General features: G+C 39.9%; 1 protein-coding gene across 1 annotated transcript; it reads left to right on the forward strand.

Moving 5' to 3' along the window:
• The first annotated feature begins 4,651 nt into the window (after positions 1-4,651).
• Positions 4,652-40,141, forward strand: arl13b (ADP-ribosylation factor-like 13b). Its single transcript, XM_063052520.1, has 10 exons — positions 4,652-4,710; positions 8,224-8,294; positions 15,191-15,440; positions 21,380-21,485; positions 28,386-28,588; positions 30,570-30,675; positions 31,373-31,586; positions 31,737-31,844; positions 32,855-32,950; positions 40,071-40,141. The coding sequence occupies exons 1-10, from the start codon at positions 4,652-4,654 to the stop codon at positions 40,139-40,141; spliced, it is 1,284 nt and encodes a 427-aa protein (XP_062908590.1).
• Positions 40,142-72,089: the final 31,948 nt, after the last annotated feature.

Raw genomic sequence — 72,089 nt, forward strand, 5'->3', positions numbered from 1 at the left:
GACTATTATTTAAATGGGGAAAGATTCAAAGTTCTGAGATGCAACGGGACTTGGGAGTCCTCGTGCAGGATTCCCTTAAGGTTAACCTCCAGGTTGAGTCGGTAGTGAAGAAGGCGAATGCAATGTTGGCATTCATTTCTAGAGGAATAGAGTATAGGAGCAGGGATGTGATGTTGAGGCTCTATAAGGTGCTGGTGAGACCTCACTTGGAGTACTGTGGGCAGTTTTGGTCTCCTTATTTAAGAAAGGATGGGCTGACGTTGGAGAGGGTACAGAGAAGATTCACTAGAATGATTCCGGGAATGAGAGGGTTAACATATGAGGAACATTTGTCCGCTCTTGGACTGTATTCCTTGGAGTTTAGAAGAATGAGGGGAGACCTCATAGAAACATTTTGAATGTTAAAAGGCATGGACAGAGTGGTTGTGGCAAAGTTGTTTCCCATGATGGGGGAGTCTAGTACGAGAGGGCATGACTTCAGGATTGGAGGGTGCCCTTTCAGAACAGAAATGTGAAAAAATTTTTTTAGTCAGAGGGTGGTGAATCTATGGAATTTGTTGCCACAGGCAGCAGTGGAGGCCAAGTCATTGGGTGTATTTAAGGCAGAGATTGATAGGTATCTGAGTAGCCAGGGCATCAAAGGTTATGGTGAGAAGGCGGGGCAGTGGGACTAAATAGGATAAAATGGATCAGCTCATGATAAAATGGCGGAGCAGAATCGGTGGGCCGAATGGCCTACTTCTGCTCCTTTGTCTTATGGTCTAAGATTGAAAAAATTTTGGTGACAAAAAAAAACCCTACTAAGCAAGAAAAAGTGAGGGGGAAAAGCCCCATTAGGTGTTCAGCACCGGAGCCATGCGTCATACAAAAAGCTTCTAAAGCGCTCTTCCATTACTAAATGGACATTGAACCCTTAAACACTACCTCACAACTTCTTTATTTCTATTTTTGCATTGCTTATTTAATTTAACTATTTAATATCTATTTATTATAATTAATATTTTTTCTATTGTTAGGTATTGCATTGTTTTGCTGCCCAAAGACACCAAATTTCATGACATATGCCAGTGATATTAAACCTGACTCTGATTCAGATTCACTAATAAACTACTCGCTACTTAGTCAAAGAACAAAGAAACTCTAGAATTATACTTTGTATAGCCAATAGAGGCATACCAAACTGTTATGTATATAAAGGCCACAAAGTGCAAATAGCTAACTTATTTTTAAACTGCAAAAAAAAATGACAATTAAAATTAAATGGTCAGATCCAATAATCCCCCCCCCCCGACATTTATAATCATTACATTTGAAAATTCAGTGGAAGAAAAACCTTGTGGTATTTACATTATGTATAAGTAATCAAAGCTACTTGGATTATGAAGTATCAAAAGTATATATATTCTTCAAAGTATTCATAATATTATGTCATGGTTTGGTAGATCAGTAGGAGTTTGAACTATTCTGGTGATGATTGCCTTTAAGTGAATTAAAAAAATGTAAATTGTGATAAAGCAGATTGGTCTGAATGATATGACTCAGCTTCTGACTTATAATGAGTCCAATCAAAGAAATCCCATCCATCAGATTGATGTATTTTTAGCTGTTTCTTTACGAATATGATCAGCCAAATTAGTTATGTCTTTCATGTCTTCAGGCTTGTCAGGTATGTAAGTACAACATTCCATACCTATAACTGTACATGATCCCACCCTCTTAGCTGCTAAGAGAAGATCTAATGACAGATCATTCTACTTTTACCTTTGGCCTTCTCTACCAAGTGGCAATTGACAGAACTTGATAAGGACCTTTCCATCCAGCTCCCAATGGTTCCATTTCAGTTTGTTAAATCATGAACCATTGTGAAGAATCAGGGTGAATTATCCTCCTGAAGATTGTGTTGTATCCTCCCAAGTGGTAGAAACCTGTTGAGAAGCAGACTGTAAAGCCCGAGTTAACTTCAAACAGCAGCTACCTGAGGTGTCTGCCATAATGTGTATATCAGCCTCTCTGAGATTGAAGGCTCCCAGCAGTTATATAAGAGGTCCTGTTGCCACCTCAAATGACTTAGTTTAGTTTTCTTGTTTGGGATTGCTCTGATACTGCACAAGACCATAGGAAGAACCATAGGCCATGGCACACCTTCCTCATGATACTTGGTCATTGCTTGACGGTTCCATTCATTTGTTTGACTTGTCCTAATGACTCTGGGTGATGTGGACAATGAAAAGACCATTCAATTTTCATCAGTCAATTCGTGGTACGTGGATTATCAAAGTATGTGTACAACATACAACACTGAGATTTGTCTTTCCACAGTCCGCCACGATCAAAATCACACAAAGTAACAATTTTTAAAAAGTAACCCAGACATCCCTCCCTGCAAAAACTCATTTCAGGGAGGGAGCACCATGAATTTGCGGGAGACTTCCGGGAGAGGTGGGATGTCTGCAATAGAATAGCTCCTTAGCAGCTGGCCAGCTAGTTTAAATAGCGTTAGCTATGCTAATGAACGAATGACACCTGTTAAACTCACCTCAGCATGTCTTTTACAGTCTTAACCCACCATGGGCAATAGAAAAGTCATTGTTGCAAACAGTGCAGCGAGCAGCACTGTCATTACTTTGACCCCTATTAGGCAGGGGTACACTTTAGTGTAGTCTGGGGTGACGTATCTTTTCTATTTTCTTTGGAACACTCTGCCATGGCGTGCTCTCGCTTGCGCTCTCTCTCCCTCTCTCTTGTGGTCGCTCGTGTGCTCTCAAGCGCTCTGGCTTGCTTATGCTCTCGCTCGCGCACTCTCGCTTGCTTTCTCTCGCTCTCTCCATTCATCCTACCATTCTCCATCGAGAACCACTTTTCCTGGTTAGAGCATTGAGCTTGCATCTTGAATATCTTGTTAGTTCATTTGTTATACTGAGTTCCACTGTTTCCATAATTCCAGTTGTGGGTTCTTGATACTTTTGTCTCTTTTACACCTTCCCGTGCTGCCTTTTTTTGTAATATCATCCATAAATGCATTTCCATGGTTTTCAATTGTTGTCATTTTAGAGTGGCTTTTACATTTTAATACACCAACTTCTGACGGCAATTGTATCGCATCCATAAGTTCTTGTACTAGTTGGCTATTCTTGATTGGGATTTCTACAGCTGTAAGAAATTCTTTGTCTCCATAAGTTTCCAAAATCATGAACAACTTCAAAAGCATATGGAAAATCAGTGGGCGACTTCCTGCTGGACCCCTCGTACCCCATCCATTATTTATTTATTTACATACACACATTCTTTTTCTCTCTCTCCTTTTTCTCCCTCTGTCCCTCTCACTATGCCCCTTGCCCATCCTCTGGGCTTCCCCCCTTCCCCTTTCTTTCTCCCTAAGCCTCCTGTCCCATGATCCTCTCATATCCCTTTTGCCAATCAACTGTCCAGCTTTTGGCTCCATCCCTCCCCCTCATGTCTTCTCCTATGATTTCAGATCTCCCCCTCCCACTTTCAAATCTCTTACTAGCTCTTCTTTCAGTTAGTCCTGACGAAGGGTCTCGGTCCGAAATGTCGACTGTACCTCTTCCTAGAGAAGTTCCCAGGACCCAGGTTATTGAGAGACGCAAGAGGTAAGATTTCTGGGGCCTTGACTGGTATCTTCCTGTCCTCTCTAGCCAGTATGGAAGTTATAGATCTGGGTTGTAGTTCCACTTCAATGGTAGGAATGTTACACAGGTTGATAGGGTGAGTTCAGGAGTTGGGAAGTTGTGTTGAATCTTTATATAGACCACATCTAGAGTATTGCATTCAGTTCCAGTTGCCCCTTTATAGGAATGATGTTGGGGCTTTGGAGAGGGTACAGATGAGCTTTAGCAGGATACTGCTTGAATTGGATTACATTGCTATGGGAGATGTTGGACAAAATTGCGATGTTTTCTCTGGAATGGTGGAGGCTGAGGAGAGATCTTATAGAGGTTTATAAGATTATGAGAGGCGTAACTATGAGCGGCCAGTGTATTGTTCACAGGGTTGAAATGTCTCATACTAGAGGGCATGTATTTAATGTGAGAAGGGGTAAGTTCAGAGGAGATACGCGGGGCTAGTGCTTTTACACAGAGACTGGAGGGTGCTTGGAGTGCACTGCTTGGGGTGATAGTGGAGCCAAGTACAATCATGGCATCCAAGAGGCTCCTATATAGTTGAATGAATGTGCAGGAAGTGGAAAAATATGGCATTGTGTAACTTGGATAATTAATATGGAGATTTACCAGTAAATTAATTAAAAAATCATTCTTACTGGAAATCTGAAACAAAAACATAAATGCTGAGTATGTTCATTAGGTCAGGCAGTGACAGTGTTTTGTTTCTCTTTCCACTGATGCAACCTGATTTGCTGAGAATGCATACAGGTGTATTTTGCATTTGCCAACCTGGGTTGAAAGGGCTTGGTCATTAATGCCCAAGCTAAAATTTAATTTACATTTTCTTCATACTTTAAACTTTAGTCATTTTTTTTTGCATGAAGTAGCATAGAGTTTGTTATTTCTAATTTTGAAAGTGCTTTCTTGTAAATGAGTTGATGTAAGCTCTCTTTATTCTGTTGCAGATACTGATTTCTAGTTGGTTTATCTGCAGCTGAAGTCTGATCCTCCAGTATTTCAGAGAAGAAATGTTTAGTTTCCTAGCTAATTGTTGCTGCTGGCTGAAATGTTGGAGAGAACCTGTCAGGTATGATTTTAAATTTGCTTTGACTGAACTTCTTGTCAACAACGCTACATGATTGATCTGTGTACAATTGGATTGGAAAAGCAACTTCTGAATGACAAGCTTCATTCTAATAAAGTCAAGGATATTTCCAAAATAAACTCCCCTCAAAAATGCAGTTTTTTTCAACAAGTTGCACAGCAATAATTCCTATCTGTATGTCAGACAGCAACATAAATTATACTATCAAAGGAAGGGAATTCACCATTTCTAACATTAAATATTTACCTAATATTCTAGTTGTGCTTCAGTGTCTTTAGCGCTCTCAGTTATTTGTTATCAATATAAGTTTGCTTGTGATTAATCTATTAATGTTGCTTAGATGTCTATGTGGTTAAAAACAAGTGGGTATGAATGGGGAAAGGTAATTGTTCACCTCAAAATTAATATTAGCGTTAGGCACATAAGATTCAAAAAGAGGGTACCATGAATGCTGACAATAGAATCATTTGTTTTCAATCATCATTTTCGTTTAACACTTAAATTATTTTTTATGCATGGAAGAACTGGGTTATGGGCACAGTGAGTAAATTTTTCTGTGGATTGAATGCTACAATTTGTTTCTCTTTCTTATCTCCAGCGAAATTGGACATTCTCCCACATCTGTACTAACCTGGTGCAGAGGCAAGTCTTCAACTGTCTTGGTTCACCTTATCCTAATACTTTAGTATTTCAATCCCCCATCAAAAGGGTGTTAAGTCTCCACATTTTCTCTTTTAGCTCCTCCCACTTTCTCCAAACTCGGGCTGTAGCCCTCAGGGCCGTATTTAGTGGGTCCGGGGCCCCTGGGCTGGAGGCCCTGATGGGCCCCTGCCGACACCGTAAAATGCTACTGTACCAAGCAAAAAAAAGGCAAGAACAAGAGCAAAGGTCGTACTGGTCTAAATATCAAAGCTGATCCTGCATTTCTAAATTTCTGTATGTGCACCTTCAAAAACGGGTCAAACTCACTTATTACCTCTGGAATGCCCATGTAGTTGCCGTTACAGGCCTGCCAAATATGTCACTGGAACCTTTGATAGCCAGTCCCCTCTCGATCGAAAAGTTCACAACCAACACCTCTCTCCTCAATACGTAGGTCCAGTAGACACACTCTGACTCGAACTGTTTTTGCAGTTCTGTATCTATTCTTCCGCCGTCAGACGCTAGTGTAACATAGGTCAGTATTGTTTTCCTGGGTGTTCGCTATTTTCATGCTCTCCTATGCGCTCAGCGGCATGTTTCCAGTCGCTAAAGCCAGTTTCGAAGATGGGCTGACAGTTACCATCACTGAAGATGCAGCATGCAAAACAAAACACACAGCCAGTGGAAGGGGAATATAAGAGCCATTGCCTTGATATGTACTCACCATTTACGAGCTTCTGAAAGTGAAATTTGGAGAAAAAACCTCTCTGCTGTTTGTCTACTCGTTCCGAAGCTTTGATATCCACATCGTTATTCTGGCAGGACTCTGGGCCTTTCTTAGCCCAGTACACTCGGACTGGATCATCTAACGTTTCCTCTCCCCAGCAGGCAGGATCAGTGCTGTAAGGATCCTCAGTAGCGGTAACGTTAACATTAATGGTTAATGTTAATTAAAGGTTAATGACTTGGTTGTTCGGAGGCCTCTGTGGTCTGGAATTCCAAAGTCATGCTCTCTGCCTCTTCAACGTTAGCTGCTGACTGTGGCAAGGACGGTGGTCCTGTGCTAACGCTGGTGCTAACGCTAGCTGTTGAACAAGTCTCCATTTGTCCACCGGTCTCAGACTGTGACAAGAGCGATGGTACTGCTGTATAATCGAGAACAGGTTAAAAAAATTCAGTCAATTTCAGTGTCTTTTTTAATGCTTCTTTGTCACAGTCCTCTTTTTCTTGTTTCTTTTTTCTTTTCTGTGCTCCACTCTCGTATTTTTTTTTTGTTCGCCATGATGATAGCTACCTATTTTGGGTCCCTCTGCAGCTCTGGCCCCTGGGCTGCAGCCCAGCCTAGCCCTGCCTAAAGTCCGGCCCTGGTAGCCATGGGCACCCACATGGGCCCCAGCTATGCCTGCCTTTTCATTGGCTATGTCCATTTTCCAACCCTTCCCTGGTAATGTTCCCAAATGCTTTCTGCTCTACATTGATGACTGCATTGGTGCTGCTTCATGCACCCATGCTGAGCTCATCAATTTCATCAACTTTGCCTCCAGCTTCCACCCTGCCATTAAATTCACTTGGTCCAGCTTCTTGATTCATCCCTCCTCCTCCACCCACCTGGCTTCACCTGTCACCTTCTTCCTTCCTCTCCCTCCGCCATCTTATTCTAGCATTTTCCCACTTCCTTTCCAGTCCTGATGAAGGGTCTCAACCCAAAACATTGACTATTGATTCACTTCTACAGATGCTGCTTGACCTGCTGAATTCCTCCAGCATTTTTTATGTGTTACTTTAGTGCTGATTCGATCTCATTCAGTGAACTGCTGACACTCTGCCTCTGGTATGTCCAAACAACCTTTGACAGAAGATAAGACTTCATCAGTTTTGTCTCGTCGAAGTCTGTAAGAGTTTTTATGCTTGTTTGGTCATCAAAGGTATTTAAAAATAATTAATCATTTTAATGATTTAAAGAAATTAATTAAAAAATACATTTTATTTGCAGAATAGGAATCTCCATTCAGATTCATGGGTGTTTCTATCTTATAACAGGTTGAGTAAATTTCACCCACTGTAATGCTGGGAGAAATTTGCCTGCAACTCTAATTTATTTATAGTTAAAAAAGAGCTATTCAGCTTAATTTCTTTTTGTTGGCTCCCTTGTAATTCAAAATCTGTCAACGCTTGATATATCTACAGTTTACCAGTTGTATAAATAATATCCGGCCTCCTACATGGTAGTTACCTTTGTGGTAAAGATAGTTCTATAAATGAAAATCATTTATAACTAAGCAGGCTACTTTCTGATAACCTTGTTTCAAAGGGAAATTTTCCATGTTAGATATAAATCAACTGGGTGAGCCACTGGAAATTGGCTTCTGCAGATTAATCTGTCGGTGCCGTTTACCTTTTGACTTTTTGTGGATGGCGGTTCACTGAAGTTCATTTCACTTGTTCAACATCTGCCTTGTGTTAGGACTTCCACAATACTGGTACATTATCATGACAGGAAAACGGAGTCACTGTTTGAATACTCTATTAGTAATACTTGAATGGAGTATTCACTAAGTTTTCTGCTTGTGTGAAGTAATATCAATGTTGGAATTTGTTACTTAGCAATACTTGTGCAGCTCTGTTTTTGTTGAATATTGCAGAGACAGAGTTTAATTGCATCTTGGAAGCACTAACTCATGAATCCCTCTTGGGGTGAAAAGTAATTTAAAATAGAAACATGCACTAGCACATACACACATGATATTACAGTATAAGAAATGAAACATAGGAGAACTGAATCTGACATCAGTATAGATGATAAGCCAATGATCAAGTATTGTTCAAAAGTAATGCAGCACATTTATTCTACAGGAAGGTTACTCTACTAATGGTGGGATTGGATAATGCTGGAAAAACTGCAACTATAAAAGGGATTCAAGGAGGTAAGCAATCTCTGGAAAGACATTACGTTTTTACTCTAATTCTCTTCCAGTTGTAGGATTCAAAACACCAAGTTTAACTCAATTTTATCTAATAGGTTCAAAGGTCAAGTTTGATATCAGAGAAATGTATACAATATACATCCTGAAATGCTTTTTCTTTGCAAAACATCCACGAAAACAGAGAAGTGCCCCAAAGAATGAACGACAGTTAAGTGTGAGAACCCCAAAGTCCACCCCCGAGCTCCCCCGCATGTAAGTGGCAGTGAGCAACGATCCCCCCTCCCCCAAACAGCAAAAATAAATTTGCATCGGTACAATCACCGAACCCAAGCGTGTGCTAAGCAATAGCAAAGACACAGACCAAAGTTACCCCAAAAGCTTCGCATTTCATCCGAATTCGACAACCCACAGGTTCTCTCTCTCCCTGGCAAGGGAGAGGGAGGTGTCCCCCATTTTCACGGCAAGCGGGAGACATAACAACAACCCGCTGGCTTACGATCTTAAAAATCCATTTCGTCGCTTTTTTCGAGCTTTGTGTCCAAAGATGGCAAAGACCTTGGGTCTTCGGGCCCACGGTGAAAGATTTTCTGGCCTCCCCGACGACACACGAGTCTTCGGCTGTGACACTGACCCTCGATCCACCCGTCTCCAGAGCCCCAAGATCTTAGGCTTTCGAACACAATTCAGATTCTCAGGCCAAACTCTTGGCATGTCGAATAGTGGCCAGTCATGGAACCCCGAGAACAGGTTCCATTCCCGCAAAGAACCGAAGCCTGTGTGTAACTGCAGGTCAGGTTCTTCAAAAGAACTCTGAAAGAAAAATAAAGATATTAAAGGTAGAAAAGTAGAAATAGAGCTGTTTCCAAAGATGCAAGCAAAGGAGTCGCCATTAAGCGCCATCATTCCTCCTAAACTCCACCCCAATTCCTCTTGCTATACTCTGAACTTAGTTTAATCACTTGATTATTTAACTATGTTGTAGTTACAACTGGAAAGCTGGAAGGAAAAAGAAGCAGAGGCAAACAGAGAATGAAAATGATAGATGGAATAATATCGTGGTTAGAAACAGGGGAGGCAACAACTACAATTCGGAGGGTTAGGGACCGTGATGGATGGAGAGACATGATCGCCCATGTCAAACGGCAAGGCACCTGAATTATTGTAGAAGCATTAGTTTCAGCTAAGGATGCTTTCTACTTGCATAGAAGAAAGCATGTCTGATAAATCTAATAGATTATGGGAAATCATCATCAAGATTATTATTCAGTGACCCTATGTATCATAGACTTTTAATTTGGTGGCCAATACGTTATAATGGAATCTTGCAGTCTGACTTTTTTTTTTGAATGTAGCTACTGCCATAGAATTGTATCTTTTAATGTACATTGAAAATAATCAAGAGTATTGAAGAGGGAACTATGAAAATAAAATTTGTACAGTCATTGTGAAATTTTATTTCACGATTATTCTCGAGAGCAAGTTATGGATTGATGCCAAAAAGCCTGTAAATGCGCTGTCTCCTGAGCCTATTTCAAAGTTATTTGGATTCAGCAGTATGTCTGAAATGAATATAAATGCCATAATTTCCTATACTTCAAAGTGGTCCTTAAATTAAATATCAAATGCTTATATAATATGAGTTATTATATGCAAGTTAACCTTTAGGGAATCTTTCACAAGGATTTCCAAGTCCCTCTGCACTTCATTCATTCTACATTATATTCCATCTGCCACTTCTTTGCCCAATCCCCCAATACAAGTCCTTTTGCAAACACTCTGCTTCCTCAACATTACCTGCCTTTCCACCTATCTTTGTATCATCTGCAAACTTAGCCACAAAGCCATCAATTCCTTCGTCCAGGTTATTGACATACAATGTGAAAAGAAGAGGTCCCAGCACTGACCCCTGCGGCACATCACTCGTCACTGGCAGCCAACCAGAAAAGGCCCCCTTTATTCCCACTCCGCCTTTTGCCTGTCAGTCAATCTTCTATCTATTTTCTGTAATACCTTGGGTTCTTGCTTTGTCAAACAACCTCATGTGACACCTTGTCAAAGGCCTTTTAAAAATCAAACTACACAACATCCATCTATTCACCTTTGTCTATCCTGCTTGTTATTTCCTCAAAGAATTCCAACAGCTTTGTCAGGCAAGATTTCCCCTTTAGAAAATCATACTGACTTTGGCCTGTTTTATCATCTGCCTCCAAGTACCATGAAATCTCATCTTAATAAACTCCAGCATCTTTCCAACCACTGAAGGCAGTCTATATGACTTACAATTTCCTTTCTTCTACCTCCCTCCCTTCTTGAAGAGTGGAATGACATATGCAATTTTCCAGTCTTTAGGAACCCGCACAATGTCATTTTGCAATTGTGATCACTATTGATTTTTCTAACATGACAATACACAGGGCATTAAGTCTTTTCTGATTTTGTAGGGTAGAGTTTTTAAATTAGCTGCATGTTTTGATGGTTGGGGTTTAGTTAAATATACACCACAGATTATCTGCCATCGTGTTTGCAGTGTTAATTGGCAGTTTGCACTTTTTAGGGCTAGAGTTATCAGATGACCTATTCCTTCCTTTAGATAAGTGTTCACGTTTTAAAGTGGAAATTCAGATATTGTACATATATATCATATAATCATATTTGTCACAAATCTCCACATAATATTTATCGGAGGTATACACTTATAGAAAGAAGAGGAAAGAAAGAACAATCGAAAGAAGAAAACTATGTACAGAGTAGGGAGTGATTTTTTTACAACATATTCATTGATTGTGAGAATAAAATCAGGCCTATGAGGTGTTATGTAGTTAAACCATTTTTTCCGGTATGAATAAAATTGTTCCAACTTATAATTAACAGATGTTGTTATCTTCTCCATTTTGTAAATGTCCATTGCAATTTCCATCCATACATTTAAAATTGGGCTCTCTTGAGATAACCATTTCCTGGTAAGGGTCTTTTTACCAGCCACCAGCAGTACATTCATTAAATAGTTATATTTATCTCTTTTCAACCATTCTTGAGGTATATACCCAAAATATATGGTCTTACTCTGTAAGTGTATTTATCTGTTAGTATATCATAGAAATTTGCAGAATATAACTTAATCGATCCGAACAAATAAGAACCAAGAGAAGTGAATAATGTAACAAAAGGTAATGAAAGTGTGGTTCCAAGGCTGGGGTCTCTAGATGACCCTGGGTTGGGCTAGAAGAAAAGTCTAGCCGTGGGGGATAGCTCCTCCTACCTGTGGGTTGAGGGCCCTGTTGCAGTACCTATAAAAGTAAGTAAAAAAAAAACTGTCCATTACACAGAAATGATTTCCCTGTGTATTCCTCCCATGTATATATTCTCATTTAGATGGGGTAAAAGGAATGAATAAATGAAATTTTTTAAAAATTGAGTAATATAAAATCCACATTATAACATGTATTTCTCGAGACAGGTATATCACCGTCTATTTTTGCTTCCGTTTAGTTTATCAGCACTTTTAAAGTTAGCCAAACCTTATGGCTCTTCTGGAGGAGGTGAGGGCTGCCCTCAGAACTGACCGTCCCTTCCTAAAATCCTCCTCGCGTCCTGCTCCCGTCCCCTGCTTTCTAGGTTCTCTTACTATTTCCCAAGCAGCTCGGGACAACTGCTCAGCCAGAGTTTCTCTTGGTTTGACCATGCTAATGGGCAGTCCTCTGTTGTTCATGTCTGTAGTCGCCTCCTCCACCTTCTGGTCCAGATGCACCCCTTCTTGGTAAAATACCCTCAGTTTAGCAGGGTACCGGATTTGGAATTTAATCTTTTCTTGCTTTAATATCCGTTTCGCTTTGGAATATTCCTTCCGTTTCTGTAGGATTGCTGGGGGATAATCATGATCGAAGTATATTAACTTCCCGTTCCAAAGCACCTTCTTCTTACCCCAGGCCCTTCGTAGGATCTCTGCCTTGCTCTTGAATCGAAGGAATTTAAGTACTATGGAGTGCGGTTTACCTTCTCTGTCTCCGGGAGGCCACTGGACAAGCGAATGATGCGCCCTTTCAATTTCAGTCTCTATAGTCTGAGAAATTTCCAGTGCTTCCTGCAGCAGCTTGTCTACAAAGTCCGTCATCGACAATCCCTCTGCTCCTTCGGGAACATTATAAATCCTGATACTTTTCTGTCGCGATCTTCCCTCCTGGTCAAGCAATTTACTTTCCTGTTGATTTAATATTTTTATCATCTTAATTAGTATCTGTTCCACGTTTTGCACGAGATCTTCCATCTTCTCAATTCGAGTCTCTGCCACCGCTATTTTCTGATTGACGTTGGCGAGCTCTGACTTTATATCATTGAGTTGCTGCTTTATATCTTTTTGGACTTCCCTTATCTCTTCCAGAATCTTTATCGTATTTGCCGCTTCGCCCGCACGAAGCCCAGCGTCAGCTTCGCCGCCACACGCACGTGTAGGAGAGCCGCGCGTTGTACCTCTCTCTTGCATAGGCTCCGCAGTGGTGCTTTTTTTCATCTCGATTCTTTCTCCCCATTCTTGCCCCCCTTATCAATTCTGATATTTTCAAAAGATCTTATACTTGATAGATTAACTGGGCAAAATATGCGTTTTTCCGGAGGAGCTGTTGATTTAAGCTGCCTTTCTGAACGATGACGTCACCGGAACCTATTGTGGTGTTTCTAAGTCCTGTAGCTTTTTCTTGCTGGCTCTTGGAGAACATGATGTAAGGGTATATTTTAAAATCTAGTAATCATGTTTTCCTTATTTTCTGCTTAACATAGTATAACGGACAATAAACTGCAGTTCTTCTACACTGGGAAGACTAAATTCAGATTGGATTATGAGACACATCTTTTTGGTCTGAGTTAGACTCTGAACCTGTCCTGTCAATTTTCTATTTCATGACGTTCGCCTTTGGCTTCCTGTACTACTGTAATGTTGTTCGTCCATCATTGACGTCGATGAGGACCTCGACACCATTATGATGGTGTCGAGACTAGCGCGTGATTTGGATTTAAGTGAGGGAGAGTTGCGCAGCGTCAGCCTCACTCTATCTTCCCAATTCCCATCTGGATCCAGTGGCAAGACAGAGTCTAGACGGCTGGAGATGGGACTAGGCACAGTGGATGACCAGGATGTCTTCTGTGTCTTGTCCTGCTCTACACGTTCCACGACGCTTGCAGAGACCGCCTTCTTGACCGTTGGACCTTCCATTGGTCTCGTCCGCTCAATCCGCCGGAGTCTGTCTTCACATGCTGGGATAGACAACTCCCTATCCAGGTAAACCAGGTGAGGGTAGCCGACGGGTCTCAAAACCCTCTCAAACCCTCAAACTACTGTAATATTATGTCCAGCAGTTTGCATCTTTTTGTATAATGTCTTAAATATACCATAAAGATATCGGGGTGTTTATCAAAAGAAACAGAAAATTGACAATGAGCCACAGGTGAATTAGAGCAGATGACCCTACACTTGGTCAGATGGAGATTTTAAACAGCCTACCAAATATGGGAAGAGCTACAGAAGTATTGTGATAAAACAGTTCTCTAACAGAAAAGTTAGATGAACAGAGGAGATTTGGTGCCTGTACAACTGGTCCAGGTATGAGGTTGGATCTCCCTGGGCGCGGAGCCGATTTGAAGAGCTCGAGAGTGGCTTCAGGCTGGATGGCGAAATATGGGCCCAGATTGAGTCGCTAGATGGTGTGGTCTAGGCCTGGAGCCTTTCACTGCCACTGTGTCCTAGTGTGAGGTACAATTTGCTGTTTAGACAATTTAAACGCTGGCCCAGATCGGAGGCGAGAGTGGATTCTTGCTTGTTCTCTGTGATGGTCATTCCTTTCACCTGGGTTCCAGAGCCTTTCACTATTCAGTCAATTGGTCAATTTAAACACCAGCCCAAATGGACTGGAAAGATAGGGTGTTGGCATCTGGGGTGATGGCCAATTTTGCTCACTGTCTGTGATGGTCACTCCTCTCCATAGCATTGAGGCTATGAAGACTGCCCTGGCTGCTGTGCTCTGTGCCTGCTAATATGTTTAACTGCTCAGCAAAGCTTTGGGTTGACTCCGGGTTACTCCATGGTTCAGATCTGAGGACTCAGTTTTGGTTTGGAATATTGTTGTTTGCTTCAATTGTTTGCATGATTTGTGTGTGTTTTTTTTCTTTCTCTTGCGCTTTGGGTGTTGGTCTTTTTACTTTTCTTCTTTAACTGAGTTCTTTCGGCTTTCTTGCTTTGTGGCTGCCTGTGAGCAAGCAAATCTCAGGATTGTATAATTTATACATTCTTTGATAATAAATGTATTTGAACTGGATATAAAGAGGAGATTCTAGAGCTTTAGCAGTTGAAGGTATAGCTGCCATTGGTGAAGTGGAATGAAGTTTCTTGTGTGAGAAGCCATATATAGACATACTGAGGGAGAATGCTGAAGAAGTTACTGAAAAGAAGATGGATGCAATTATAGAAAGATTTGAAATGGTGATGAGGGTTTAAAAATGTATCTGTTGCTTAGGAATGGTATAGATCAGAGAATGCTGAGTGAATGGATTTGCTTTTGAGTTAAGATGTCCTCAGGTTATCTAATATACATAGAGAGATGCAGCCCTCCAAGTCCATGCCAACCATCAGCCACCCATTTCCAGGAGTCGTACATTAACCCAATTTTTAAAAAATTCTTCCTACATTCTCATCAACGTCTACCTCTGTACCCCAGCCGATCCAGATTCCACCATCTACACATTTGGGGCAGTTTATGGTGCCAATTAATTTACCAACCCACGTGTCTTTGAGATGCTGTTCCCCACAGATGCTTCCTCTGCTTAAACATTTAAATGCTTTCTTGTTTTTTTATTTCATATTTCTGACACCTGTAGTTCTTAATGTTTGTTTTGTTTTTTTTTTACAGAACCTCCATATTTTACAGATCCAACAGTGGGGTTTTCAAGAGTTGATATAAAACAGGGGAAATTCGAAGTCACCATTTATGACTTAGGTGGAGGGGGAAATATCAGATCTATCTGGAAGAACTATTATGCTGAATCCTTTGGCGTTATTTTCGTCGTGGACTCCAGTGATGTTATTCGAATGGAAGAGGTTAAAAAAGCTGTGACCGATGTCATAAGGCATCCTGGGATTTCTGGAAAACCTGTGCTTGTGTAAGTGTCTCATCTGAATATAAAACAAAGCCTATCTCTTTGCAATGTTTACTTCCTCCAATTCCTGGAAAAGTAATAACACACAGTGCAGTATTATGTCTGATAGCAAGAAGCTGAATCTCTAGTAGCTAAACCTCTGGGCTCCTCTGCTTCTCCGGACTCAATTGTAAAATTTCCTGTTTTGCTGTAGGGCACAGAATGGAAATACTTGATCTTGGGCCATTATGATCAAGGCATTGGATTTATCATGTCAGCTTAACAAATTCAAACAAAGGAGAAAAGCAAACATTTCAATTATTATGTTGACAGCTGAGTTTTACAATGTAATATTTCATATTAACTGTCAATGGGTGGTCATGTATCGTTTTGTTTTCGGATATAATGCTGTGTCATATGACTGTGGCCTTGAGTGTGGCCTCATCGCCATAGTAGAGGATTGATGTATCAGAATGGGAAGTGGAATTAAAATGGGTGGCCACTGGGAGATCCTGCTTCTTCTGGTGGACTGAGCATAGGTGCTCAGTGAAGCGGTCTCCCAATCTACGTTGGGGTTTCACCGATTATATATGCAGCCACACCAGGAGCACTGGGCACAGTATATGACCCCAAAAGACTCACAGGTGAAGTGTCGCCTCACCTGGAAGGACTGTTTGGTGCCCTAAATGGTAGTGATCCTTTGGTGTAGGGGCAGGTGTAGCACTTATACCCCTTGCATGATCAGGTTGGAGGAATCAGTGGAGATATTCGCTGATTTTCCTTACAGGCTTCGATCAAAGTTTTCTGTTCTGCCTGTTGCACAGAGGTACCAGGAACCATGCTTCCCGATGCCAGCATTCCAGTTTCAGAAATAACAAGGCAGGGTGACACAACCGTGGTTAACAAGGGAAGTCAAAGCCAACGTAAAAGCAAAAGAGATGGCATATAATAGAGCAAAAAATAGTGGGAAGATAGTGGATTGGGAAGCTTTTGAAAATCTGCAGAAGGCAACTAAAAATGCCATAAGGAGCAAAAAGATGAAATATGAAGGTACACTATATCCAATAATGTCAAAGAGGATGCCAAATGTTTTAACGTTGGTAAAAGAGGTGAGAGTAGATACTAGACTGCTGGAAAAAGATGCTGGAGATGTAATAAGTACTTTGCATCAGTGTTCACTGTGAGAAGACACTAGCAGTATGCCAGAAGTTTGAGAATGTCAGGGCAAAAGTGAATATGGTTGCTATTACTAGGAAGAAGGGGCTTGGGAAGCTGAAAGGTCGAAAGGTAGTTGAGTCACTTGGACCAGATGGACTACACCCGAGGGTTCTGAAAAATTTAGTTGAAGAGATTGTGGAGGCATTATTAATGATATTTCAAAAATCACTATATTCTGACATTGTTCTGGAGGACTGGAAAATTGCAAATGTCACCCCACTCTTCCAAGAAATGAGGGAGGCAGAAGAAAGGGAATTATAGGCCAGTTAGCCTGACGTCAGTGGTTGGGAGATGTTGGAGTTGATTGTTAAAGATGCTGTTTCGGGGTACATGGAGGCACACACTTACTCATCGGTATACAGAATCAGATGATTGGAGTAACAATCAACAGCACACTGTCAGTCTCCATGTTCTGAGTTGAGACTGCCATCACGTGTTTCTTGTTGACATACAGGGTAAATGTTTACCTGTATCAGGGATACAATGCAGATGCAGAACAGAATGTCACCTTTAAAGTTTGAAACACTGAGTTGCTCTTAACTAAGAGTCTGAGGACTTGCTGTCCTTCAGCAGACCGGAGTAGTTGAGCAATTGTTGATGGATCTGCCACTGACTTGTCAATGTATTGATTTACATTGGTTTCCTCTTCAGTCCTACGTGTCTTCCCTCCTTTGGTCTTCATTGGAGCAAGCTGTGACATAGCTGTCAATGTTATTGTCCCATCACTGTCATTCTCCGTTGAGTCGGTCAGGGCTGCTATAGCGTTTTTGTCACGTCCATCCTGTAATTCCTCAGAGTTCAGGTGGTGTCACTGTCTCTGGAGTCTGTCCGATATTAGGTGAGATTCTCAAGAGTTTGGATGGTGGTGCTGTATGGGGAGACTCAATTGTTCAATGTGAGTTTTCATTCCTTGGACGGAGCTTCAGAAGTAGGTGTTTCCTCGGGCGGAGCACTAGCAGTAGCATCACTGGCAGGACCACCCACTTGAAGTCGTGGCTGCACTTTTTACATTTCGTTTTATTTTGCTTCTGAGCTCGGCAGAGTACATTTCAATTGAATTACTACGGAAGTAATTATTTATTGTTACATATTGTTCATAAATAGAAACTATTCTACATAATTCACAAACCACTTCATTAATTGTTGTGTTCACTTTAAGAGATGATGTCTGACATAATGATGTCAGTGTAAGGCAACTGCTTTTGGTTTTGTTTGTAATGGAAGTAAAGGGTTGCGGCTTTCAAGCTCATAAAATGACTCATGTTTTATTCACAAAATCCTACAAGTGTATTGCTACTTTGCTTGTTCAGTTTTGCTTGTTCAGTTAATGCACTGATTTGCTTTTTATGCTTTATAACTGTCTCTATCATGCTGTTTCTGTAGTTTATAGAAGGTTCGCATTTCTTTTGATTAGTAAAAGACCTTACTTGTCCTGTTATCCCTTTGAATCGCTTACACATTCGATCATACTGACCATGCGGTTTTATCTCTAAATCAGTAGCAGGTGTTTTCTGGATTTTATCCCGTGCTTTCATGGTATCATTTAGGAGCTATGTTTCATTAGATTCAATATTGATCATATATTCCGTCCAGTTTCTCGCATTAAACTTAACAAATGGAATGTTTTATTCAAGTAGGAGCTCAAATGCTCAAATATCTGTTCCCATGTAACTGGAGATTCTGTAGTTGGTTTTTCGACTTCAGACGTTGCTTTAATTCAATCTTAGTTTGTACGCTCTTTTTATTATTTGGTGATCTTGAAGTATTTATAGTATTACAGCCAAAATTTTAATAAGTTGTTCTGCAACCCAAGTTTATTTTTTTCTCTTAATGCTCTGCCAGCTTGTAAGTATGTAAATTCTCTCATGCACTCTGCTGGCCTGTGCAAGTTTATTATCTGTTTATCTGTGCTCCACTGCTTGTATAAATTTCATTTTTGACAGTCTATCAGCTTGCATGTTTAATCCACACTCGACCAGTTTTGCACGCGGATCTACCGAATTGCATTTCTTTAAGAGAGCAGTGTAGCAGTCCTCACTCCTAACACCCATCCGACGATGTTGAAGTCAGAACTAATTCTCTCTCAGATAATTTGGAACATAAAGAGGAAATTCTTACCGCTTTTGTTTTGGCGCTGACAATTTCACTTTTGGCTTTGATTGTTGCAAGTTCTGAATCTCCACAACCGTGCTGCTGACTTCGCCACTTGTTGGATTTTGATGTTAAAATCCAAGGTTCTTTCAGAAGTTAGAAAATGGGGGCAAAACTTGTTCCTTCACGATCATTTTATTAAGTGTTGAAAGAAACAGGAGCAGGAGCTAGAAGCAGAAGTCTTAAATTCAAGAAGTTTAAGATGGCGCTGCTTTGTGTTCAGCTGTTTTGTACCTTCGGATAAGGAAAAATCCATTTAAATCTATAGATAAGATTTAACCAGTTAGAAAGCAGCTATGCAATACTGGTAGTGCCATGTTAACCAATGAGTATGCACTTATGTAAGTAATTTCAGAGTAAAGAAACATACAGAACTTTCTAGAATTATACTTTGTATTTTAATTGTTAGAATGCAAAGAAAGATACAATTATAGGCTAATCTAGAATTAAACTGTCGGATGCAACAATATTTAAAAAAGAATCAAAATGTAAGAACAGCCCAGACATCTTAATTTCCTACCTTGTTATAAAAATGAATTGTCTTTATAATGTACAGTGCTTGATGTAAGAGAAAAATATATTCTATTGCAGATTTCAAAATTACTTGAAATATGAAACTCAAATAAAATCAGTGTTTTGGAGAAGCATGATGATGCTTTTGGGCTGCGTAGCACAATCCTTGCTGATTTTATTTGATGCAAACGATACACTTCACTGCCTGTTTCAATGTTTTCTTGTACATGTGACAAATAAAGCTAATTTCTTTTATCTTTCTATTTAAATATCCACCAGCTTTATGCACAAAAATGCTTTGCATCAACTTACCATGAATCTTAAACACAATAAATTCTGCAGATGCTGTAAATCCAAAGCAACACACACAAAATGCTGGTCAGGCAGCATCTATGGAAATGCATGAACCGTCGACATTTCAGGCTGAGACCCTTCTTGAGGATGGGAAATGCAGAGGTGGGGTAGGGTGGAAGAGATGACAAAATAAAAAGGTAGGGAGAGGGAAAGGATAGCTGGAAGGTGATAGGTGAAGCCAAGTGGGTAGGAAAAGTAAAGAGAGGGAGAGGAAGGAATCTGATGGGAGAGAGGTGGACATAGGAGAAAGGGTAGGAGGAGGGGACCCAGGTAGAGGTGATAGGCAGAGAAGGTGAGCGAAGGGGCCAGAGTGGGGAACAATCAGGTTGGAGGCTATGCAGATGGAATATAAGATGTTGCTCCTGCAACCCGAGGGTGGCCTTATCGAGGCATGGACAGCTGCTCAGATGCTAGCAGAGGTTTTTTTAAAAATTATGCTCAAAGCTAAAATGCAAAAATATGTTGTTTCATAGAAACATGTCTAAATTTGTATATAAAATTTCCTTTGAAGCCTAATTGCTGAGATTAATATACAAAGTTGAAGTCAGAAGTTTACATACATCTTAGCCAAATACATTTAGACTTAATTTTTCACAATTCCTGGCATTTAATCTGAGAAAACATTCCCTGTCTCAGCTCAGTTAGGATCACTACTTTATTTTAAGAATGTGAAATGTCAGAATAATAATAGAGAGAATGATTTATTTCAGCTTTTATTTCTTTCACCACTTTCCCAGTGGGTCAGAAGTTTACATACACTTTGTTAGTAATTGGTAGCGTTGCCTTTAAATTGTTTAACTTGGGTCAAACGCTTTGGGGTAGCCTTCCACAAGCCTCTCACAGTAAATTGCTGGGATTTTGTTCCATTCCTCCAGACAGAACTGGTGTAACTGAGTCAGGTTACAGTTTGTAGGCCTCCTTGCTCGCACACGCTTTTTCAGTTCTGCCCACAAATTTTTTGCGGCCGGCTAAGAGTCTTTCAATTCTTGTTGGGGGATTTTTGCCCATTCTTCCTTGCAAAAGGCTTCTAGTTCTGTGAGATTCTTGGGTCGTCTTGTATGCACTGCTCTTTTGATGATGTTTCCTTCCTTTCGTACCCTTTTTTCTCCAAACATACCTTTGCCCATTGTGGCCAAAATTCAGCATCAGAAGTTTGCAAAGGAACATCTAAAACAAGCCTAATACATGTTGGAAACAAGTCCTGTGGACTGATGAAGTTAAAATAGAACTTTTTGGCTGCAATGAGCAAGCTGTGATACTTGCCAAAGGGGGTGTTACTAAGTACTGACCATGCAGGGTGCCCAAACTTTTGCTTCGGGCCCTTTTCCCTTTTGTTATTTTGAAACTGTAAAAGATGGAAATAAAAAAAGTAATCTTGCTTAAAATTTTAAAGAAATCTGTCATCTTTAACTTTATGGCTTTTGGAAATCAGATCATGTTTTACTGGCGTAGCTATTCACAGTAACAAATGTTGACCGGGGTGCCCAAACTTTTGCATGCCACTGTATATGAACTAATGACTGTCTAATCCCTTTAAAGACTAATCTTCCTTCAAGAAATGTGAAAAATATGAGATCACCCTAGAGCATCCCAGGAAGTTCAGTTGCAAATGCCCAAATGATAATTTAGCCCATTTTCTAAGTGTCTGATAATTCACCAAGTATGTTATTACTATTGGTAAAATGAACAGTTAAATTGAAATATAATCAATGCTTTGTCTATTTTAGATTGGCAAACAAACAAGATTGTGTTGGTGCTTTAGGAGAGGCTGAACTCATAGAGCGCCTTTCATTGAAGAAGTTGGTCGATGAAAATAAAAGCTTCTGCAAAATTGTAAGTACCTCTGCAGTCAATTATTTCAATAAAAATTCTTTCCATTCTTCTTCACTGTTAAAGCTGTTGTGTTATCACAGTGATTTTTTTCTTTCCTCTCTATCATCTTAATGTCTTTCCTGAACGAAGGTAATAAAGTCTAAAGAGAACATATTATTGATTTTTATGGGTTTCTATTGTATTTCCCAGCTCACAAATGCAGATCTCATTATTACACTTTGTTATTTGTGCTTCTGAGCTACTAATTGTTACTGTTACTATATTTGCACTCAGTATTTGTTCCCATTCATATTGTCTGAATGGAAACAATACCTCAACACCGTCAACGTTGATATTTAATTTGCATACTTTAATATTTAAATATAACTTAATATCTAATAAGACCAGATTTTGTATTCCCATCAATATTTTGGTACATGAAGCTGCAGAAAGATTTGGCAGTAGTTACTTTCTAAAAATTACATCAACAGCAGCCTTCATTTATGGATTTTTGTTCAATTTCCAGGTTAAGCAGGCATGACGTATATATTCTCTTTTATTAAAATCCTAATTTTTTTTTTAATGCTCAAAGAAAGATTAAGATTTCTTGAATAGTATATCACTAAACATGCAAAGGAAAATATATCTTAGATCTGGTCCCATTTAATGAGCCTGTTAATACTTCAGGATCCTTTGGAAAGAGTGAACACAGTTTGATTGAATATCCCATTCATTTGGAGGGTACAATAGTTCAAACTGTGGTTGGCATCTGACTGTCTCGAAGGACAATGGGTGATGATCAAGATCACAAGCCTGGACGGAAGGTATGGAGATCCTGAGATGCCCAGTTGTCAAGATCCCTCTCTCTGCTTCACCAGTGCAATCCACCAGCTTGGCTGCAGGAGCTGCCGTAAGGATGTTCAGTGGTGTCCAGCTGTCTTAGGCACTCCACTCTGGATTTGCTATCTGAGTTCACTTCCGTCGTCGTCGCCTCTCCTGAGGCTGCCCACAATGTAGTGGGGCTATTTACCCATAGCTGGGGATCTGGTTCACAGGCACCAGGGCGTGTCTACACACCAGTGCGTCAGCATGCTGCATGTGCAGGGGCCAGATCTCCTCCCCGTCTTCTGTAGTTCAGCCTTTGTCTGAAAGGAGTCCATTTCTGTGTGTCGCCAGTGAGAGGGCAGTACATGAGGCTTGCTGTTGGAGAGGCCGTATACTGGCAGGGAGAGACTTGCCAAATGGAGAGATGGATGTGCAAGTCTGCTAGCCAGCAGTAGAAGCTAAAGTGAGAGCCACAAGCATTATCCACCACACTACCACACTAGATACATCACAACAACCATTTTCAATCTAAAACCCATGTATTATGACTAAGTAGTGGGCACGTGGCCAAGTGGTTAAGGCATTCGACTAGCGACCTGAAGGTCGTGAGTTCGAGCCCCAGCCGAGGCAACGTGTTGTGTCCTTGAGCAAGGCACTTAACCACACGGTGCTCTGCGACGACACTAATGCCAAGCTATATGGGTCCTAACGCCCTTCCCTTGGACAACATCGGTGTCGTGGGGAGGGGAGACTTGCAGCATGGGCAACTGCTGGTCTTCCATACAACCTTGCCCAGGCCTGCGCCCTGGACAGTGAAGACTTTCCAGGCACAGATCCATGGACTCGCAGGACTAAGGGATGCCTGAGTCAGGGTGGGTTGGTTCGTGTACACATACTATATGTGGGAAATTTGTGGAACAGTGGAAATCAGATTTTTTCACAGTGCTCAAGAAAATTATATTCTAGTTAAAAGCAAGAACAGTTAGCGTGGGTTGAGCCAAATGGTAGGTAGCGTAGCAGTTAGCGTAATGCTATGACAGAGCCAGTGATCTGGTGTCAATTCCGCCGACGTCTGAAGGAGTTTGTGTGTCTTCCTCATGACCTCGTGGGTTTCCTCCCATATTCCAAAGACATACTGGTTAATAGATTAATTGGTCACACGTGTCTAATTGGACATTGTGGGCTCCTTGGGCTGGAAGGACCTGTTACCAGGCTGTATCTCAAAAAAAAGAATCCGCTAAGCAAGCAATAAGACAATATAGATTATGAGAGTAAAGTAAAATTTAAAACAGTATTTTTTTTTGTAATTATGTAAAGTGAATGTAGGCTCCTTGGAAGATGAGAAGGCAAATTAATAGTGGGTAATGTGGAGATGGCTGAGGCTTTGAATGACTATATTGTGTCACTTTTCACAATGGAGGACATCTCAAATATGGCAAAGAGAGATATAATGCTCATCATCCCTCTGCAATTGAACCTTGGACTTTTTGACTAACAGACCCCAATCAGTTAAGTTAGACAACCTCTCCTCCTCCACTCTCACCATGAACACTGGCGTGCCTCAAGGCTGTGTGCTGAGCTCTCTTCTGTACTCCCTTTTCACCTATGACTGCGTTCCTGTACATGGTTCTAACTCCATCATCAAGTTTGCAGACAACACCACGGTGGTTGGCCTGATCAGAGGGGATGACGAGACGGCCTACAGGGATGAGGTCCAGCACCTGGCCGCACGGTGTGCCAACAACAACCTGGCCCTTAACATCCAGAAGAGCAAGGAAATCATAGCGGACTTCAGGCATGCTAGGAGCCACACTCACATCACGTCCACATCTACATCAACGGAGCTGCAGTGGAGCGTGTATCAAGCTTCAAATTCCTTGGTGTCCACATTTCCGAGGATCTCACCTGGTCCCTGAACTCCTCCATCCTGATCAAAAAGGCGCAACAGTGCCTTTATTTCCTGTGGAGCAGCAAGAAAGCTCACTTCTGTCCCAGGAGACTGACGGACTTTTACCACTGTACCATTGAGAGCATACTCACCAAGTATATCTCAGTGTGGCGTGGCAATTGTCCCATATCTGACCGCAAAGCACTCCAGTGTGTGGTGAAAACTGCCCAGCGGATTATCGGCACCCGATTCCTCACCATTGAGAACATCTACCATAAGTGCTGCCTGGGCAGGGCAAAAAGCATTATCAAGGATGCATCTCACCCTAACCATGGACTTTTTACTCTCATCCCATCTGGTAGGCGCTACAGGAGCCTCCGCTCCCGCACCAGCAGGCTGAGGAAGAGCTTCTTCCCTGAGGCTGTGACCCTGCTGAACCTCTCATCACAGCGCTCAGCAGTGTTGCACCCATATTGTACTGTCTCAGTACTTTTATATTTGTGTGCTGCAGCAGTTACTTTTTATTTGCAGTTATTTTGTATATAACACTATTCTTTGCATTTCTGGTTAGATGCTAACTGCATTTCATTGGCTTTGTATCTGTACTCGGCACAATGACAATAAAGTTGAATCTAATCTCATGGACGCAATGGCAGGTGAAGACCTTGATACGGTCGTTAATACTAAAGAGGTAGTGCTGCACCAAACTAGTGGCCTTAGAAGTAGGTCAGGCCCCTGGTCCTGATGGAATGCATACCAGGGTACTGAAAGAAATGGCATAAATTATAGTAGAAGTGTTTCTGATAATCTACTAAAACTATCCGGACTCTGGGCAGGTCCTGGCAGATTGGAAGACACTGAATGTCAACTGCTGTTTTTTTAAAAAAAAGGATATAGGCAAAAGGCAGTTAACTATAGGCCAGTTAGCTTAACATCTGTAGTCAGCAAAATGCTTTAAGCTATCACTAAGGAAGAAATGGTGAGATGACTGGATAGTGGCGGTTTCCTCAGGAAGCGCAAGTCCTGTTTGCCAGACTTACTAGAGTTCTTTGAGGATATAATAAGTGCAGTGGATGGATGTTCTATACTTGGATTTTCAGACGCGTTTGATATGATGTGGTAGAAAAGACTTAGGAAGTTGAGGTAAGCCATAAGAAGAGTATTGGTTAACTAATAAGAGACGTACAGTTGGGATAAATAGGTTTCTCTGGTGAACAGTGTGCTGCAGGGATTGGTGCTGGGCCCGCAGCTGTTCACAATATACAAAGTGTTTGTACATTAACCATTTGGAAGAGGGGACCAAATGCAATGTTTGCCGATGAACTATATAGAGTGGGAAAACTAAATTGTGCAGAGGATGTGAAGAGTCTGCAGAGATATATAAGCGAATGGAGCAGAGTTGATCAGATGGAGTACAATGCTGGTAAATGCAAAGTCACCCACTTTAGAAGGAAAAATTGGAAGATGGGATTTTTTTAATGGTGAAAGATTGCAGCATGTTGATGTGCAGAGATTCTAGGGAGTGCTTGTGTATGAATCACAAAAGACTGGTTTGCAGATACAACAGGTTAACAGGAAGGCAATGTTGTCCTTTATTGCAAGAGGAATTGAATTTAAGAGCGGAGAGATCATGCTGTAACTATACAGGGTACTACGGAGGTCACAGCTGAAGTACTGCATGTGGCTCTGGTCTCCTGACTTGAGAAAGTATATACCAGCTTTGAAGGTGATGTGGAGGAGATTCACCAGGATAATGCCAGAGATGATGGGGTTAGCCTACAAGAAAAGATGCAGTTGCCTGGGACTATATTCACTGGAATTCAGAACAATGAGTAGAGGGAATCTTTTAAGCACATATAAAATTGTGAAAGGGATGGAAGCAGAAAAGTTGCTTCCATTGGTAAGTAGAACTAGAACTGGGGGACTATAGCCTCAATATTTTGGGGATTAGATATAGGACTGAGATGAGGAGGAATTGCGTTTTCCACAGAGGATTGAATCTATGGAAATCTCTGCCCAGGGAAGCAGTTGAGGCTTAAAATTATTTAATTGGCTTATTAAAGTTCTTTCTATGATGTGTATTAATTACTATCACAGAACTTCTTCTCAAAGCTAAAGGTTTTGTCTCCCTTAGTCACCTAATACACTCAGCTGTATTATTGACATACATTCAGCGGCCACCTTATTGGGTACCTCTTGTATCTCATAAAGTGGCCGCTGAATGTATGTCCATCGTCTTCTGCTGTTGTAGCCCATCCACTTTGAGGTTCGATGTGCTGTGTGCTCAGAGATGCTCTTCTTCTCACCCCTATTGTAATGCGATGTTATTTGAATTACTGTTGCCTTCCTGTCAGCTTGAACCAGTCTGGCTATTCTCCTCTGACTTCTCTCATTAATAAGGCAGTTTTGCCCACAGAACTGCTGCTCGCTAGTTTTTTGTTTTTGTTTTTTGCATCATTCTCTGTAAACTCTAGGGCAGGGGTTCCCAACCTTTTTCGTACTGCGGACCGGCCGAGCGGGGGGAGGGGGTAGGGTTGCCAACGTACAAGAGTAGCAGTCAAATATGTCGGGTTACCCCGAGAAAGACTACAATGACCATGAAGCCTTGGGCGGGCACCAGTGCGCATGCGTTTACGTACCGATTTCTTAAAAATTGTTTTCACCGATTCTGTTGGCGGCGGCGGCGTGTTAATCACGACTGGAATATAGGTGATAAGTGGCTAATACACACAATTTCGTTTCTGAAAGGGTTTATCTAACGAATTTAATATTAAACACACAGCGCATATTTTCCTCGCGTGAATGTAGCGATAAGACAATTATCAGGGGAGGACAGGGGAGCTTGAAGTGTTGAACGAACTTCCAGTAGAAGTGGTAGAGGCAGGTTCGATATTATCCTTTAAAGAAAAATTGGATGGGTATATGGACTGGAAAGGAATGGAGGGTTATGGGCTGAGTGCAGGTTGGTGGGACTAGGTGAGAGTAGCGTTCGGCACGGACTAGAAGGGGCGAGATCGCCTGTTTCCATGCCGTAATTGTTCCATGGTTATATAAGTCACTTATAATAGCATCATAACATTTTAAGTAACGTTTGGATATCAAACACACAAGCGCATATTTTCCCCGTATGAACATATAAAATCATTGCAACACACCAATATCGCTGAATCAGTGGGAGCCCTGGGCTTGTTTCCCTGCAACAAGATGGTCCTATCGAGGGGTGATGGGAAGACAGCGATACTCGAAGGGGGTTCCTTATGTCCAGTCTATTCCGCAATTTAGTTTTCGTTGCGTTCATTGCAGAGATATGTTGGAAATGGAAGCAACGTTTTCAGTGCTTTCCTGACTATCTCAGGATATTTAGCCTTGACTTTGATCCGGACATCTACGCTCTGTCCACCAGAGAAAGCAGGATCTCCCAGTGGCCACACATTTTAATTCCACATCCCATTCCCATTCTGACATGTCTATCCACGGCCTCCTCTACTGTAAAGATGAAGCCACACTCAGGTTGGAGGAACAACACCTTATATTCCGTCTGGGTAGCCTCCAACCTGATGGCATGAACATCGACTTCTCTAACTTCCGCTAGGCCCCACCTCCCCCTCGTACCCCATCTGTTACTCATTTTTATGCACACATTCTTTCTCTCACTCTCCTTTTTCTCCCTCTGTCCCTCTGAATATACCTCTTGCCCATCCTCTGGGTCACACCCCCCCCCCTTGTCTTTCTTCCCGGACCTCCTGTCCCATGATCCTCTCATATCCCCTTTTGCCTATCACCTGTCCAGCTCTTGGCTCTATCCCTCCCCCTCCTGTCTTCTCCTATCATTTTGGATCTCCCCCTCCCCCTCCAACTTTCAAATCCCTTACTCACTCTTCCTTCAGTTAGTCCTGACGAAGGGTCTCGGCCTGAAACGTCGACTGCACCTCTTCCTATAGATGCTGCTTGGCCTGCTGCGTTCACCAACAATTTTGATGTATGTTGCTTGAATTTCCAGCATCTGCAGAATTCCTGTTGTTTGCGACAAAGTTATGGAACTTGATTTCCAGACAATGTTGAAACAGCAGTTTCTTCAAATCAACTGTTTCTATTGCCGATTCTGTCTGCTTAAATGCAAATGGGAAATGCATCCCAACGCATGTTGTCCTTTTTAGTGAAGTAGTAATTGTTCACTGAGCATATTTTTTTCCCATTTATATCAATAGCAACCATGTTCTGCTGTTCGGGGATATGGAAAAACATTGGACAAGGCAATTAAGAAAGGCCTTAAATGGCTTTTGGTTACCATAGCAAAGGATTATGACAACCTTCAAGAACGGATTGAAAAAGATGCAATGGTGCAGAAGGCACGGGAAGACCAAGAGAAACGAGAACGTGTAGAAAGAGTACGAAAAATCCCAGAGGAGAGGTAAAAGACCAAACAGTTATGCTTGCCTTACTTCAAAAATTTCTAATCTTCAACATTATGACTTTTGAAACATTTCTTCCAAGCTCTTTGAAATTTCCCCAGTTTATCATTTTTTAAAATTGCTATTCCCTTCTTTCAGTTAATCTGTCTTTGGGACATCTGTTCTCAAGGTGAGACTTTCATGGTGTTTTCCTTTCATCACTCGATGTTGCCTTCACCTGTATCTCGCCAATTTCCTGTATGTCTGCACTTGCTTCATCCTCCTGTCATATCGGGGATAGGGTTCCCTTTGACCTTACCTGCAATCCCAGGATCTCCGTAATCCACACATCATTCTCAGTAACATCTGCCATTTCCCATGGGATACTGCCATGAACCACATTTTTCCCTTCCCCGCCAACCCCCCAACTTTCTGTAGAGATTACTCTCTAGGAGTCTGCCCTGTCCACTCGTCTCTCCCCACTGATCTCCCTCCTTGTACTTCTCTCTACGAGTGGGACGAGTACTACACATGCTGTACACGTCCCTTACAACCACTCAGGCCTCCAAACAGTCCTGCCAGGTACGGCGACACTTCACCTGCAAATCTTTCGGGGCTGTCTATTGTATCCGGAGATATGGAGAAATCTCAGCACCTCTTTAAGCACAAATGAGGTTGGAATTTTCCACGTGCTCGGGTGAGGACGGCTAAACTTTCTGGGTCCTGTGGTATTGACTTCCCATGACCTTTCCTAATTTCATCATCGGTTCTTGCCTGTATGTAATGTAGGAGTCATCAGGTGAATGATCCCTTGTGTCACTAGTAAAATTCTTTCCATCGCTAATGAGCATAATAGCCCAAGAACCCGAACAGTGCCTAGGAACATATCCAGTGAAGAGTTAATCAATCCTGGGACAGCCTTGATTCATGTGTAATCCACATTCTGCTTCCCTGGTGTGGTGCAGCCAGATTTTAAAATCCTAGAGATGTTTTGCTGGCATTGAGGCTTTAAATATTGCTTCTGAAACTGAGCCATGTGTGTTGTCTCTACACTCACTCAGTACCATTTGCCAGGATGTTGAAAATGCTGTGTATATGTTCTGTTTTCAAAGCGCTTCTGCTAGTTGGACTGCAGGATACTTTTGTTCTGCTGCCCACTGGCGGTCCCCTTTGTTTCTAGTCCATTAAGATGTCAAAATTCAACCTTCACATTTCTAAACATTATGGAAAAACTCAAGTGTAAATAATATGCATTGAGCAATATTTAAAGAAAAAATATTTATTAATATAACCAATGTAAAGTTCACATGAATCTGGGTCACATATAGAGTCCTTATTTTAATGCCTAGTGGACAAAATTCTTATATTCTAAAAGGCATTGATTCTATTAAATGCAATCACAGTCACACAAGTATCTCTGTGGCAGGGTGGGGGGGGGTGGGGTTTGAATTTGCCATATTTACCATTCTGGCCTATAAGTGACTGACTAGTTCCACACTATCGTCGTTAACTCATAAATCCCACTATCATGTCAGGAGCAGTTGTGTCTCACAACTGAAGACAATGAAATATGGGTATAAAGCTAACACAAACACTTACCAGGAATTAATTTTCAAAATCTAATCGCTGAAGGCAAAAACAATTCACAGGAAAATCAGAATCAGGTTTATTATCACCGACATGTGACATGAAATTTGTTAACTTAGCAGCAGGAGTTCACTGCAATACATAATGTAGCAGAGAGAGAAAAAATAATAATAAATAAAATCAAATAGACAAGTAAATCAGTTACGTATATTGAATAGGTTGTTAGAAAATGTGCAAAAACAGAAATACTGTATATTAACAAAAGTGAGGTAGTGTTCAAAGCTTCAAAGTCCAGTTAGGAATCGGATGGCAGAGGGGAAGAAGCTGTTCCTGAATCGCTGGGTGTGAGCCTTCAGGCTTCTGTATCTCCTACCTGATGATCTTGATATTATTTAAACATTCATGTCTTTGCAGAGAACTGAAAGAAAGGGAAGATGCTAAAAGAGATGGACACCTGTTAAATCAAGATGACGGTGATGAACCAGATCCACAAACAAACCCCTTTCAACCACTACCCAAGGTCACTTCTGTGGTGGGTATTGGTGTATCTGCTCAAAATCTTCCTGTCAACTTTTAAGGGTATCCCATTGAAGTGTTCAATTTTAAAATAAACATCAGCTGGTAATGTCTAACTGTAGTTAACGTTAATGTAATTTGATAATTTTAATCTCGTGGTGTCTGTGGCATAATGTAGTTAAAGGTTTATAGTAAAGACTGACTTCACCTTTGGCACTTATTGTTTGTTATTCCGTTTCTTCCAGTACTTATGCTCTCCTGACTTCTTGTTCTCTAGTTTGTTTACCTGGCAGTATTTTTGTGTTATTTCTATTTTTCAGACAGGTACAAAGTAATTGTTAATTCCTCTGCTATTCCTTATGCTCCTTTCTAAATACTCCTATCTCTGCCTGTAAGGAGCTCAACCTGCCATTACAAGTATTTTCCTTTTTTCTTTCTCCCTCATCCTACAATTTATTTAATGTTCAGACCTTTCTGGTCTTGTATTCTATCTTGCAACTTTTAAACTCGTTTTCATGGTTCAGCATTGTTAATTTCCAAATACTCTGGTTGCTGAGATCATTTTAACAGCTATTTTAACAGCTTTGTTAGCTTCTTTGGAGTTCATTCTATCTTCATCTCTCTTGTCAACCATGAATGAATCACTTTCCCTGTTGGATTCTGTGCATTAAAAGGATTTTTGTTGTTTATGTTGATGTCAGAATGAAGAGGAAATCGAAGGGCAGAAAGAAAAGAACAATCGAATCCCTAATGGAGAACCTCCACTAAATATTGCAGAACAGGGACCATCTAAGATGGAAAAGAGTACCAGAGATACTGTTCCAAATGATCAGCCACTGAAATTGGGTGCCACTGCAGAAGCAGTAACTGATAAACTCCAAGTACCTGGATCGCACCAGAAAATGCAAGACTCTGGTAATTAAACACTGTTGCTTGGAAAGTGTAAACAGTGTGTCAAATTCCTATGTAGTATTCTGTTCAAATTTAAAATGGATGTTATGTATCAATCTTCACATTCAAATGTTCATCTTTTGCTGTATATTTACAATTGTGTATTTTAAACAGTGACAGGGAAGAAAAAGTCCAAGAAGTTTCGTATGAAGACGAAGAATACTGTAGAACCAGGCAATGTAGGGGATGACTCTGGAAATTTAAGCGTAAATCGTTTGTCTGGTAAGTACAAACACTTTCGGTCTGATACACTCACAGGGAAACAATGTATTGACAGTAAACAAGTTGCTTGAAATGAATTGATCACCAAAAGGAACACATGGATTTAAGTAGTGTGTGTGGATTAACATAAATAATACTTTATTTGTGAAATTAATGTAGTTATTAATAAGATTAATCAGTACATCTTTACCCTTCCCAAAAATCTGATTTCTAATTGTATATATTGCATAATGTTGGGTCGTTCAAATTAACACAGATCAGGAGAAACCAACCAGTTGCTTTGTGTCTGTTGAACAAGTATGGATGAACAACAGCCACAGTTAAGTGTTTGCTAAAATCTATATAATTGTAATGTAGCAGAACTTTTAAGAAGCAAGTTACTGGTGAGGTAGGAATAAAGAAGGAATATGATACTGTTCTGTCCAAATGAAGGTCTGAGTCCTTTAATATTGTGATGCTGGATATTCAAAGTCATTTTCCGCATGTACTTCACCCGATTGTAAAATGAAATTTCATTGCTTGGTGTTTGTAAAATGAAGAAAATTATTTGCAATAGAATAAATGCCACACACCACTATCTCAAAGCAAATGTCAAATAGGAAGCAAGTATCAGGAACATTTGTTTGTTTCCCCTCATATTCCCTTTTCAATCTCAATTAATTTTTTTATTGCACCATTATCATTGAGTGTTGAGACATCAACAATCTGCTGAAGGAACTCAGGAATTTGAGCAGCATCTGAAGTGGGGAAAGAAATGGTTGATGTTGCAGGTGAAAACTCTGCTTCAGGACTAAGAGTGGAATGGCAAGGTAGCCAATGTAAAATTGGGAGGTGAAGAAGTGAGCTGGAGGCCAGTAAATGATTGGTGGATGTAAGATTGATGAAGTGTAAACAGTGTGTCGAATTCCTGTGTAGTACTCTGTTCAAATTTAAAATGGATGTTATGTATCAATCTTCACATTCAAATGTTCCTATTTTGCTGTATATTTACAATTGTGTATTTTAAACAGTGACAGGGAATGAAAACTCCAACGAGTTTCTTATGGAGATTAAGAATGCTGTTGGACCAGGCAGTGTAGGAAAGTTAAGCGTAGTACGTTTGCCTGGTAAGTGAAAATATTTTCAGTCTGATACACTCACAGGGAAACAATGTATTGACAGTAAACAGGTTAGTAAACAGGTTACCTGCTTAGTATTTCCAGTACTTTCTGTTTGTATACCCAAATTCAAGATTGTTCTCTGCTCTGAAATGAAATATTTAACAAAATTGAATCTATATATTTGGTCTTCTCAATGTGCATTGACTCGCTAGCAATAGTAGTATTATATTTTCATACTTCATTGGTAGCACTTTATGTAAAGGTAGAATTTTAAGTTTTATCCATTGGCTCTTGCTGGTATATCCCATTGTAGACATTATTGAAAACAGGTTCTGCTATAAATGTAGTCAAGAGTTGTACTTGAATGATCCCCTGATAGGGTATTTTGGCAGATCAGCTGAATTCAATGCTTGCAGCAGAGATACACTTATTAGGTGTAAATTTTTTGGTAAAAGTTACGATAACCTCCAGAAAACTGAACGGAAATAAGGAAAACATAGTATGTTAATAAACAATTAGGAATCTTATTCTCTTGTAGTCTTTCAGGTTACCTAATTGTCCTTGTAATTATTTACAGTGGAAGACTACTTGTATGAAAATGAAACATTTATCCACAAGTTTACACCCTTTATCTGGTCTTTTTAATAGTAAGTCATACAGAAACAATAGATATAGTTGTCCACACCATGCGCATCTCTCTTGCACAGATACATATGTCCCTGGGCGATTATATAATCTCTCTTCCATGGCTTCAATTAAGTAAAGGCCCCTGTAACATCCTTAAAAATTTTTAATAATATTTAACTAAATGAAGCCCTTAGTGATCTCAGTTTGAAAATTCATATGATGGGAGGACTTCCGGGTCATCAAGGGAATGGCGGCGTAAGGAAAAGGTCTCTCGACAAAAAAGAAGGTAAACTGCCCCAAAATCGAATTTAGACAAATACTTAATATTGCATAACTATATTAATAAAAGGGGCAAGGATGATGTCTAAGAACAAGAATAAAAAGTCCGCTTTGAAGGCTGATAAACATAAAGAGACGCAGCAAGGCGACGGGCCTAGCTCCCCCACGGCAAGCCAGGACGGAGATAATGAGGGGGAATCGGTGACTTTGTCTTTGATTCTCGGAGAGATTCGCGGGTTCCGACAAGATAACAGCAAACAGCTGGAAGATATTAAAGGAGAAATAGTAAAAACTAACTCGCGGATAGATGAAGCCGAAGCGAGGATTGTTGGAATTGAAGAGAAGCTACAAAACGCCGAGGAAGTGATAGCAGAAATGCTGAAGCTACAAGACCAGCTCCAGTGGAAGCTAATAGATCAAGAAGGCCGCTCGAGAAGGGAAAATGTGAGGATCTACGGAGTTCCCGAAGGAACCGAAGGTAAAGCCGGATTGATGATTCCCTTCGTGGAGAAGCTGCTTAGAGAGAACCTTGATATACCGGACGCAAAAGACCTACAGATAGAAAGGGCTCACCGCGCGTTGGCACCACAGCCCCCGGCAGGCGCCCAGCCCAGATCGATTCTGATCAGATTTCTCAGTTACAGAACGAAGGAAGAGGTGCTTAAAAGAGCATGGCAAAAGAAAGGTTTCATGTGGAACAACTGCAGAATCAGTTTAGACCACGACTACGCACCGGGGATTCTTGCCAGACGGAAGGAATACATGGAAACACGGAGGGTCCTGAAGGAAAACAACATCAGATTCCAGACCCTGTATCCAGCTCGGCTGAGAGTCTTTTACGACGAAGGGACAAAAACTTACGCTACGGTGGAGGAGGCAATGTTGGACCTGGCGGACCAGGGACTACCTATTAAAGTTATCACCCAACCGGAGTCGCTGCTGGAGAGGATTCGGCAGAAGTCGTGGCAGTTAGTGGGGCGAGGACGCTCCACTCGAACCAGAGTGTCAAACTACAAGGAAAAGCTGCAAATATTCAGACACGAATGTACAGAGAATACAGATTAATTAAGAGAAATGACTGAAAAGAGTAAATCGGACTTAAAAGTAAAATGAAAACTGGTAACTGAAAATAAACTAGGCGGAATAACTTGAATGATAGCAATATGGTCGAGACATAAATAGGAGAAAATTCTCTATGATTATTCAATACTGCTGAGGGCCCTCTAACACAGGGTGAAGATAGAGGTTATCCCTCTGAACTGAGGCGGGTCGGTGCTCAGGCCTCACTGTGGGAAGTCGGGAAAAATTTTCAAATGTTATACGTTCAGAAATGTCTAGGGTGTGGTTATATGTCTTGGTTTACTGTTGAGAAGGGATTGCTTACTGTTTGGTTAGAAAAGGAGAGTGCTTTTTTTCTACCAGAGAAAAATGCAAACTGAATTGGTAAAAATAATTTCCTATAATGTTAATGGGGTTTTGAATCCAATTAAAAGAAATAAGATTATGTCTAACTTGAAAAAAGAGAGGGTACAAATAGCTTTCCTCCAGGAAACACATATGAGCCAATCTGAACATGGAAAATTAAAAAGAATGGGCTTTAAGCATATATTTTATTCATCATATAAATTGAGTCACAAAAGAGGGATAGCTACTTTAATATCAAGTACTCTTAATTATGAACATATTTCAGAGACTAGAGACAAAGAAGGACGGTTTGTAAAAATCACAGGAAGAATAGAAGGTACAGAAATAACATTGCTGAATGTTTATGCTCCTCCAGGTAGTGAATGGTCATTTTATAGACACATTTTTGACCTAATGGTCAGTTCTCGAGGGGTAGTAATTTGTGGAGGGGATTTTAATATTAGATTAAATCCTATATTAGATTCTTCAAGAATAGTTACTCAGAATAAACCTTTGACTCGGAAAGTGAATTCATTGATGGGGGAGTTGGGAATTATAGATGTCTGGAGGGAATTACACCCTACTAGTAAAGATTATACATATTACTCTTTCCCTCATTCAGCCTATTCAAGGATAGACTATTTCTTTATCTTTAATACAGATAGACTCAGGATAAAAAACTGTAATATTGCAACAATTGATCTGTCGGATCATAGCCCGGTCTCTATGTCTCTAATCCTGGAAAGAAAAATGAGGAAAACACTATGGAGGCTAAACTCACATATACTCAATAACCCGAAAGTAATGGAGAGATTAAGGGGAGAAATCAAAGAATATCTAGACCTTAATGACACGGGAGAAACATCACCAGTGATATTATGGGATACATTGAAAGCTGTACTGAGAGGGAAAATTATTTCCATTACTACTCACATGAAAAAAATCAATGCACAAAAATTAGCAGACCTTCAAGAAAAATTAAAACAACTTCAAGTTGTAGATAGCAACAAAAGTAATTCAAATCGAAAACAGGAAATTAGGAAATTGCAAAGTGAAATTGATGATATTTATACGTTGGAAACTCAAAGAAATTTTCTTTACCTGAGACAAAAGAATTATGAAGTAGGAGGTAAATCAGCTAGATTATTAGCATATAAATTACGAAAACAACAAGCAGACAATACAATTCATAAAATAAAGAATCCAAAGACAAAGCTTGTGGAGAGTACAATAGGGAAAATTCAAGAGAGTTTTGAAACATATTATCGAGAGCTGTACTCCCAACCCCGGGCCCCCAATGAGCCCTATATAGACAGTGTATTGAATTTTTTAGATCTACCTAAACTTACAGATTTACAAAATGAACGTTTATTAGAACCAGTAACTGTCAAAGAACTGAACGTGGCTATCTCTAGGTTAAAGGCTGGAAAGTCCCCGGGTTCTGATGGGTTTACCTCAGAGTGGTACAAATCCCTGAAGACACAGTTAGCCCCATTACTACTTAACACCTTTAATTTGATCTTGCAGAGAGGAGAAACTCCACCTTCCTGGAGAGAAGCGATTATTTCAGTTATTCCTAAAGAGGGTAAAGATAAACTAGAATGTGGCAATTATCGGCCAATTAGTGTTCTTAATTTAGATTACAAACTATTTACATCTATATTAACGCGCAGATTGGAAAAGCTTTTACCTGGTCTAATCCATTTAGACCAGACTGGATTTATTCAACAAAGACAACATAAGGAGAACTCTGTACATATTAGAACAGGTTAATAAGAACGAGACAGACAATGGTAGTAGGATTGGACGCTGAGAAAGCTTTTGATTCGGTTAGTTGGGCATTCCTATACAGAGTGTTAGGAAGATTCGGCTTTCAAGAAAGGTTTATTAAAGTAATTCAGACTCTATATGACAGCCCTACAGCCCGAATTAAGATAAATGGGGACCTCTCTGACTCCTTCATTTTAGAGAGAGGCACTAGACAGGGATGCCCAATTTCTCCTCTCCTTTTTGCGCTATATATTGAACGACTTGCCCAACTAATAAGACAGAGCGAAATCGTAAAAGGTATCAAGGTGGCAGGGATTGAACAGAAAGTGGCGTTATTCGCAGATGATGTTTTGGTCTATCTGAGTGAACCAGAAAAATCATTTATAGGATTGTTTTCACTGTTGGATGACTTTGGGAAAATATCAGGTTATAAAATAAATGTAAAGAAAATGCAGGTTATGTCCCTAAATTATACACCATCCAAAAAATTGCAGGATACATACGATCTTAAGTGGGAAGCTAAATCATTAAAATATTTAGGAATAACCCTGCCAAAGGATCTTTCAACACTGTCACAGGTAAATTATGGGCCATTAATCTCAGAGATAAAAGCAGATATGCATAGATGGAATCTTATCCCCTTTTTAAGTTTAAATTCAAGGATAAATACTATAAAAATGAATATTCTTCCTCGGTTATTGTATCTTTTCCGTACTTTACCGGTGGAGGTGGATGATAATCAATTCAGGGAATGGGACAAATGGATTTCCTGCTTCATTTGGCAAGGAAGGAAACCTAGAATTCGATATAACACCTTACAGTTAGGGAAGGAAGGAGGAGGTATGGTTTTTCCTTGCCTGAGAAATTATTTTTATGCCTCACAGATAACCCCTCTGTTATATTGGTGTAATAGGGAATATAAGGCTAGATGGAAGGAAATAGAATTTGGATTAGTTGACAGTTTTCCTCTTCAGGCCTCAATAGCTGACAAAGTATTGATGGCCCAGTTGGAAAAATTTAATAATGCTTGGATAAATCTTACATTAAAAGTATGGCAGAAGGTGGTTAATTCATGTGGAATTAATAACATGTTAAAACTCTTTAGATGGTGTGCATATGATACCGAATTCCTTCCCAACAGAGGAGATAAAAGATTTGAGCTATGGATAAAGAAAGGTCTTAAAACCTACCTCTCATTTATAGATAAAAGAGTATTACAAAGTTTCCAAATCCTGCAGGACAAACATGGCCTAGAACATTATGACTTTTTTAGGTACCTTCAAATACGAAACTATGTTAACCAGAGTTGTAGATATACAGACCTATCAAAAGTAGAATTAGAATTTTTCAAGATTCTGAATTCGGCTTGCAGTTCAATACCTAGTAAATCAGTTTCTCGCCTATATAATGCACTCTCCCATGCTAAAACTGTAAATACACTGTATATTAAAGAGAAGTGGGAGAAAGAAGCGGGGTTGGTACTTTCAGAGGAGGCTTGGGGGAAAATCTGCAGCTTTCAATGGTCCTCGACTAATTCTTTGACTTGGAGAGAACATTGTTGGAAAAACATTATAAGATACTTCAAGACCCCATATCAGGAAAAATATAAAGATACAAATGTGATGTGTTGGAGAAGGTGCGGCTCCAAGGAGGCGAATCATTTTCATATTTTCTGGGATTGCCCTAAATTAAGTCTATTTTAGGAAGGTATTCATAGAACATTAGTTAAGGTACTTAGGTCCCAGATACCTCTGAACTTTGAGACGCTCTATTTGGGGCATGTATTGTTCCTTGAACAGAAGGAAGATATAAAGTTGCTGCAGGCCCTCTTAGCGGCAAGTAAGAAATCAATCACTAGAAAATGGCTAAATCCAATACCACCTACTTTGGAAGATTGGTACAAAATTATCTTGGAAATATTTAAAATGGAAAAGTTGACTTACTCCCTGAGAACTCAAAAAGAAGCATTTTATCAAATCTGGAATAAATGGATTGAATATATAACCCCAATGCGAGCAGACTTTAGATGACTCTCCTAATGATTTATATTGCTCTTCTCATCAACACAGTAATATTGCTAACGTAAACACCCCTAGTCTAAATGTTTGTTTTTTTTTTGGAAAATAGAGAATTAACACAAGTAAAGGGAAAGATTTGGGAAAGTGATAAAAAAAATGAAAAAATTAAGTAAGTAAGTACATAGGGATTGGATAATTATGTCTGCGGGCAGGAACAAGCATGAACAAATTGGGATATAAACACCTACAATGGTTGGTATATAGGCTTGTATGCAACATTTTAGACCAGTGGAAATGGTCCAGAAGGGTTGTATGGAAACTATTATTACCATTTTTCTTAACAACTAATTTCATTACTTAGCCTAATAGGTTAGATTTACCACAGTACATAATTATCTATTTAAATGTTTATTTTCCTTTTATATCATCTCAATGTGTACTTAAGAATGTATAAATAATTGTAGTTTTATATATATAAAAAAATGGAAAAGGTTATATGTGTGAAAAAAGTATATGATAATTGTGAATTCCTTATCCAAATAAAAATAAAATAAAAAAAAAAGAAAATTCATATGATGATTGCTCATGGGGCAGTTAATGCATTTTCATTGGAGAATAATTTATTGGCTGAGGTGTCAAAATATAAATTAACATGGTGTGTTGAGAAATGCACAGAGCAATGCAATAAAATTCTGTAAGACAAGAGATTCTGCAGATGCTGGAAATATCTGCAGGTCAGACAGTGTCTGGAAATGAATACACTGTTGACATTGAATCCTGATGAACTGTTTCGGCTCAAAACGTTGACTGTTTATTCACTTCCATAAACACTATCCTGTAATGTCAGTAGGGCTAAATGTATAAAAGATATTTTGCTGATGGCGACCTACTCCCTACACAGAAGTTCAATGGCATGTTTTCGGACGAAATGGAATTGGCACAATTGCTTTGTAGTTTTGATTCTACTTAGAAAACTTTATTGTTTCTACAATTAACTTGGTGTATTTTCCATATAACCTGTTTTGCAGAGCTTGACACTAAGTCAGTGACACGACTCCCAACAATTCAGGAACCAGACTCTGAGGCCGATGATGTCTGAAGGTCTCGGCGGTCTGAAGGTCGTGATTCTCTTTAAACAGAAAAAATTGTATGTATAGTCACGACATAAAAAAAGTTGGTTTATGAAATCAGGAAAGACCTGTGGGACCTACCACGAAGAAGAAAAAGAATTGAATATTGCTCCAGAAATTGATCCTTTGTACTGAAAAACACTGGCATGTTAGCAATGCAAAACATGACAGACTTTGAGGAAAGTTTTTTTACAGATCTACTGAAAACTGGCAGAATAAAATAGTTGAACAAAAATCAGTTTTAATATAGTACAAACCACCATGAAGTCTTCGGAGCTTAATGGAGATAGAAGAGACTGGAAATGCTGGAAATCGGGAGCAACACAAAGTTGGAGAAGCTCAATAAGTCAGGCAACGTCAATGAACTGAAAATGTATAAACACCTTTGAACTGTTGGGCTGCTTCTGGTTAAGCTCCAATAACTACTTTAAGATGTCATTAAAGTGGTTCATTCTCAGCAAACAGAAATCACATCGATGTTGATTATGGTCAAGTGAAGAATTGTTACAGTTGGAACTTGGGCTTCCCAATCTGAGATGGCGATATATGTTTTTCCAGAGAGCACTTTTTAATACAGGTATGTTGGTGGTCACTAAAGGTATGTGTGCAATTTAAGCTTTATCTTGATAACTGAAGAGTCCATTTTACTCTGCAATCAAGAGTTTTCACAGACTATTTGAATACCTTTACACATCTGTCAAAGATATCTTCAAGCACTTTAGTTTTCAAGCACTTTACATACCTTTCAAAATAAAGAATCATTAAGTTTCAGAAAATACTAGTTTTTAAAAGGATTCCTGTTAAATTGCTTTGTATTATAAAGCACCATATGGGTTTAAATTATCAAATTGAAATTTCATTTGAATAAACTTTTTACTTTCAAAGCTACTGTATTTAGACTCCAATGAGATATTGAAAATACCCATGATGTCACTTCAGTTTGAGAGTAATGAGATAGTTTCCTTGTGTTTTCTGAGAAAGAAGTTGTTAACATCACAACTACGATCAGCTCGACAGTATATATTATGTCATGAATTGTTTTTATTCCACTTTTCCAATATCCCTTTCTGTATGTATTTTTAAACTACATCAATCACAAAGCTATTTAACAGTTGTATATTCTCATACAGTAACTGAATCCTAATGGTTTTTCTTCAATGAAACATTTAACATTCAAGCATTGTTTCATCAGTTAAAGTGATCACAACAAATCCAAATATATTTCAGTGCAAGATAACATTTTTCAAATGCAGTTGGTGCTTAGTTAGATTTTGTACATCTCATAAATTTATAAATTTTGAAGTTTTCATGAATTTTGTTTTTCTGAAACCGTACAGTAGATGAGTCTCAACCCTTTAAATACTGTCTTCTCCCAATAATACAACCTGGTTCACCTGAAGACATTGTTTCATATTTAGAGTACAAATGTCAGCAACCATCAGGTATCTTGCTGAGTAGGGACATTATATGTTATAAGCCTGAACATATTTTTGTCACACAAATACCTAGCTGATATGAATGAACAATTGCAACATTGCAACTCAAACCAAAGCTGTTTTCCAAAATTCACACTTGAAATCCCATGGATAGTTCTCAAATAATTCCCTGTGCTCTGGCATCACTTGCTTTACCTTCCCCTCTCACTGATCCACATATTTGTCATGATCTCGGGCTAAAGCTGTGACTTGTTTGTACAGAATACAACTAATACAATGGCATGCAAAAGTTTGGGCACCCTGGTCAAAATTTCTGTTACTGTGAATAGCTAAGCGAGGAAAAGATGAACTGATTTCCAAAAGGCATAAAGTTAAAGATGACACATTTCTATAATATTTTAAGCAAGAAAACTTTTTTATTTCCATCTTTTACAGTTTCAAAATAACAAGAAAGGAAAGGGGCCTGAAGCAAAAGTTTGAACACCCTGCATGGCAGTACTTAGTAACACCAACTTTGGCAACTTGACACAGATGGAACGATGGTAGCAGCGTGCAGAGGTGCGGCAAGGCGAAGGTAAAAACGATCACAATAGCGAAAATTAAGTTAAAAAGGGTCCAGATTGGAATCTGAATGTTAGTCGGGATAGAGCAAGTGTTTGGCAAGCTACCTTGATACCACCCCAGTTAGTGCAATTGACCAGTCAAGGAAGTCTCATAATCCCCAAAAATGGTTCTTGACTGCAGATATGAAGCCAAGGGGTCACTTTGAACAGCTCAAGAGGAATCATCAGGGTTGGCAGTTCCAGTGACTGGCTGCCTTTTACTGCCTGGTTCCAACCAGCGCTATATCGTTGCATGACCTGTTTTCTGTTGATCTGTAGAGAAAGTTGAGAGGGTGTACTTGACTTAGCAGCTGTTAAATTGCATGAACTTGTTCTGTGGTGCAAGTTAAAGGGAATTGTTGGGCACACTGGTTGCTAATTTATGCATCCCCATTAATGTCTTTTTGGTTGATACAGTTGGATGAAATTGCTGAGTTTCAGATGTGCTGTGAAGACAAGTGCTCACTGCCTGCAGAGCTATGGTTCTTGCTGTGTTCCAGTGCCTCATCCTTTTGTTTTAGAAAATGCCTGTTCTGCTAATTGTTGGTCAAGTCTCATGTCTCAAGTTAGGGTGCTGCTTACTGCTTCCCCCCCCACCCCCCGACAACTTCTATTTCTGCTCATACCCCCTTGGGACAAATAACTGCCCTTGTTGGGAATCGCTGCTCTAGACTTGTTGATGAGTTTACTTTTAACTATTTGTTTAGTTCAGGGAGAGAATGAGATGGACATAAATGCAGGCATGGATAGCGATGTCCACATCCCATGAATAAATAAAGAGAAAAAACACCTGACTGACTTCTATACGTGAATAATTTTAGCTCTGAATTATGCTGCTCTTTCTGCTGATAAAGCATGATGTACTTGAGGTGAAATAAGAGGATTATGCTTCATTCAAAATAATTACCATCATATTAATACCTCTTCCTTGAAGTTTAGGTAATGAACAGAAGCTTTTTAAGCTACCTCATTGTTTCCTTACTAGATTTGATGCAAGCATTTGAGCAGTTCTACCTGCCAGTCTGCAAACATTGAGGGTGTTATCATCCATTCTATACAATGGATAGAATACAATGTCTCAGATATGAATTCTGGTAGATATTTTACATATTTATTGGTGCAATGTGCAGCATTTCCGGAGTTCCATCTGTTTATTGAGCTGCATAGCAAAAATAGAATTCTTTTTATTCATTACTTCACAATTTACAGCAACTCTTTTTGCCATGGGCATATGATGGAACAAATAATATTTCTCAATATAGTCAGATAAAAGCAGAAATCTTTAACTTTCTATTAAAAAAAAATGCCAATGATTTATTAGTGGTAGAGCAGTCTCTGTCATTGTAAATGTTGTAACGTGAATGCATGATGTAAGAAATAATATAAGAAGATCATAGTTAAACCTTTATCAAAAAATTATATTTAGATAGCAACAAATTAAAATGCAAAATCTATTTATGAATGATACCTTGTGCACATTTTGTTTGTATAGTTTGTTCAACCTGTTTTGTTCATAGGATACAACAAAATGGCCATTGGTCACGTCTGTATTCCTGAGTCAAAAAGATAGGATTAGTCATTATTTTCTTCATAGAAATTAGTTAACTTGTAAGAATACTTAAGGGTTGATGTGAATCCCATTTTGTTGAAGTTTCAAGGGAGAATTCTATTTATTTTCGTTGTTCCTGAATAATTATGCTCTTATTTTGGCAGGATTCTGAGTCCTTGGATACGTGTATTCAGAATACTCTGTCAACACTCTATCCCCCCTTTGAGGCCACAGCATCCACTGTTCTCTGTCAGGTTTTTGATGTCGTGGAGAAAACATATTGTGGTGATGGATTGTGCTACCTTATTGATTTCCTCGTCCCTGCTAAACACATTCTGCAGTGCATCCAGCAGGACGCTTGTGTAAGTAAATGTTTAAAAGCAGTGAATGGAGGTAATTTATAATATGATTTAATATGTTATGACTTAATATAAAATGAAAGAGTGAAGTAATGTAAAATAGTGTGATGGTTATGATAAATGTCTTTATTTAAAATGTAAAATACGGTTGTCAGAGATGCTAGCTCAAAGCAAACTGCAGGAAAAGGTACAGTTCGTCTGCAGTAAGTTTACCTAAACTTGGCCATGTATTTAGAAGAACCAGAAATGACTTTGTCCAAAAATATGAGAACTATAAATTTTCCCTTTAAACAATGTCATAGACTAAATAACTTTATCTCTAAAGACGATTTATAACATCAAATCTATTCATCCAAGAAGCTATTACTTTTTTGACCTTAAAGCCATGTAATTGAAAGGACAAGAAAACATAATTAGAACCAGAATCAAGTCCATTTCAGTGCAGCGTGTTCAAAGTGTCCATAATGTTCCTCGACTGTAGTGGTGAGGGTTTTGCTGGTCGATTCAAGAATCAAATCGTTAAAGGGATGTAGCTGTTCTTGAACCTGGTGGTCTGGGACTTTGAGCTTCTGGACCTCCTGCTGATGGTAGCTGAGAAAAGATGGCATGGCCTAGATGGTGGAGTTCTTTGTTGATAGATGTTGCCTTCTTGAATTTCCTTGGATTTCAGTGGTGGGGAGGAGCATGCCTGTGATATATTGGACAGAGTCCACTACTCTGCAGCTCCTTATATTACAAGCATTCAAATTGCCATACCACACCATGATTTCAGGGTACTTTCAACAGTGCATTTGTAGAAGTTTATTAAGTGTTTGATGATAAATCAAACCTCCTTAAATTCCTGGGAAATCTCTTTAGGTTTTGTTTTCAATCCATTTATCTCATAGGCCTGTCTGCAGTGTAGCATTGTCTCTTAAACCCTTAATTACATCTTATCCCTATTCAAGGGTTGGTTTTCTACCTGTGCTAAACCAACAAGTTGGGTATTACACTTGTTAGCTTGCTTTAATATCTATTTGTTAGCTTGATCTGAACATCAAGAAAATCCAAGTCCTGCACCAACCTACTCCAGATCAAGCTCCTAAACCTCTAATCATCCAAGTTGACAACATACCTCTGGAGAACACTGATCATTTCCCATATCTTGGCAGCCTTTTTCTTCAAGAGGCAGCATTGATCTTGAAATGAATTGCAGAATAGGCTGTGCAAGTGGAGCTTTTGCCAGGCTGAGAAAGGGGAGTTTTTGAAGATTGAGATATCAGGACCAACACTAAGCTTCTGGTCTATAAAACTATAGTCCTCCTCTCCTTGCTATATGGAGTGGAGTCAATAGACAATTGGTGCAGGAGTAAGCCATTCAGCCCTTCAAGCCAGCACCACCATTCACTGTGATCATGGCTGATCATCCACAATCAGTACCCTGTTCCAGCCTTCTCCCCATATCCCTTGATTCTGCTATCTTGAACCCTATCTAACCCTTTCTTGAAAGAATCCAGACAATTGGCCTCCACTGCTTTCTGAGGCAGAGCATTCCACAGATCCACAACCCTCTGTGTGAAAAAGATTTTCTTCAACTCCGTTCTAAATGGTCTACCCCTTATTCTTAAACTGTGGCCTCTGGTTCTGGACTCCCCCAACATCTGGAACATGTTTCCTGCCTCTAGCGTGTCCAATCCCTTAATAATCTTATACGTTTCAATCAGATCCCCTCTTATCCTTCTAAATTCCAGTGTATACAAGCCCAGTCGCTCTAATCTTTCAACTTATGACATTCCTGCCATCCCTGGAATTAACTCAGTGAACCTCAGCTGCACTCCCTCTATAGCAAGAGTGTCCTTCCTCAAACTTGGAGACCAAAACTGCACATAGTACTCCAGGTGGGGTCTCACCAGGGCCTTGTACAACTGCAGAAGGACCTCTTTGCTCCTATACTCAACTTCCCTTGTTATGAAGGCCAGCATGCCATTAGCTTTCTTCACTGCCTGCTGTACCTATATGCTTACGTTCAGTGACTGATGAACAAGGACACCCAGATCTCGTCGTACTTCCCCTTTTCCTAACTTGACACCATTCAGATAGTAATCTGCTTTCCTGTTCTTGCCACCAAAGTGGATAACCTCACATTTATCCCCATTAAACTGCATCTGCCCATTCACCCAACCTGTCCAAGTCACCCTGTATTCTCATAACATCCTCCTCACATTTCACACTGTCACCCAGCTTGTGTCATCTGTAAATTTGCTATTGTTACTTTTGATCCCTTCATCTACATCATTAATGTATATTGTAAATAGCTGTGGTCCCAGCACCGAGCCTTGCGGTACTCCATTAGTCACTGCCTGCCATTCTGAAAAGGCCCTGTTAATCCCCTACTCTTTGTTTCCTGCCTGCCAACCAATTTTCTATCCATGTCAGTACCCTACCCCCAATACCATGTGCTCTAATTTTGCCCACTAACCTCTTACGTGGGACCTTATCAAAGTCATGGACAACATCCAGCAGGCACATAAAATCCCTGGAAACATACTATCAAAGATGCCTCCAAGAGATTGAGAATTAGCCGGAAGAACAGGTGTACTAATTCCAGCATCCCGGAAGAAGCTAGTGGTTAGCACAACATTTTACAGTAGAGGTGATCCAGTTTGAATTCCTATTGCTGCCAGTAAAGAGTTTGTAAGTTCTCCCTGTGCATTACCTCCAGGTGCTCTGGTTTCTTCCCACAGTCCAAAGACTTACTGGTTGGTAGGTTAATAGGTCATTGTAAGTTGTCCCATTATTAGTCTAGGATTAAATTGGGGGGGGGGGTTGCTGGGTAGCATGGCTCGAAGGGCTGGAAAGGCCTATGTTTGTCAATTAATCAATAAAAAAAAACAAACTTTAACTCCATAGCCACATTCGTGACTGAACACCAATTGTGATGGGTTGGCCATGGTTCAGTGATGCCTATAACATCATACGTGTCAATCTGAAACAGTGCTACTTTCATCTACCTTATTCCATATACTGCATGCATTTAACTATGACACCTTCAGTCCTGTATTCACCCTTTTTGATTTTGTCCACCTCCTACATTGCAACTCATCCTGTTGACTGCAATTTTGTCTTATGAACAGCCTCTTCTCATTACACACTGCATCTGTAAACCAGCTACCTCATCTTCAGCGTTATCATCCACCTTTCCTACAATACTTCTTGCATTGAAAAACACACAGTTCAGGACGCTAGTCAGACCATGCTCAACCTTTTGATTCCTAACTTTGTCTGAGGTCTTACCAGCATCTACCTCCACAAGCCCTCCACTAACTGTTCTGGCACTCTGGTTTCTATCCCTCTGCAATTCTACTTTAAATCCCACCATGCAGCATTAACACACCTTCCTGCTAGGATATTAGTTCCCCTCCAATTTTAAGCGCAAACCATCCTTATTGTATAGGTCCCACTTTCCGTGTATTAAACTGTATAATCGCATATGTAAGGCTCTTTTTCTTTGACTACAGCTCTGCCTTTAATACCATCATTCCAAGTAAACTGATTCCTAAGCTCCGGAACCTGGGCCTTAGCACTCAGATCTGCAGCTGGATCTTCAACTTCCTCACAGACAGGATCCAGGCTGTAAAAATAGGGGACAAGCTCTCCTCTACAATCACTCTGAGCACCGGTTCCCCACAAGGCTGCGTACTCAGCCCCCTGCTGTACTCACTGTACACCCATGATTGGTAGCCAAGTTTCCATCAAACTCAATATATAAGTTTGCTGATGACACAACAATTCTAGGCCGTATCTCGGGTAATGATGAGTTTAAGTACAGAGAGGAAATTAAGAACCTGGTGGCATGGTGTGAAGACAATAACCTATCCCTGAACACCAGCAAGACGAAGGAATTGGTTGTTGACTTCAGAAGGAATAGCGGACCGCACGACCCAATTTTCATCGCTGGTGCGCAAATGGAACAGGTCAAAAGCTTTAAGTTCCTCGGGGTCAATATCACAAGTGACCTGACTTGATTCAACCAAGCAGAGTTGAAGGCCCACCAGTGCCTTTACTTCCTGAGAAAACTGAAGAAATTTGAACTGTCCCCTAAAACCCTCACTAATTTTTATAGATGCACCGTAGAAAGCATTCTTCTAGGGTGCATCACAACCTGGTCTGGAAGTTGTCCTGTCCAAGACTGGAAGAAACTGCAGAAGATCGTGAACACGGCGCAGCACATCACACAAACCAATTTTCTGTCCTTGGACTCACTTTACACTGCACGCTGTGGGAGCAGTGCTGCCAGGATAATGAAGGACACGACCCACCCAGCCAACACACTCTTCGTCCCTCTTCCCTCCACGGAGAAGGCTCAGGAGCTTGAAGACTCGTACGGTCAGATTTGGGAGCAGCTTCTTTCTAACTGTGGTAAGACTGCTGAACAGATCCTGACTCGGATCTGGGCCGTATCCTCCAAATATCTGGACCTGCCTCTCGGTTTTTTTGCACTATCTTACTTTCCATTTTTCTATTTCCTATTTATGATTTCTAATTTAAAATTTTAATATTTACTATTGATTTGTAATCCAGGGAGCAGGAAGCGCAGAATCAAATATTGCTGTGATGATTGTACGTTCTAGTATCAATTGTTTGGTGACAATAAAGTATAGTAAAAGTATAGTTTTTGCCTCACCAGTACATTGCATGGCTCGCAATCCTAAGATCAGAACCTTGGATGTCCTACTTTTTAACTTAGCAAACAAGATGCCGCCGTGTATGGCGGTTGTGTTGGGAGCTCCATTCCAAATCTACAGTATACTACTAATTTCTAAAATTTTCTTAGCCTTTTCTGTTCAAGTAGCTGATAGTCACATCTATGTTGCATTGACTGTTCTATTTATTATAAATTACTATGATTGCACATTTAGACGGAGACGGAACATAAAGATTTTTACTCCTCATGGATGTGAAGGATGTCAGAAAAAAATTCAATTCAGCTCCCTGAACACTCTGTGTAGAACCTCGGTCACTCATCCTACCCATCTACCAGAGATTATGCTGGTAGATTAATTAGCTTCTTTAAATTGCCCCTCATGTAGGTGGATAGCACAAGAATTGGAGCCAAGTTGATGGCGAGATTAGGATGTAATGAAATGGAATCAGCTGGAATAGTCTTGTTGGGCCAAATAACCTCATATTTCATAAGAAGATGTGAGGGGAAAAAAAATGCCTGTCTTAGATGGGTGATGTTCACTTTTAAACAGTGACTTCTAGTTCTAGGATCTCTCACAAGCAGAAACATCATTCCACATCAATGTTTTAAATCCTCAGTGAATCAAGATATGTTTCTGTCAGTTACTTCTCTCCCTCCCTCATTCTCTTTTAATCTCCAGTAGCTACACACCTAGCAGGTCTATCCTTTCCTCATTAGACATCCATATATTTGTCCTATCAGTCGTCAATGAACTGCTTCATTATGCATTATACTCTTACATCTAGTCGAATAATAGCCTTTCATAAATAAGAAGAACTAAACTGGACCCTTTACCCACCCCACCACTCCCCCCGCCCTTGGATTTAGTTGCACCGAGGCCCCCAGCATCTTGAAGTATCAGCTCCCAACTTTTGCTAAATCAAAAAAATGCATAGGTTGGGAAAAAAAGCAGAATGTTTGAAACACTCAGCAGATCAGACAGCATTAGTAAAAAGAAAATAAAACAAGTCTTGTGAAGTCAAAGAATTATTTGGACTCTCTGGATTTGTATTTAATTTTGCTCACAATAGATAAGAACATTCTGTTAGTTTTCCTAATTGCTATGCCTGTCTACTAGTCATTTCTGACTAGAACAACCATATACTTCTAGATCCCAGAGCTTCTCAACTATTTATTTAAAATTCTGATTTTTTTTCTCCTAAAATGGGCAATCTCATTTTTCAAATTGTATCCTTTTTCCTAGTTCTCTGTGCTATGAATTTCTCCGCAGTCTCATTGTATCCTGCTCAGAAATTACTTTCCCATTTATCTGTATGCCATTAAAAAATTCACCAACCAAACCTTCATCAAAGCCAGCCGGTGGTGTAGTAGCATCCTCACCGGACTTTGAGGCGAGTGGTCCTGGGTTCGAATCCGGCCGGCTCTTTGCACCTTTTCCATCTGTGCTGGGTTGAGTGTTGAGCTAGCAACTTGGCTGGGGTGGCATAACTTGATGGGTCAAAAGGGCCTACCCTGCACTATATCGCTAAATAAAATAAATAGATAAAAACATTAACATTTATATGGTCCCCCTTGATCCCAAATTTACTGGAACAGGATGCAAGAGCAGTTACTCAAATAGCTTAATGTTACACAAAATTGAAATATGTAACCTGTATCACCAGGAAGAACAGAGCATAAAGCATACAGGCACATTACCTATAGCTTCCCTTCCAGGTCAGATGCCTATCTGATTGGGAAATATATCCTTCTTCACCATCGTGTTTGAAATATGGAATTCCTTTCACTAATACACAGTGGTTATACCCTCACCAAAAGAACTGCAGTTGGTGATGTAGGAGGCCTATAAGGATGGAGTTAGGGTAATTGATACCTATTTCCTGTGAATGAATAAAAAAAAGTTACATCAAGCAATTAGAAAGGACAATTAAAACCTTCCCTGTATTTCAAAAGGGGTAGATAAAAGTGTGTTGTAGTGTTGTTATAATTGAATAATACTTTAGTAAGACCATCAGCATAATGTTTTTATCTCCTAGTTTAAGGAGTGCTATGCTTGCCTTGATGAGAATGTAAATCTTAAAAGGAGCGATTTGAGTTCAGTGAATCTTACTTGTTGGAGATTGTGTACAATAGGATCTCATTAAAGAATCAGGAGATTTCAGAGGATGGATAATGAAAAGCTGCTTCCTCCTGAATTTGAAGGGAGCGTGAGAAAAGGGGCTGCAGTAAGTGTAAAGGGAATGATGGAAACAGGACCTAGTGAGGGCCAGGAATTCAGATTCAGATTCAGGTTTATATATCGCATGTACATTGAAACACAAATGCGTCATTTGCATTAACAACCAACACACTTTAGGATACGCTGGGGCACACATTTCAGTTCCAACATAACATGCTCATAATGTTCAACAGAGTAACACAAGCAACATCAATAAGGAAACAAAATAACAGCAGCAAAACATACCCTTTCCCATTGTCCAACCCTCCTACCCACTCACATACATAGACAGGACAGGCTGCTTCTGGGCCTTGGTTCTTGACCCCAAACACTCAGACTTCAGCCTCCAACCTCCAATTTCTAGTCCGGACTCATAAACATCAGGCCTCTGGTCTCCAGAAAAGCCGAGCCAAGGGTTACAACCTTCAGATCTCTACCTTTAGAATTGCCAACTTTGGTCTTTGACCTTCTGGACTCGCCAACCCGCGGACTGATCTTTAACTTTGTTCTTCAGACTCAGTCACCCACTGGGTATTGAACCCAGAACTTGCTGATCACAGGACTTTAACCTTCAGGTCTCAATCCTAGGACTCTCTGATCACAAGTTTCACCTTCGGGCCTTGATTTATTGACATGCATGGACCTCTGACTTGAGAGGTTACCAGCCCTGATGACTCCTACCCATATGGATCTCTGACCAGGATTCGTTGGGTTTCCTCACTACCTACCAACCTGACTTCTGGGATTGCTGACCTTTGACCGCAGAGTGCACCAACTTGGACTTCAAACACTGGTTCCTGCCCCTGGCTCTTCATTTACTATCCCTGACCTCTAACTCTCCCTCATTCCTGTCCCTAATTCCTTGCCCTGCCCCTAAACCATTCCTACAGACCGAAAAAAGGAAGTAAATCTGAGCCAAAACCTTGACAAATATTTCATCACAGCACTGTCTTGACCAGATGAGTGTAAATAGTACAAGGGAGAATAGCCAAGATGTTGATTCATCAGAATTTTCAAATGGTTGGATAGCAGAGGCTGTCAGAGTTTCCTTTGTGATTTTTAATCGTCCTTTATTTTTGATATCTTTATGATTTTTCTCCTAAAACACTCCTTGACTTCCTCGATTAGCTTTGGTTAGTTCATCACCTTGGCATCTTTCTCCTTACTGGGATATATTTTTGCTGGGTTTCATAAATATCCTTAGATGCTTGCCTATTGCCTGACTTGCTAATTTATTTCCCCAGCCAAATGTGACTGACAGTCACTTCATTCCTTTGCTTTTTCCCTCTTTTTCAGTTTCTCATCCTCAAGCCAAATTTTATCATACTGTGATCACTGCTTCCTCGGGGATTTTTATTGTGACATAATTTATTAAGCCTGTTTCATTACACATCAGCAGATCCAAGATAGCCTTTTTGCTTGTTGGCTCTTTAAGAATAATAATAATAAATATTTTATTAATCCCGAGTGGGAAATTCTTTCGTTACAACAACACTTAAAGCACGTTTAGCAATGTGCAGACTTAATTAATAATAAAGTACAGAATAATAAAAAAATAATTTACCAATATGCAATAATTTGTAATAATGTGCAATAATAAGGGACTGAGATCAGGGCATTTCTGCTGTTTGGTTAGAATGCTGCTGTTACAATCCATCCAGATTCTGCTTCATGTTTGGCTCTAGTAATTGTCACAATGGACAACTGGTGATGTGGTTGATAAAATGACATAATTTGAACTGCAAATGCATCAATATTGTTTTGTAGTTGTCCTTTTTGTCTAAATATCATTAATAAAGAACTGAATATGATCTCTACATTTATCTAAAAAAAGAAATCCAATGCTGGTCAGCTTCTCATTTCATGTCTCACTACACCTTTCCAATAATTGTTGCCTTTGTCAGCTTTAGAATTGAGATGGAGACCAATATCTGAGGAACTATTTATTTCTTTTCTGGTGCTTAAGATGGGTTCATACGCATTTGTAGTAGTGACGTGGCGTGAGGGGTTCAGGAGGAATCAATTAAGAACTGATCATTCAGGACAGTGGTGAGACCAGAAAACTGATTCTGGATGGACTTTATGATTGCACAAACAACTCCAAGGATCTTGTCTCCATGGAAAGGAAAAGCAATGGTTGTTGATATGTCACAGATCATTGATAGAACCTTTTCTGACTGATCCAGCCTCAATTTAGTACTGCAGTATCAACGTAACAGGAGGATTTTCAGTTTGTACTTTGAATTTAAAGAATTCCTTATTTTGTACTAATATTCAAATATGTATTTTGTATTGTCATTTAAAATTGTGTGTATTCTAAATTTCACAAATGTGAGCCTGTTGAAGATTAGCAGATTTGTATGCATACCTTATAAAAATTTAACACTGTTCAGGATGATGTCAATTTAGCTTACTGCTATTAGTTTCCATTGATGTACTTCTGATAATGAACTGCTGAATGTGCTTTAGTTGTTTTAGCTCTAAAAGCAGCTTTTAAACAAGAACCTTTTATGTTTAACGGTTTCAATATTGTGGATTACTATTCCGTTATGAAGGCTGGCCTTTATGCATCTCTGAAAAAATTGTAATACAGCTCTCTGCACTTGACTGGCAAACTTTAAAACCTGGTGATTTCTACCTTCAAGTTGTTCCACATTTGGAAAAGACACCACGTATTATATTAAAATGCCTTGCAGCCAATGGTTACAATGTGGAGGAAATATTAATTCCAGAGGTCTCTTATACTTGTATCTTCACTATGGAATGATTGGACAATATTAACAAGAGACGGATAGGAACAACTTTACAAAATTGCCTATTATCTACTGACAACACTATTTTTCGAGTACCTTGGGAAAAGGTGGTAACTCCTGAATTTATTGGCAAACCAAAAATGATAGGAAGCACGTCATCAGTAAACTGGACTGTGGATCAAGAAGCTCTTGGCAGCAATTCAAACAATATACAGATCAGCAATTACAGTGGACAAGTAGAAAACCCATCTGAAACAAAACCAAACATATTTACGAAAGAAAACCAACTGAAGGTCCAGCAAATTAATCTTACAAGGGGTTTACATCATCTTGTAAGTAATGTTGCAGATTCTTTACTTAATTCAGCAGCAGCCAGTTTAAGAGAACTTGAAACAGAATATGTAGAAATTTATCAAATTTCAGTAAGTGATAGTGATTTGTCATCAGAAGCAAGCAGTTCAAGTTCAGACTTGCAATGTGCATTGAGAACTAAAGAAACATTAGAAGTGATTCCTTTCGAACCTTTGAATATCAACACTTGCAACAAGAAATCAATTTGTTTAAATTATATGGAAACATCTTCAACTGCAGCTTGGCCCAATTTAGAAAGAATACATAATCCATTTAAATTTCTTGCTGGTGACACAGAGGCATTCAATCAGCAATCACTTACAGATACTATTAACAGTATAAATACAGAATTTGCAAAATTAGAGCTGTGGAGACTGATCTTCACAAAAGCAAAATGCAACAGGATTTTAATTTTTGCTGTGAAAATATGCATATTTTATTTAGTCAGACCACAGATAGCATAGAGGAAATTGTAAACAGCCAGCCTTTAGAACCAGTGGTCTGTAACCAGACACAGACTTCTGCTCAAGATTCACAAGACGGACAATTTCATGGTTCTTCTGGTAATTCATTATCTACACCATGTAATAAAAATATAATTGATATGAAATCACATAAAGAAATGCAAGAGTTGTCTGAAGCAGATACAATAGAAAATGCTCACTGTAAGTACACAGAAATTGGAAAACAGGATTTTCATTTAAATCAGTTGACTGACTGTAATGTAGCTAACACTGGTGAACTTGTAAATATTGTTGTGAATTCACCATCAGAGTACAAGCAGTCGTCAGCTAAAAACTCAGAACAGAAAATTGCAATGGCCCAACAATCGGTGTATTCTGAGCATATACAGTTTAATGGGCAGAATGTTATCCAAAAAGTACCCTTTATCAAAAATACAAATCAACCAAACTTTGTTCATGCATGCGCTGATATGCATTTAGATGGCTGCAGAATCTCTTCGTCCCAGTTCTTAAACTTTGAAGGGTCTGTTTTATGTGAAGACTTTGCACTTGTTGAAAATATAGATTCTTCTTCAAAACTCAGCCATAACCATAATGTGATGAAAATTGATCACTTGATTAAAGATGTTGAATCTATAATTTTGCAACTGGATAATAGCAGAGATGATACATTATTAAATGAAGGAATAAGCTCTATATTTGGTGACAATTTGCAGCCACGTTTGTCAGAGCACACTGAGTGTACAGAAACACATGGGTCCAAATGTATGACACACTTAGAGCGAGATCATGTGTTTCTGACAGAGGAAAATGCACATTTGCATGAATGTTCTGTTATAAAATTACAAACTAATCAGCAATTTCAAGTTGATGCATTGCATCAGGGGTCTGAACATGGGGAACATGGAAATGTAAATAACTGACAGAGCGAATTCTGCAAACAAAAACTCAGTGACAGTGAAGATTTGAACCTGACTGACACCTGTAATGTAATGTTACTTGAAGAAGAGCAACGAGCACAAGAGAATAGATACCTGTCAGTACAGACCTTGGAAAATGAGACCACTGTGCAGAATATCTTGGGATTCGATGCTGTAAAGGAAGGTCAAAGTAAGCGATATTCTACTGTTGAAGAGCATTGGTCAAACGTGGAAACCACTGGATGTAGCATTATTCACTCAACTATAATGGATATAGAAGAGCAGGAATTGACTTCTGCAAATGAAGAGAGAAATGAAAAAATGATAGACAAGATTCGATAAAGCTGTGCTCAATCATCACAAGACTCTTCAGAGGATCTTAAGGAGCAAGGAGACTGTCTAATTGGGAATAAATTGGAAGGTAGGATATCTAACATTATATCATAAAGGTTAACTTCCATTGTTTTTCCCAGGACAGGTGATGATTATAAAATGAATAGATAAAGCTCAAAAACAAAAGCTGGTCATAATGCTGAGTTCCCAAGTTGTAGTTTTGGTTAAATGGGTGATGAGTTAGAAACTTGAATCAGCTGGAAAGTTTTAAAAGAAATAGAATGTCGTAATTTCTGTTCCTCATTTACATGCCATTAAATCTCTACCCTGGACCTGTCTGCCTGACAGATTGAGGTGACCCATGAATCACTTCCTAGAAATTGAATAAGTATGAAGGACGATTTATGAGGAGAAACTGCAGAAATTGTCTTTGTGTAGCCAGGCATGCTATTCTTTTTTTCCCTAGTGCCACAAAGGTATTTTAAAAAAAACTCACCTTGGGGCACTTAAGATAAAGTATCACAATTTGGTTTAGATTGACTTCATTAGCTTTCTTGCACAGTCCCACGTTAATTTTTCAGCCAGGCTATAAAGAGTTATCAGAACTAGCCTGAAGATTCAAAGGGGTTCTGTTGACATTGGGTCAATAGGTTAACAATTGTAGCAATTCATAAAGATGAGAAAGTCTGCAGATGCTGGAAGTACAAAGCAACACACATAAAATGCTGGAGGAACTCAGCAGGTCAGGCACTACCAATAGCAATGAATAAACAGTCGAAATTTTGGGGCTGAGGCCTTTGGTCAGAAACTTAGGTGTTTTGTATTGCCAGATTAGAAGCGTTAATGTCTGTCTGTCTGTATCTTGTTTTATAGCGGTTGGCATCCAGCTTAATGGTGCATTACCGCCACCCTCTGCTCCAGAAAGTGCACTAGACATACATTCTAAATCCCTTCACCCAATCTCTCACACACACATACACACACACACACACCTACACTTCACCTCCCATCTTTGATCATCCTAGTATCCTATTCCTGTTTATTCGTCATATTCTATAAAAAACCCCTGTACCCCTTAAAAACGCTAATACCCGGACTTGTGCTCTCTCACCCATGCCCAGCAACCCTTTTAATGTGAATTCCTGCATCCCCAACTCCCTTAATTTATTTCTCATCATCTCTCTGTATCCCATACTTCCTGCAACCCAAAACTACATGTTCTACTGACTCCTCTTCCTGACATTCCTCACACAATCCTCTCTGGTGTTTCCCTATCATTTTCAATGTTTTGTTTAATGCACAATGCCCCAGCCTTAACCTAGTCCACACAATTTCCTCTCTTCTGTTTCCATTACCTACCCTAGTAACTGCAACACTCTTTTGTATTTGATATAAATGCCTCCCTTTCCCCTCCCTGTCCCAGCTTTCTTGCCACATTCGGTTGATTTTTTCCCAGATTACACACTTAACCTCTGCTTTACTGATACTAATGTGCATTTCCACATTTTCTTTCTTTAACGCCCTCTTTGCCAACTCATCCACCCTCTCATTCCCCTTCACCCCTACATGTGCTGGAACCCATAGAAATTTTACCTGACCTCCCTGATTTGCAATTCTTGTAACTAACTGAAGGACTTCATAAAGTACATCTTGCCGACTGTTTGTGTGAAAAGACCTTAAACTTGCTAGAACTGAGGATGAATCTGAACATATCAATGCTTTGGCTTGTCTGGCTTTCTGCACCCATTGCAACGCAACCAACACTGCCAGCATCTCCACTGTAAACACCCCTAACTTATTAGATGTTCTTCTGCTGATTCCAATTTCTTTTGCTGGTATTACCACCCCAAACCCTGTCACTCCTGTTTCAGGTTCCTTCGCACCATCCGTATAAATGTGAGTATAATCACTATACTTTTCCATCACATGACAGTTAAATGCATTTACCAAATCTGTTTTATATCTTTCTTTCCTTTTTACCTCTAACAAATGCCAGTCTATGTCAGGCCATACAAGCTTCCATGGAGCTACAACCGGATAAACTACTGAAGGACTTATCCTCAGATCAAATACTCCACATTCTTTCGCGATATCATTCCCTACCCGACTAAGGGTATCCCTCTGAAACCTCCCATTTTCCCAGCACTCCTGCAGCACTCCTTTAGTAGGGTGAGAATCATTGTGCCCCTGCAAGTTAGCCCAGTAGTTTGCCATCAGTTGCATCCTTCTTAGTTCCAAAGGCATTATTCCCATTTCTACCTGTAGGGCTGACACTGGTGACGTTTTAAAAGCCCCACTGCACACTCTCAAGGCCTGAGCCTGAATCACATCCAGTTTCTTTATAAGAGACCTAGCTGCTGATCCATATACTATATTTCCATAACCCAATACAGATCTTACTAAAGCCACATACATTCTCTTCAAAGCAGAACAACTTGCTCCCCATTCCCTACCAGTCAAACATCTCATCACATTTATTACTTTTTTACATTTCTCCTCAACTTTCCTGATATGGTCTGCCCATGTTAATCGTGAATCAAATATAACTCCCAGAAATTTAAATGATGCAACCCTTTCTAATTCAACCCCATACATCCTTAACTTCTTCCCTACCTCAACCCTTTTCCTGGTAAAAAATACAGTTTGAGTTTTGTCTACTGAAAATCTACATCCCCATTCATAACCCCACTCTACCACTTCATCAATTGCTTTTCTTGTAGTTTCCTGATTATATGGTCCCGTGTTCCTGCCTCTTTTCCACAAGGCCCCATCATCCGCAAACAGTGACCTACCTATATCCACTGGTACCTTTGTGAAGACATCATTGATCATAATGATGAAAAGGAACGGGCTAATCACACTACCTTGAAGTGTGCCATTTTCCACTATGTACTGTTTTGATAATTCTGATCCAATCCAAACTTGAATTTTTCTACCAAACAAAAAATCTTTAATCCAATTAAAAACTCTCCCACCAACCCCCATCTTGTGCAGTTTAATTAATAATCCTTCCTTCCACATCATATCATAGGCTTTTTCAATGTCAAAGAACACTGCCACGACTGACTCTCTATTTGCCTGGGCCTTCGTTATTTCAGTCTCTAACATAATCACTGAGTCCATGGAATTCCTTCCCTTTCTAAAACCACTCTGATAACTTGCCAGCATTCCCCTTTTCTCAAGCTCATATGATAACCTTTCTGTTATCACTCTTTCCATTATCTTACATATACTTGATGTTAATGCAATTGGTCTGTAGCTAGTGGGTTTTGACAGATCCTTGCCAGGCTTCCTTATTGGAATTACTACTGCTTCTTTCCATGCACTTGGTAATCTTCCTTCCTCCCACACTCTGTTATAAAAATGCAGCAACTTCAAGAGCGCTCCTTCTCCTAGATTTTTTAGCATCACAGAGCATATCAGATCTTTCCCTGGGGAGGTTGGTCTCGATCTCTTTATTGCTCTCACCATTTCTGCTAATGTAAATGGATCATCAATTATATCATCTGTTCCTTCCCTCCTGCTTAACACACCTGGGTGTTGGCTCATTATTCTTTCCCTTCTTCTTCTCCCTTCTTCAGACAAATTTTCTGAACTGTGTATCAGTACAAATGACTTGGCCATGACCTCAGCCTTATCCCTACTGGAGACTGCAGTTTCCTCCTCAGATATCATTACTGGATATTCCCATTCCCTTCTATCTCCTCCTATCCTCTTAATCATTCCCCATATCTCTCCCACAGGTGTTGTTCTTCCTACCTTGTCGCAAAAACTCCTCCAACTTGCCCTTTTAGCTTGACGTATAGTTCTTCTCACCACTGCCTGTGCTTTCTTATATTGAACCAAATGCTGCATATTATGGGTTCTTTTAACTAGCCTGAATGCTCTATTTCTGTTTTTTACAGCCTGACAACATTCCTCTGTCCACCATGGTACCAGTTTTCTATTCATCCTATTTTTACTCCTAGGTATAGATCCTTCTGCTGCCATGATAATTGCTGAAGTCACCTGACTGTTTAATTCATCTACATTTCCAGAAATATCAATCTTTGTCAACCCTTCTTCACTCAACTTCTGGAACTTACCCCAATCAGCTTTTTCAAACACCCACTTTGGGGTTCCGCCACCTGGTCTTACTTCAACTCTTTCACCCACTGAACACAAAACTGGGTAGTGATCACTGCCTACTGTTGAAGTAGTCCAAACTCCCCAGTTACTAATGCCAGCCAAGGTATTAGACACTAACGTAATATCTAACACTGACTCAGTTCCTGTTGTTATATCTATCCTTGTGTCTCTACCATCATTCATACACACCAAATTCCTTTCTTCCATCAAATCTTCAATTACCTTTCCATTTGGATCTGTAATCTGATCCCCCCATATTGTGCTATGAGCATTGAAATCTGCACACCACACTACTTTATGTCTGTTTTGTCCTCGTATCTTTAATAGGCTGTCCAAATCCAACCTTTTACATGGATTGTAGTAGTTAATTATAACCACTCCCTCCCCTCTCTCCCACACTTCCACCACTATGTATTCCTGATCATCTCCTTTTTCCAGTACCCTTTATGGTATACCTTGCTTGACTAACATAGCACAACCCCCTCCTCCCCCTAGATTTCTATCTTTCCTTATCATTGTATACCCATATACCACAAAGTCTAAAGTTGGTTTCAACCAAGTTTCCTGAATACACACTACATCCGGTTTTACAAACATTTCTTTAATAAAGTGCTTGAATTCCTGGCTATTGGCCAGTAAGCTCCTTGCATTCCATTGTAAAAGAATCACCATAATTAGTATTAACCAACACATGACACTTCCTGGCTTGATTGACTACTGAGGTTCTCCCTCACTTCCTCCCATGTCAGTCCTACTAACCCTAAATGGTTTACTGCTGCTTTTACCACCAGCTGAATTTTGTCACTTTTTGACTTTACCTCAGCCGTACTATTAATCACTCCTGCAATGAATGTTACTAGAGCCTTTTTGTCTACATAAATCCTGTCATTTGTTCTTTGTTGCATCTCTCGTATCCCTATTGCTCCCTGTTCATTAGGAGCATTATTCTGTTCTCTTGACATTCTTACAGCTTCTGCATAAGTGATCTTTCTTTTCACTCTTATTTCTTGAATTTTAGTCTCCCGTCTGACAACCTCACACCCACTATATGCAACATTATAAGCTCCTCCACAATTGTAGCATTTTGGTTGAACTCCTGTTCCGCACTTTCCATATTCATGATCACCCCCACATCTAGCACATCTCCTCTGCCTTTTACAGTTTTTAGCCACGTGTCCAAACCTTTGACAATTATAGCACCTCAGTGGCTTTGGCACATACATCCTTACTGGGTAACTCATGAAACCCAAGAACACCTTCCTCGGCACACTTTCTTCTTCAAATTCAATCAATACTGATTCACTTTCCTTTTTCACTCCCTCCTTTGTTGTTTTCAGTCTTTGAACATTCATTACTTTCCCTCCTTTGATATTCCTCTTTATCTCCTCCATATTTATACTCATTGGTATCCCCGTGATCACTCCTTTACAACCACTGTTTTGTGCTCCCACCCTCCCAGTGTATTCCACCTTGCATTTTCCTATCTCTTTTAGCTTGAGTGCTTTCTCAAGTTGTTCCTCATTCGCACATCTTACCAATAAGTTGCCATCATTAAGGACTTTTGCAAATACTATTTCCCCTACCTTATTTGTCAGAGTTGTTGTTAGCACAAATGGGTTAATTTTCTTCATATGTCCCTGAGCCTTCTCATTAAACCTAATTATGACAACACCTCCTCTCTGAGCTTGTTCATCTTCCTCACTTTCAGAGCTTTCTCCACTATCATTTCTTATTCTTTTATTCCCTTTGTCTTGGTTTTTATTCATCTGACCCTCACTACCTCCTCATTCCCTTTATTTCTCCCTTCACAATAATCCATCTCTCCCCAGCTGCCTACCTCTGGTCCCAAGTCTCTATCCCTCTCCTTCTCCACTTTCTTTCCCTCAACCCCACCTCTTATCTTGTCCGCCATTACCGGACCCACACAACCCCCTCCCAGCAATTTCTGTTCCTTCCCCACTCTCTTCCCTCAACAGGTTCCAAAACACACTCACGCATCAAGCAAAACACAGCCAGCTTCCAGTCGAGCCAACTCAGCCACTCCCGCTCCCCAATCTTCCCTGGCCATACCACACTCAGAAGCGTTAATGATCAGCCCTTTGGCCTTATAATCGGACATTGACATTCATAATTTGCATTAGGTGGTCGGTATAATGGCCAGACTGAGTAAAATAAGCAGTACTTTCTGCTCCTCTACCCCTCCCTGTGAGATCAGAATCAGTTTTAATATCATTGGCATATGTCATGAAATTTGTTAACGTTGCAGCAAAATAACAATGCAATACATAATAATAGAGAAAAACTGTGAATTACAGTAAGTATGTATATAATAGAACATAGAACACGGAATAGTACAGCACAGTACAGGCCCTTCGGCCCACAATGTTGTGCCGACCCTCAAACCCTGCCTCCCATATAAGCCCCCACCTTAGATTCCTCCATACACCTGTCTAGTAGTCTCTTAAACTTCACGAGTGTATCTGCCTCCACCACTGACTCAGGCAGTGCATTCCACGCACCAACCACTCTGAGTAAAAAACCTTCCTCTAATATCCCCCTTGAACTTCCCACCCCTTACCTTAAAGCCATGTCCTCTTGTATTGAGCAGTGGTGCCCTGGGGAAGAGGCACTGGCTATCCACTCTATCTATTCCTCTTATTATCTTGTACACCTCTATCATGTCTCCTCTCATCCTCCTTCTCTCCAAAGAGTAAAGCCCTAGCTCCCTTAATCTCTGATCATAATGCATACTTTCTAAACCAGGCAGCATCCTGGTAAATCTCCTCTGTACCCTTTAATGCTTCCACATCTCTCCTATAGTGAGGTGACCAGAACTGGACACAATACTCCAAGTGTGGCCTAACCAGAGTTTTATAGAGCTGCATCATTACATCGCGTCTCTTAAACTCTATCCCTCGACTTATGAAAGCTAACACCCCATAAGCTTTCTTAACTACCCTATCCACCTGTGAGGCAACTTTCAGGGATCTGTGGACATGTACCCCGAGATCCCTCTGCTCCTCCACACTACCAAGTATCCTGCCATTTACTTTGTACTCTGCGTTGGAGTTTGTCCTTCCAAAGTGTACCACCTCACACTTCTCTGGGTTGAACTCTATCTGCCACTTCTCAGCCCACTTCTGCATCCTATCAATGTCTCTCTACAATCTTTGACAATCCTCTACACTATCTACAACAGCACCAACCTTTGTGTCGTCTGCAAACTTGCCAACCCACCCTTCTACTCCCACATCCAGGTCGTTAATAAAAATCACGAAAAGTAGAGGTCCCAGAACAGATCCTTGTGGGACACCACTAGTCACAATTCTCCAATCTGAATGTACTCCCTCCACCACGACCTTCTGCCTTCTACAGGCAAGCCAATTCTGAATCCACCTGGCCAAACTTCCCTGGATCCCATGCCTTCTAACTTTCTGAATAAGCCTACCGTGTGGAACCTTGTCAAATGCCTTACTAAAATCCATATAGATCACATCTACTACACTACCCTCATCTATATGCCTGGTCACCTCCTCAAAGAACTCTGTCAGGCTTGTTAGACACGATATGCCCTTCACAAAGCCATGCTGACTGTCCCTGATCAGACCATGATTCTCTAAATGCCTATAGATCCTATCTCTAAGAATCTTTTCCAACAGCTTTCCCACCACAGATGTAAGGCTCACTGGTCTATAATTACCCGGACTATCCCTACCACCTTTTTTGAACAAGGGAACAACATTCACCTCCCTCCAATCCTCCGGTACCATTCCCGTGGACAACGAGGACATAAAGATCCTAGCCAGAGGCTCAGCAATCTCTTCTCTCGCCTCGTGGAGCAGCCTGGGGAATATTCCGTCAGGCCCCGGGGACTTATCTGTCCTAATGTATTTTAACGACTCCAACACCTCCTCTCCCTTAATATCAGCATGCTCCAGAACATCAACCTCACTCATATTGTCCTCACCATCATCAAGTTCCCTCTCATTGGTGAATACCGAAGAGAAGTATTCATTGAGGATCTCGCTCACTTCCACAGCCTCCCGGCATCTCTTCCCACCTTTATCTCTAATCAATCCAATCTTCACTCCTGTCATCCTTTTGTTCACATAATTGAAGAATGCCTTGGGGTTTTCCTTTACCCTACTCGCCAAGGCCTTCTCATGCCCCCTTCCTGCTCTTCTCAGCCCCTTCTTAAGCTCCTTTCTTGCTTCCCTATATTCCTCAATAGACCCAGCTGATCCTTGCTTCCTAAACCTCATGTATGCTGCCTTCTTCCTCCTGACTAGATTTTCCACCTCACTTGTCACCCATGGTTCCTTCACCCTACCATTCTTTATCTTCCTCACCGGGACAAATTTATCCCTTACATCCCGCAAGAGATCTCTAAACATCGACCACATGTCCATAGTACATTTCCCTGCAAAAACATCATCCCAATTCACACCCGCAAGTTCTAGCCTTATAGCCTCATAATTTGCCTTTCCCCAATTAAAAATTTTCCTGTCCTCTTTGATTCTATCCTTTTCCATGATAATTATAAAGGCCAGGGAGCGGTGGTCACTGTCCCCCAGATGCTCACCCACTGAGAGATCTGTGACCTGACCCGGTTCATTACCTAGTACTAGATCTAGTATGGCATTCCCCCTGGTCGGCCTGTCCACATACTGTGACAGGAATCCATCCTGGACACACTTAACAAATTCTGCCCCATCTATACCCTTGGAACTAATCAGGTGCCAATCAATATTAGGGAAGTTAAAGTCACCCATGATAACAACCCTGTTATTTTTGTACCTTTCCAAAATCTGCCTCCCAATCTGCTCCTCTGTATCTCTGCTGCTACCAGGGGGCCTATAGAATACCCCCAGTAGAGTAACTGCTCCCTTCCTGTTCCTGACTTCCACCCATATTGACTCAAAAGAGGATCCTGCTACATTACTCACCCTTTCTGTAGCTGTAATAGTATCCCTGACCAGTAATGCCACCCCCCTCCCCTTTTTCCGCCCTCTCTATCCCTTTTAAAGCACTGAAATCCAGGAATATTGAGAATCCATTCCTGCCCTGGTGCCAGCCAAGTCTCTGTAATGGCCACTACATCATAATTCCATATATGTATCCAAGCTCTCAGTTCATCACCTTTGTTTCTGATGCTTCTTGCATTGAGGTACACACATTTCGGCCCTTCTACCTTACTGTCTTTACACCATTTATTCTGCTTCTCTTTCCTCAAAGCCTCTCTGTATGTTAGATCTGGCGTTACTCCATGCACTTCTTTCACTGCTCTATCGCTCTGGGTCCCATCCCCCTCGCAAATTAAACCCTCCCGAACCATGCTAGCAAACCTACCTGTAAGGATATTGCTCCCCCTCGAGTTCAGGTGCAACCCATCCAATCTGTATAGGTCCCACCTTCCCCAGAAGAGATCCCAATGATCTAAAAATCTAAAACCCTGCTCTCTGCACCAACTCCTCAGCCAATAAATTGTTAAATTAAATAAGTAGTACAAAAATAGAAATAAAAAAGTAGTGATGAGAGTTCATGGGTTCAGTGTCCATTCAGAAATCGGTTGACAGATGGGAAGAAACTATTCCTGAATCATTGAGTGAATACCTTCATTCTTCTGTACCTCCTTCCTGATTGTAGCAAGGAGAATAAGGCATGACCTGGATGAGAGGGATGCTTATTGATGGATGATGCATCACTTCTTGAAGACATACTGGATACTAGGGAAGCTAGTGCTCATGGTGGAACTGACTAAGTTTACAACTCTCTGCAGCTTACAAGGGGTGATTGATAAGTTTGTGGCCTAAGGTAGAAGGAGTCAGTTTCAGAAAACCTAGCACGGGCTGGCTGGTGGCACAACAACATCGGCGCCAGACCCGGGAGCGGAGGTTCCCGGGTTCGAAACTAGTCGGGTCCACCCCCCGAGTACGCTTTCCATCCGCAACTCGACCTCGTAAAACAAAGGGAAAATATTGCGAAAATGTCTGTGAGGAGCGGCGTACCACACAGTATCTCCCTTGCTCTGCACCTTGTAAAAGGCCATAAAAAAGACATCATCACGGACACGCAGACGCACACGTAGGCAGACGCACACGCACAGACTCGCACACACCAAAAAAAAAAGAAAAACTAGCACATTTATTTTTCAACATAATCCCCTCTTACATTTACACACTTAGTCCAGCGGTCGTGGAGCATATGGATCCCTTCTTTATAGCACACGTACAGACGCACACGTACGCAGTATGAAATAGGTGGGTTGCTGGGCATCGTGGCTTGTTGGAGCAGAAGTTCCTGCTCCTCTAAATAAAATAAAAATAAAATATTTGAATCATTTTTGTGTATTTTGACAAATCTAACTTAGGATATATGTAAAAACAGAATTCAATGTGTTATCCAAGAATGGCCTGCATTCCATTTAATTTCAATTTGTTCTTTGAATTTAAAGAATTCCTTATTTTGTACTAATATTCAAATATGTGTTTTGTATTGTCATTTAAAATTGTGTGTATTCTAAATTTCACAAATGTGAGCCTGTTGAAGATTAGCAGATTTGTATGCATACCTTATAAAAATTTAACACTGTTCAGGATGATGTCAATTTAGCTTACTGCTATTATTTTCCATTGATGTACTTCTGATAATGAACTGCTGAATGTGCTTTAGTTGTTTTAGCTCTAAAAGCCGCTTTTAAACAAGCACCTTTTATGTTTAACAGTTTCAATATTGTGGATTACTATTCCGTTATGAAGGCTGGCCTTTATGCATCTCTGAAAAAATTGTAATACAGCCCTCTGCACTTGACTGGCAAACTTTAAAACCTGGTGATTTCTACCTTCAAGTTGTTCCACATTTGGAAAAGACACCACGTATTATATTAAAATGCCTTGCAGCCAATGGTTACAATGTGGAGGATATATTAATTCCAGAGTCTCTTATACTTGTACCTTCACTATGGAATGGTTGGACAATATTAACAAGAGACGGATAGGAACAACTTTACAAAATTGCCTATTATCTACTGACAACACTATTTTTCGAGTACCTTGGAAAAAGGTGGTAACTCCTGAATTTATTGACAAACCAAAAATGATAGGAAGCACGTCATCAGTAAACTGGACTGTGGATCAAGAAGTTGTTGGCAGCAATTCAAACAATATACAGATCAGCAATTACAGTGGACAAGTAGAAAACCCGTCTGAAACAAAACCAAACATATTTACGAAAGAAAACCAACTGAAGGTCCAGCAAATTAATCTTACAAGGGGTTTACATCATCTTGTAAGTAATGTTGCAGATTCTTTACTTAATTCAGCAGCAGCCAGTTTAAGAGAACTTGAAACAGAATATGTAGAAATTTATCAAATTTCAGTAAGTGATAGTGATTTGTCATCAGAAGCAAGCAGTTCAAGTTCAGACTTGCAACATGCATTGAGAACTAATGAAACATCAGAAGTGATTCCTTTCGAACCTTTGAATATCAACACTTGCAACAAGAAATCAATTTGTTTAAATTATATGGAAACATCTTCAACTGTAGCTTGGCCCAATTTAGAAAGAATACATAATCCATTTAAATTTCTTGCTGGTGACACAGAGGCATTCAATCAGCAATCACTTACAGATACTATTAACAGTATAAATACAGAATTTGCAAAATTAGAGCTGTGGAGACTGATCTTCACAAAAGCAAAATGCAACAGGATTTTAATTTTTGCTGTGAAAATATGCATATTTTATTTAGTCAGACCACAGATAGCATAGAGGAAATTGTAAACAGCCAGCCTTTAGAATCAGTGGTCTGTAACCAGACACAGACATCTGCTCAAGATTCACAAGACGGACAATTTCATGGTTCTTCTGGTAATTCATTATCTACACCATGTAATAAAAATATAATTGATATGAAATCACATAAGGAAATGCAAGAGTTGTCTGAAGCAGATACAATAGAAAATGCTCACTGTAAGTACATAGAAATTGGAAAACAGGATTTTCATTTAAATCAGTTGACTGACTGTAATGTAGCTAACACTGGTGAACTTGTAAATATTGTTGTGAATTCACCATCAGAGTACAAGCAGTCGTCAGCTAAAAACTCAGAACAGAAAATTGCAATGGCCCAACAATCGGCGTATTCTGAGCATATACAGTTTAATGGGCAGAATATTATCCAAAAAGTACCCTTTATCAAAAATACAAATCAACCAAACTTTGTTCATGCATGCGCTGATATGCATTTAGATGGCTGCAGAATCTCTTCGTCCCAGTTCTTAAATTTTGAAGGGTCAATTTTATGTGAAGACTTTGCACTTGTTGAAATATAGATTCTTCTTCAAAACTCAGCCATAACCATAATGTGATGAAAATTGATCACTTGATTAAAGATGTTGAATCTATAATTTTGCAACTGGATAATAGCAGAGATGATACATTATTAAATGAAGGAATAAGCTCTATATTTGGTGACAATTTGCAGCCACGTTTGTCAGAGCACACTGAGTGTACAGAAACACATGGGTTCAAATGTATGACACACTTAGAACGAGATCATGTGTTTCTGACAGGAAAATGCACATTTGCATGAATGTTCTGTTATAAAATTACAAACTAATCAGCAATTTCAAGTTGATGCATTGCATCAGGGGTCTGAACATGGGGAACATGGAAATGTAAATAACTGACAGAGCGAATTCTGCAAACAAAAACTCAGTGACAGTGAAGATTTGAACCTGACTGACACCTGTAATGTAATGTTACTTGAAGAAGAGCAACGAGCACAAGAGAATAGATACCTGTCAGTACAGACCTTGGAAAATGAGACCACTGTGCAGAATATCTTGGGATTCGATGCTGTAAAGGAAGGTCAAAGTAAGCGATATTCTACTGTTGAAGAGTATTGGTCAAACGTGGAAACCATTGGATCTAGCATTATTCACTCAACTATAATGGATATAGAAGAGCAGGAATTGACTTCTGCAAATGAAGAGAGAAATGAAAAAATACCATTTGCTGAGAAAAATGATAGACAAGATTCGATAAAGCTGTGCTCAATCATCACAGGACTCTTCAGAGGATCTTAAGGAGCAAGGAGACTGTCTAATTGGGAATAAATTGGAAGGTAGGATATCTAACATTATATCATAAAGGTTAACTTCCATTGTTTTTCCCAGGACAGGTGATGATTATAAAATGAATAGATAAAGCTCAAAAACAAAAGCTGGTCATAATGCTGAGTTCCCAAGTTGTAGTTTTGGTTAAATGGGTGATGAGTTAGAAACTTGAATCAGCTGGAAAGTTTTAAAAGAAATAGAATATTGTAATTTCTGTTCCTTATTTACACGCCATTAAATCTCTACCCTGGACCTGTCTGCCTGACAGATTGAGGTGACCCATGAATCACTTCCTAGAAATTGAATAAGTATGAAGGACGATTTATGAGGAGAAACTGCAGAAATTGTCTTTGTGTAGCCAGGCATGCTATTCCTTTTTTCCCAAGTGCCACAAAGATAATTTTTTAAAAAACTCACCTTGGGGCACTTAAGATAAAGTATCACAATTTGTTTTTGATTGACTTCACTAGCTTCCTTGCACAGTCCCACGTTAATTTTTCAGCCAGGCTATAAAGAGTTATCAGAACTGGCCTGCATATTCAAAGGGGTTCTGTCGATATTGGGTCAACAGATTAACAATTGTAGCAATTCATAAAGATGAGAAAGTCTGCAGATGCTGGAAATACAAAGCAACACACATAAAAACCTGGAGGAACTCAGCAGGTCAGGCACTATCAATAGCAATGAATAAACAGTCGAAATTTTGGGGCTGAGGCCTTTGTTCAGAAACTTAGGTGTTTTGTATTGCCAGATTAGAAGCATTAATGATCAGCCCTTTGGCCTTATAATCGGACATTGACATTCATAATTTGTATAAGGTGGTCGGTATAATGGCCAGACTGAGTAAAATAAGCAGTGCTTTCTGCTCCTCTACCCCTCCCTGTGAATTCAGAATCAGAATCAGTTTTAATATCATTGGCATATGTCATGAAATTTGTTAACGTTGCAGCAACAGTACAATGCAATACATAATAATAGAGAAAAACTGTGAATTACAGTAAGTATGTATATAATAAATTGTTAAATTAAATAAGTAGTACAAAAATAGAAATAAAAAAAGTAGTGACAAGAGTTCATAGGTTCAGTGTCCATTCAGAAATCGGTTGACAGATGGGAAGAAACTATTGCTGAATCATTGAGTGTATGCCTTCATTCTTCTGTACCTCCTTCCTGATTGTAGCAAGGAGAATAAGGCATGACCTGGATGAGAGAGATGCTTATTGATGGATGAGGCATCACTTCTTGAAGACATACTGGATACTAGGGAAGCTAGTGCTCATGGTGGAACTGACTAAGTTTACAACTCTCTGCAGCTTACAAGGGGTGATTGATAAGTTTGTGGCCTAAGGTAGAAGGAGTCAGTTTCAGAAAAGCTAGCACGGGCTGGCTGGTGGCACAACAACATCGGCGCCGGACCCGGGAGCGGAGGTTCCCGGGTTCGAAACTACTCGGGTCCACCCCCCGAGTACGCTTTCCATCCGCAACTCGACCTCGTAAAACAAAGGGAAAATAGTGCAAAACTGTCTGTGAGGAGCGGCGTACCACACAGTATCTCCCTTGCTCTGCACCTTGTAAAAGGCCATAAAAAAGACATCATCACGGACACGCAGACGCACATGGAGGCAGACGCACACGCACAGACTCGCACACACCAAAAAAAAAAGAAAAACTAGCACATTTATTTTTCAACATAATCCCCTCTTACATTTACACACTTAGTCCAGCGGTCGTGGAGCATATGGATCCCTTCTTTATAGCACACGTACAGACGCACACGTACGCAGTATTAAATAGGTGGGTTGCTGGGCATCGTGGCTTGTTGGAGCAGAAGTTCCTGCTCCTCTAAATAAAATAAAAATAAAATATTTGAATCATTTTTGTGTATTTTGACAAATCTAACTTAGGATATATGTAAAAACAGAATTCAATGTGTTATCCAAGAATGGCCTGCATTCCATTTAATTTCAATTTGTTCTTTGAATTTAAAGAATTCCTTATTTTGTACTAATATTCAAATATGTGTTTTGTATTGTCATTTAAAATTGTGTGTATTCTAAATTTCACAAATGTGAGCCTGTTGAAGATTAGCAGATTTGTATGCATACCTTATAAAAATTTAACACTGTTCAGGATGATGTCAATTTAGCTTACTGCTATTATTTTCCATTGATGTACTTCTGATAATGAACTGCTGAATGTGCTTTAGTTGTTTTAGCTCTAAAAGCCGCTTTTAAACAAGCACCTTTTATGTTTAACAGTTTCAATATTGTGGATTACTATTCCGTTATGAAGGCTGGCCTTTATGCATCTCTGAAAAAATTGTAATACAGCCCTCTGCACTTGACTGGCAAACTTTAAAACCTGGTGATTTCTACCTTCAAGTTGTTCCACATTTGGAAAAGACACCACGTATTATATTAAAATGCCTTGCAGCCAATGGTTACAATGTGGAGGATATATTAATTCCAGAGTCTCTTATACTTGTACCTTCACTATGGAATGGTTGGACAATATTAACAAGAGACGGATAGGAACAACTTTACAAAATTGCCTATTATCTACTGACAACACTATTTTTCGAGTACCTTGGAAAAAGGTGGTAACTCCTGAATTTATTGACAAACCAAAAATGATAGGAAGCACGTCATCAGTAAACTGGACTGTGGATCAAGAAGTTGTTGGCAGCAATTCAAACAATATACAGATCAGCAATTACAGTGGACAAGTAGAAAACCCGTCTGAAACAAAACCAAACATATTTACGAAAGAAAACCAACTGAAGGTCCAGCAAATTAATCTTACAAGGGGTTTACATCATCTTGTAAGTAATGTTGCAGATTCTTTACTTAATTCAGCAGCAGCCAGTTTAAGAGAACTTGAAACAGAATATGTAGAAATTTATCAAATTTCAGTAAGTGATAGTGATTTGTCATCAGAAGCAAGCAGTTCAAGTTCAGACTTGCAACATGCATTGAGAACTAATGAAACATCAGAAGTGATT

Source organism: Mobula hypostoma, chromosome 6 (assembly GCF_963921235.1).
Source record: "Mobula hypostoma chromosome 6, sMobHyp1.1, whole genome shotgun sequence".
Taxonomy (NCBI): domain Eukaryota; kingdom Metazoa; phylum Chordata; class Chondrichthyes; order Myliobatiformes; family Myliobatidae; genus Mobula; species Mobula hypostoma.

Bases quoted from the DNA above. Each gene is read 5' to 3' on its own strand.
- arl13b (XM_063052520.1), top strand. From the start codon at position 4,652: ATGTTTAGTTTCCTAGCTAATTGTTGCTGCTGGCTGAAATGTTGGAGA. The intron at 15,441-21,379 runs GTAAGTGTCTCA...TGTCTATTTTAG, and splicing joins TCTGGAAAACCTGTGCTTGT to ATTGGCAAACAAACAAGATT. The intron at 28,589-30,569 runs GTAAAAGACCAA...ATGTCTTTGCAG, and splicing joins CGAAAAATCCCAGAGGAGAG to AGAACTGAAAGAAAGGGAAG.